Below are 65,769 nucleotides of genomic sequence, written 5' to 3'. Positions count from 1 at the left end.
AGGAGTCCAAAGTAGTGTGGAACGACTACAAGGGGTAATATAACAAATTTTAGAGAAGGAAACTGGTTTGGTTCGACAAGGATCAGAGTTGGGAGGACATATGATAAGGAAATTACTCGAGGGAATCAAGGTTTTAAAGGACCATGCTAGCATTATCAACAAACTAAATCATAGAGATGAGGGACAGGTAAAAGACGGGGTAGGGAGAGGCTTGTGTCATGCCTATGGCCAATGGATCACCGGAGAGTTAAAACACAATCTGGCACAGATACAGCGAGGCAAGGTACCAGACTGGATTAACAGCACACAGCTCTATGGCCTGAGCCAGAATCCAGGCCCTCTGAGTGCTTGTACCCTCAAAGGGATGACCAGAGTATATCCAGTGATACAAAAATGTAAAGCAGAAGTGACAGCAATGATAGGCATGGTACTCCTGATACCAGTGGTGGGACTAAACACGACTCCATACCCGCAGCACCAGGTAACAAACATAGGCATAGTGAGGGGTGAGACATACCTCCAATACTATCCAATTGATACCTATGCCATCAGGAAGAATGGTACTATGAGAGGAGTCTCCCTAAACGGATGCCGCGGGAAAGGCATGCTTACGATATGCCCACATCCGGTAGGAGAAGGCCTTAAGGATGAGTGTGGCTATAATAAGACAGAGGGGTGTGTGTTGGAATTATCACGTTGATCACCATCACACCCGCTCGGGATATAGAGGTGAAGGGGAGTATTGTATAGCCACCACAGAGACTGAGTACCAATATAGTAACCTTGTATGTGTAATCACAATGCCTAACTTCTGCTTTACGCCAAAGATCCCCGTGACAATTGGACACACCAGATTGGTGTATGTACATTCAAGGGAGGAGATAAAACTAAATGTGCCAGATAGTCTAAAGGACAAGTTGGTTAATTATGAAGATCCGGTAGGGGCCCCAATACCCCGCCTGCAAGAGGATCTGCAAGAACTGAAAGAGGATTTAAGTAAGATAGTGATACAATCATAGTGTTGCAAAGAAATCTTGGGGAATTAGAAAGGGACATAGCGGTAGAACTACAGGAAGTCCCATGGTATGAGAAGCTGTGGGATTGGGGAATGAATGTCAACATACACCCATGGATTCGCATCATTTCTCATATATTAGTGAATAGTACAGTTAGTCATGGCTATAGGATGGGGAATAGCAGTATGCACCGCTTGTAAAAAGAAACGGACCAAAGAGCTAGAGCGAGTCAGAAAGAGCTGGAAACCACAAGTTTGCTCTAAACATGATGGGTATGCATGGCCTCCCGAACCAGCGCCTGATCACCGCATGGGGCAGGAGGCACAGCGATGCTTATACATGTGGTTTAACTTGGGCAAGGGCCAAGTACCAAAAGGGGGGATTGCAGTGGGGAAAGAGTTAAACTGACATCGCTGGCAGTTTCACTGAATGGTGTAATAAAGACAATAATGTAATAGCCCTTTGCAGTAGTAAGCTTTTTCTAAATTGCTGAACTGGCAGTTGAGATAACCTAAGAATGACATGTTGATTTTGCAGTAGTGTTAGAATGATTAACGACTGCATTCTGTATCACTTAGAGACAATTGCAAATAGTCGGATGTTGGACCATAAGAGGCCTAGAGGATGTAAGTTCTGTTCTGGCAGGAAAGTAAAACAATGAGTTGGAAGTAAAGAGGCCTAGAGAGGCAGGAAAGCAGTACAATGAGTCAGAAGTACAATGTTGGTGAGACCCCATCTGGCATAAACAAAGGTCATAGGTGCAACAACAGCTTGTGGGATAACGGACATATACTTTTCCGATACTTTAATGTAACGCGGCATAGGCAACCAATCAGTGTAGGTCCAATCAGGTGGCAGGAATGAATTTTGCATGAGCTGGACATGTGTATTGTAATGTATAAAAATGTAGTGTTTGCTGTAACAATTTGGAGAAGTCTGGCTAAGACAGAGCAGACTGTCTCCCCACCGGTGTAATAAAGACAACTTGATTATCGATCCGAAAACCTTGTGTCGAGTGTTGGTTTAAAATACTCCACAACAATCCCATTTAGCATGGTGGTAGTGCCACACAACACGATGGAGGGTGTTCACAGTGTGAAGACGGGACTTCGTTTCCACAATGACTGTGCGGTGGTCACTGCTGTCATGGGCAAATGCATCTGCGACAGGTAGATTGGTGAGGATGAGGTCAAGTAGGTTTTTCCCTCGTGTTGGTTTACTCACTACCTGTCGCAGGCCCAGACTGGCAGTTATGTCCTTCAGGACTCGGCCAGCTCGGTCAGTAGTGGTGCTACCGAGCCACTCTTGGTGATGGACATTGAAGCCCCCCACACAGAGTACATTCTGTGCCCTTGCTATTCTCAATGCTTCTTCCAAGTGGTGTTCAACATGGAGGAGTACTGATTCATCAGCTGAGGGAGGGCGGTAGGTGGTAATCAGCAGGAGGTTTCCTTGCCCATGCTTGACCTGAAGCCATGAGACTTCATGGGGTCCGGAGTCAAGGTTGAGGACTCCCAGGGCCACTCCCTCCCGACTGTATACCACTCTGCCACCACCCCTGGTGGGTCTGTCCTGCCGGTGGGACAGGACATACCCAGGGATGGTGATGGAGGAGTTTGGGACATTGGCTGAAAGGTATGATTCTGTGAGTATGACTATGTCAGGCTGTTGCTTGACTAGTCTGTGGGACAGCTCTCCCAATTTTGGCACAAATCATTAGATGTTGGCGAGGAGGACTTTGCAGGGTTGCCTGGGCTGGGTGTGCCGTTGCCGTGTTCGTTGCCGGTGCTGAGGTCGATGCCGGGTGGTCTGTTCGGTTTCATTCTTATTATTTTGTTTCGTAGCGGTTAGTTACAACTGAGTAGGCCATTTCAGAGGGCAGTTAAAAGTCAACCACATTGCTGTGGGTCTGGAGTCACATGTAGGCCAGACCAGGTAAGGACAGCAGATTTCCTTCCCTAAAGAACATTAGTGAACCAGATGGGTTTTTACGACATTCCAATAGTTTTATGGTTACCATTACTGATACTAGCTTTTTATTCCAGTTTTTTTTAATTAATTGAATTTAAATTCCCCAGCTGAATATGAAGCTAATATGTGATGTCCCCTTAATAAAAATAGAAAATGCTGGAAATACTCAGCTGGTCAGGCAGCATCTGTGGAGCGAGAAACAGAGTTAACGTTTCAGGTCGATGACCTTTTGTCAGAACTCAGAACATCCACAGATGCTGCCTGACCTGCTGAGTATTTCCAGCCTCGGCATACAGTTTAGTTTATTCCATTACTAACTAGATCAGGATTCCCCATTTATTTAAATTAAATTAATATTTAAGTAGCATACAACTGAAATAAATAAAGTATTCATAACTTAGTCTAAGATCTGCTCTGAGGGTACGATCTCATTGGCTATTGGCTACTAATCAGAATAATGTCATGAACTTTTTCCAGTTCTGACGAAAGGTCATCGACCTGAAACGTTAACTCTGTTTCTCTCTCCACAGATGCTGCCTGACCTGCTGAGTATTTCCAGCATTTTCTGTTTTTACTTCAGATATCCAGCATCCGCAGTGTTTTGTTTTTGTGTTAGAATAATGTCGTGAATGTTACCCAGAGACTTTGCAAATGTGGCATCAGGTTGATTCATGAAATATCTGAACCAGATTAAGGAGGTGCCACGTGCAATTTTCTGAGCCTGCCTCATTGAAGGTCCTCACAGTTTTTTTCTTTACTGAAACTTGGCTGCCCACATGTGGAGTCTTTTTTCCCACTTCTTTTCCCGTTCCCCACAGGACTTTCCTGACCTCTCCCTTTAAAACTAGCTTCATGTGAAACTCAACAGGAAGGGACATCCTATTCCCTGCCCCCTTGGTGGGAATAGTTCCTGGGAGTCATTGTGAAGGGGAGAACAACTCTGTTATTGTTTCTGATCAATCCTGAGTAATAGTGTCGATGACTGGCTTTAATAGACATTGCCCAAAAGGCTGTAGGCTGCAACAATTCCTTTTCAAACCTGTACAGATCTATTTTGTTTGCAACAGCCTACACTTCAAAAAGTATCTTTTTTTCCCCTCCGAATTCTTTGTGTAGACAAATGGTCAAAAGAAATCTTGAAACATGGCACCGCCATTCATTCATTTTTTTTTACTGTTTGCGAGACTTTGGTGTGTGCTTTGATGTACTTACTGACATCAGAAAGAACATGCATTTTATAGAGCGCCTTTCACAACCTCAGGACGTCCCAAAGCGCATAATTCCCTCCCTAAACCTCTCCGCCAACCTTCCCTCCTTTAAGGCGCTCCTTGAAACCTACCTCTTTGACCAAACTTTTGGTCATCTGCCCTAATTTCTCCTTATGTCAACATCACTAAAACAGATTATCTGATCATTATCACATTGCTGTTTGTGGGAGCTTGCTGTGCGCAAATTGGCTGCTGCGTTTCCGACATTACAACAGCAATGACACTTCAAAAGTATTTCATTGCTGTAAAACGCTTTGGGGTGTCTGGTGGTCGTGAAAGGCGCTATATAAATCCAAGTCTTTCTTTTTTATGTGACTCGGTGTCAAATTTTGTTTTATAATATTCCTGTGAAGCGCCTTGGGAACGTTCTACTACGTTAAAGGCGCTATATATAAATACAAGTTGTTGTTGTTTGTTCTTTCTGTTTTATAACTCAGAAAGCCAAAGATTTGGGAGGGATGTGGCCAACGTGTCCCCTCAACCTCCAGTGGTTGTACATCTTCTTCTTCTTAGGCAGTCCCTCGGAACCGAGGATGACTTGCTTCCACATTAAAAATGAGTTCGCAGGTGACTGATGAGTCCAATGCGTGACCTACAGTCTCTGTCACAGGTGGGGCAGACGGTGGTTGAAGGGGCGGGTGGGTGGGGGTGCTTGGGTTGACGTGCGCTCCTTGCGCTGCCTGCGCTTGGCTTCCGCTTGCTCCCGGCGAAGAGACTCGAGGTGTTCGGCGCCTTCCCGGATGCTTCTCCTCCATTTTGTGCGGTCTTGGGCCAGGGATTCCCAGGTGTCGGTGGGGATGTTACACTTTTTCAAGGAGGTTTTGAGGGTGTCCTTGAAGCGTTTCCTCCGCCCACCTGGGGCTCTCTTGCCGTGCCGGAGCTCCGAGTAGAGCGCTTGTTTTGGGAGTCTCATATCGGGCATGGGGACAATGTGACCCGTCCATCGGAGCTGATTGAGCGTGGTCAGAGCTTCGATGCTGGGGATGTTGTACATATGCCCAAAAAATCACCACTGCTCTATGCCCATCCCAACCCCCTGAAGGGACAACTGTATCTCTCCTTCCTAATCCATCCCCAAATAACAATATCACTTTAAGAAAAAGAGAGTACTGGGAGTTGTAGTCCTCTCCCTGGTTGCCCTGCAAGCCGGCAGGGTTGGACTACATTTCCCAGCTGCAGGCCCATCCCCCATCCAGAGCTGCCGAGCTGGCCCCGGGAGGAGGGGAGTGGAGTTGGGAATGTGGCTGAGACTTCCTGGATTCGTGTATCTGGGGCTGGGGGTCGGGTTCAGAGCAGGTCCGCACCGCTGCCGCTTGCAGCAGCCGCTCCAAGAGACACTGAAGAGGAAGTTGAGCGCAGGCATGCAGGAAGAGGCAAAGAAAAAGGCTGGTTACATGGCTGTGGATAATCATGTGCAAGTGAGCAAAGCTTTCCACGAATGGAGCAATGCGTTTTAATTTACAGCAGAACTGCCTTTAAATTTGCAAAGCCAACTTTGCAAGGGTTTGATGTCTCCCGCTCTGCACGGTGTTGAAGTGCATGGCATCCAGTCCCGGGGTCGGGCCGAGGTGGGGGAATTTGGTAATGTGCTTTACAATAGTAGACTATTTACAGCTACTTTGCTATTTAAAACTACAGCTTTACAGTTTCTCTCTTCACAGGTGCTGCCTGACCTGCTGAGTATTTCCAGCATTTTCTGTTTTTATTTCAGATTTCCAGCATCCGCAGTATTTTGCTTTTGCTTTACAGTTAGCACCTGGGGCACAGGATAGTGAATGTGAATAGTGAATGTACAAAGCCATGTGTGTGTGTCTCTCTTCTCTTAGGCAGTCCCTCAGAACCAAGGATGGCTTAAAAAAACTTCATTTTAAAGGGTGGACGATGCCTGTGCGTGAATTCTTTAAACGTGGGGTGGCCGTTGCACACCAGCTACCACACGGGCTTGACAGAGCAAGGTCTTGGTCCAGTGGCAAGGGGATCCAAGACGATTGGAGACCAGGCTCTGCTACATCGACCTAGCACACACACACAAACATACTCCTACTGTCCTCCTCACTCCTTCCCGCAGGTCCTCTCTGCCTGGGTTTCATAGGATGCATTGTGGTCCTCCCGACCCTGCTGCTGGTCCACGCTGCGCCACTCCTGGGCCTTGACCTCGCTGCTGGGTTTGTCCTCGCTCCTGGGTCCCGGCCTCGGACATGAATGATGTGTCTCAGAGGATCAAATTAGCACTGTTATTCTCGCGATCCCTGACCCCGAGCTCCACTCGCGATCCACTAATCACTAGTCTAGCGGAGAAGCGTAGTCTTGACGGTAGAGAGGTCTGAGCCATGTGTATGCAGGGAGAATTAAGTAAAGTGTTTTGTGTGAAATATTTACTTTAATTTACCCCCCCCACTCTTTTTAAGAGATGGGCTTAAAGATGTCACCTTCCAAGTTCAGTCCAAAATTGTACTGGGGTGCGAGAGAGAGAGAGAAGTGAATGAGTCTTTAAATTCATTTGTAGCTAATGAAAATCTTCCCAAAACATCAGTGCTCCTCCTTGTTGGAACGAAAAGAAAGGGTCGGGGGTGAAGGAGATGGACACTTTTGAAACTTCTAGACCCCTGCTCACATAGCAAACTGGAGTGAGGGAAGCTCATTTGCAACTGTGAATGACTCCTTTCTGCAGTCTCCTCTGAGTTTCACTGCCTAACTTCAAGTAAAGTTGGCAAACCAGAATTTGGCTTGAGTTTAGTTATTCAGGTGGACCAGACTTCTTCACTCTCCTCAACTAGATGCCCAAAAAAATTGGTGCTTCCCCTATTTGCACTGTGGGAACTTCACTATCCATTGTCGCACTGAGATGTCCACACCAGGATAGTCTCTGGTTCAGTCCTGGTCTGTGTTCAGTCCTGGTCTGTGTGAAGTAAGCTGATCTCGGTTGGAACAGCTTGTGAGAGTCCTACAATTGGCCTTAGTGGGCGGAGGAACTTGAGGCAGAATCCCTGCTCCAGTTTCACTCAGTACACATGTGGATTTTGGGCCATGAAAGAAAGAACTTGCATTTCTATAGCGCCTTTCACAACCTTAGGACGTCCGAAAGTGCTTTACAGCCAATGAAGTGCTTTTGAAGTATAGCCACGGTTGTTATACATCAAGTTCAGCTTACATTGGCATCTTGCTGTCATTGAAGAAAGACCAAAGTATTCTTTGCCTGTCTCAGTTGGTCCTGATAGACTGTGTCCAGGCTAAAAGTGGGCATTGACCAAGAGCCCCAGGTACTGCTATGAATCAGCATTTGGGACAGACGGCCCTTGTATCTTCCAATCGAGATGTTCGAGATCCTGTCATGTAAGGCATGATATAATTTTGGCCACTCACCACCATATTCCCATTGGTTAGCCCATTGTTCAAGACAGCGAGGAGTGCACTGGATTCACAGGCGAGTCTGCCGACAACACAGTATCATCTGCAAATAGGAGCACGGTAATACTTTTAGAAATGGCTTGAGCTGACACTTGGAGGCCACTCCTTGCTATGCCATTCAACACACCATTAGAGAAAATTGCATAGCCTGGGGGACAGGTGTTTTTGGTGTGTGAATATTTACAGTGAGAACCGTCACACCTGACACACTTATGACAACATGGAATACAGCGTCACTTTAACGTGAGTCCACTGACTCTGTTTATTGTCTTTATGTCCTAGAACAACCAAGCGTTGGGTATCGGGAGTGGATCCACAATAGTCTATGCCGTGGACAGAATAGGTGGGTGTTGAGTATGATTTCTAGTAATATGTACAACTATTAAATTAACTTTTTTTTTATTAACTCTGGGATCTAATCGGTAAGAAAGTCCTCTTTATAATTCCTCCCAACAGCCCCACCCCCACCATAGCTTGGTGAATTCATCCAGTGAGTAGCTGAGCCGTAGATTTGGGAAGTTTCATGATTGATCCCATATCTGTCCAGAGTTAGTTAGAATCATAGAATCTTACAGCACAGAAGGAGACCATTCAGCCCATCGTGTCGGCTCTTTGAAAGAGCTTTCCAATTAGTCCTATGCTCTCGCTCTTTCCCCACAACCCTGCAGTCTTTTCCTTTTTGAGTATATCTCCAATTCACTTTTGAAAGTTACTAGTGAATCTACTCCCACCACCCTTTCAGGCAGGGCATTTCACATCATCATAACTCGCTGCGATAAAAAAAATTCTCATCTCCCAATGTTCCCTCTTTTTTTCGGTTGCGCGGCCCATTCACAGTTTTGTACATGTACAAAACTTCTCATTGTGAAAGCCTGTCCCAGGCTACACGGGTGCGTGGCTGCGCAGCTTATAGGGAACGTTGCTCATCACCCCTCTTCATTCTTTTGCCAATGATCTACAATCTATTATTAGGGACATGGTAACAGGGCACTTGGAAAATCATAATATGATTAGGCAGAGTCAACATGGTTTTATGAAAGGGAAATCGTGTTTGACAAATCTGTTGGAATTTTTCGAAGATGTAACTAGTAGGATGGATAAGGGGGAACCAGTGGATGTGGCGTATTTGAATTTTCAAAAAGCATTCGATAAGGTGCCACACAAGAGGTTATTGCACAAAATTAGGACTCATGGGGTTGGGGGTAATACAGGTAGTTTTATCCGAAAACCTTGGGACCAGCTGTGTTTCGGTTTTTGGAATTTTTCAGATTTCAGAAGGTTTTCATCTCCGTATCTGACAACAAACACTGTTGCTTAGCAACAGCTTGTAAACACTCGGGCCCTGCCTTGGAAGCATCTCTGAAGCTGTTGCTAAGCTACAGAGACTCTTTCCACAGCCTGACTGTTTAAAAAAATGCTAGGGGAAGAAAAAATGCTAGGGGAAGAAAAAATGCTGGGGGAAGAAAAAAAACCTAACAAAACGGCTGCTGATTTCTGCCGTTAGATCGAGGTTTCCGGCTCCCCCTGCTCCGTATCTGAATTCCTTGACTTAGCGGAGGTCTGGGGCTCGACTGCCGCCGCCAGTTGTGGGAAAGCCGGATATCGGCTGACTCCTACACTAAGCTGGCCCGCAAATCAGGTCGGGGGGAGGGGGGTGGGGAAGAAAAGACTATCGGACGGGCCGCTGCAGCTATCGGACGGGCCGTTGTATTGTTGGGTTCACTCTCCCGGTACCTCCTTCACACTGCCCGGCTCGGCCTGCAATCTCCTACCCAGGAGGGAACTCTGTGACCCTCTGCCCTGCTCACAGGGAAAGGCAGAGCTCCCGGACCACTCCTGTCATGTTTGGCGCCACTCGGGTCATGTCGTGTGCATGACTTACGCTCCACGAAAAAACTTTCGGTTTTTAGAGGTTTTCAGTTTTCGGCAGTGCGGATAAAGGATAGTCTACCTGTACAGTTATACAGGGCATTGGTGAGGCCACACCTGGAGTATTGTATACAGTTTGGTGTCCTTACCTAAGGAAAGACATACTTGCCTTAGAGGGAGTGCAGCAAAGGTTCACTAGACTGGTTCCTGGGATGAGGGGATTGCCCTATGAGGAGAGATTGAGTAGACTGAGCCTATATTCCTTTGAGTTTAGAAGAATGAGAGGTGATCTAATTGAAACATATACAATTCTTAAGGGGCTTTACAGGGTTAATGCTCGGAAAATGTTTCCCCTGGCTGTGGAATCTAGAACACGGGGTCACAGTCACGGAATAAGGGGTCGGCCATTTAGGATTGAGATGAGGGGAAATTTCTTCACTGAGGGTGGTGAATCTTTTGAATTCTCGACCCCAGAGAGCTGTGGAGGCTCAGTCATTGAGTATATTCAAGACAGAGGTCAATACATTTTTGTGAATTAAGGGATATGGGGATAGTGCGGGAAGATGGAGTTGAGATAGAAGATCAGCCATGATCTTGATGAATGGCGGAGCAGGCTCGAGGGGCCGTATGGCCGACTCCTGCTCCTATTTCTTATGTTCTTGTGTTCTTATCTGTGTCCTTTGGTTATTGATCCTCCTGCCAGTGGAAACAGATTCTCCTTAGTTACTCTATCAAAACCTTTAATCATTTTGAACACCTCCATTAAATCTCCCTTTAACCTTAAGGAGAACAATCCCAGCTTCTCTGGTCTTTCCACGTAACTGAAGTCCCTCACCCTGGTACCATTCTAGTAAATCTCCTCTGCATGCTCTCCAAGGCCTTGACATCCATCTTAAAGTGTGGTGCCCAGAATTGGACACGATGCTCCTTATAAAGTTGCGGCGATAGGAGCTATGTTGGTCTCTGTGGCCCAGTTCAGGAAGGAATAGACCCCCTTAGGTTTCCTAATTGATATCCAGTGGCCTGTAATTGTGCACGGACTTGGGTGAGGGTCATCTCCTGGATGAGAAGCACTGTGTCCAAGTTGGCAGCTAGCATGGACCTCCCAGACACCTGGCAAGACCCCGCAGCCAGAATAGTACAGCGACTGGCATTATCTTTCAGAGCAGTTACCCGTGTGCAACATTGCAAGTGCCCAGTTGCTTTAAAGTGGTCTCCCAAAGTCACATATGCAACTTTAGAGCTTGTGTTCCTGGCAGTCTTCAGATCTGCCCCACATTGTAAACAGGGTTTGTTCAAAACACGGGCTCCAGTATCATAATGTGGACGCAGAGATTTCTAAAGGAATCTGCCCAATGTGGCCTTTACACGGAATTTCACAGCCCATGATGGCAGCTTGGGCAATAGCACTGCATAACTACATACTATCCCTCCCCCCCCCCCCCCCCCCCACTAAAAGGGCAGTGGCCCAAGGACCTTATTGCAACACGTGAACTTTGATGCTCTCCATTCACTTGCTGCTGCAGTCTGACTAATCCTGAAGTGGGCCTCACAGTGGAATGTGTATGCTCGCAGGGACCATTTTCAACCAGACTTAGTTGTTAAGTAACATCCAGTAGTCATCTGCGTTGGTAAATGTGCTTTTCATATTATAAATGGACCCCAGATTTGGTGTGCACTTGTTTTCTTATTTGGCTTAATTCTCCCCTTCTCCTCCTTTTCTGAAGACGTTGCCTTGTGGTGCACTACAGCGCCGTGTCCTCATGTCCAACTCCAAGGTGGCCATTCCTCATGAGTGAGCCTTGACGTTCAGCGTTGCTAGGCCAAAGGTCATGGTGGTTGGGGACGGGGAAGGCAACCCAATCCCGTTTTGACATCCACATGTTCTAGCAAGAGTCAGCAGATGGCGATCAGGAGTGGGAGCCCAGGTTAACATTCCCCTCCCGATCCCCGGGCTCTGAGCTAACTCGGCACAGTCGCCAATGTTCTCACTTGCCTGATTGTGTACTGGATATTATTTTGTTGTGGAGAATATTATGCAGTTGCCGGTTTAAACCTCTTGGCAATGAAATGATTTGCCAGCCGTGGCTCAGTGGGTAGCACTCTCGCCTCTGAGTCAGAAGGTTGTGGGTTCATAGTCTCACTCCAGAGACTGGAGCACAAAAGTGTAAGCTGACACTCCAGTGCAGTGCTGAGGGAGCGCTGCTCTGTCGGAGGTGCCGTCTTTCGGAAGAGATGTTAAATCGAGGCCCCGTCCGCTCTCTCAGGTGGACATAAAAGATCCCATGGCACTATTCCAAAGAAGAGCAGGAGAGTTATCCCCAGTGTCCTGGCCAATATTTATCCCTCAATCAACATCACTAAAACAGTTTATCTGGTCATTATCACATTGCTGGTTGCGGGAGCTTGCTGTGTGCAAATTGGCTGCCGCGTTCCCTACATTACAACAGTGACTACACTTCAAAAAGTACTTCATTGGTTGTAAAGAGCTTTGGGATGACCTGAGGTTGTGAAAGGCATGATATAAACACAATTCTTTCTATTTGCAAACATTTTCCTGAGAGTTAGAGCGTTAATGAACTAAAACGCAACTGAGTATTTTGAATTTACTTTTCACAGACTGGGGTGGGAGGTTCTCAGTCCAGTGGGATAAGTAGTTGTTACCTGGGACGTTCCATACCCAATCGAAATTAATACCCATGAAGCAGTAATATTTACTGTTGGGGAGGGGCTCACAGAAACCCAGCAGGAGCCCAGGCTTTGCGACTGGGAATACCAGTTGAAGTTTTGGCTCTCGGGATTTGTTTTTCTTTCAGGAATGTCTCATTATTTACATTGGAAGAATATGTGTCTTAACTCCACATGCTTAATCCAGGAGGTGGTCCTCACCTTGAGTCCGCGCGCACATCTCCACTGGATATAAATCTGGAAAATTTAAGGGGATCTATTCCTTCCTGAGCTGGGCCGCAGAGGCCAATACAGCTCCTATCGCTGCTTCGGTTGCTGCACCTCCATGAATCACTGATATTATGTAGAATGCAGTAGCCTAGTAGTGAACGAGCAACCCAGAGATGAGGAGTTCACATACCACCATGGCAAGTTTTGAAACTGAATTGAATAAACCTGGTACCAGAAAAATGAAAGCTGCCATGTTATTATAAAATCCCAGCTGGTTCAGGAAGAGAACCCGTCTCTCCTCCTACCCAGTCTGGCCTGTGCGTGACTCCTGTTCCACACTGTGGCTGACTCTCGATGCCCTCAGGGCAACGAGGGACGGGCAATAAATACTGCCTTGTCAGTGGCGCCCATATCCCAAGAACAAATACTGTATTGTCAGCCATGGCTCAGTAGGTAGCATCTCTGAGTCAGAAAGTTGTAGATTCAAATTCCATTCCAGAGATTTGAGCACAAAAATCTTCTTCTTGGGCAGTCCCTCGGAACCGAGGATGACTTGCTTCCACATTAAAAATGAGTTCGCAGGTGACTGATGAGTCCAATGCAGGACCGACAGTCTCTGTCACAGGTGGGGCAGACGGTGGTTGAAGGGGCGGGTGGGGGGGGGTGCTTGGGTTGACGTGCGCACCTTGTGCTCCCTGCGCTTGGATTCCGCTTGCTCCTGGCAAAGAGACTTTAGGAGTTCAGCGCCTTCCCGGATGCTTCTCCTCCATTTTGTGCGGTCTTGGGCCAGGGATTCCCAGCTGTCGATGGGGATGTTACACTTTTTCAAGGAGGCTTTGAGGGTGTCCTTGAAGCATTTCCTCTGCCCACCTGGGGCTCTCTTGCCGTGCCGGAGCTCCGAGTAGAGCACTTGTTTTGGGAGTCTCGTATCGGACATGCGGACAATGTGACCCATCCATCGGAGCTGATAGAGCGTGGTCAAAGCTTCAATGCTGGGGATGTTGGCCTGAGCGAGAACACTAATGTTGGTGTGCCTATCCTGCCAAAAATCTAGGCTGATGCTCCAGTGCAGTACTGAGGGAGTGCTGCACTGTCGGAGGTGCCATTTTTCAGAACAGAGATTTTAAAACCGAGGCCTCGTCTGCTCTCATTACACTATTGAAGAAGAGCAGGGGGAGTTATCCCCGGTGTCCTGGCCAATATTTATCCCTCAATAAACATCACAAAAACAGATTATCTGGTCATTATCACATGGCTGTTTGTGGGAGCTTGCTGTGCGCAAATTGGCTGCCACGTTTCCCACATTACAACAGTGACTACACTTCAAAAGTACTTCATTGGCTGTAAAGTGCTTTGAGACATCCGGTGGTCGTGAAAGGTGTTGTATAAATGTCTGTCTTCCACCTCAGACTGACAGCTGCCCATGAGATGAATAATACTGCATCTGAGACAGAATTGCCCTGACTGGGGCTGGAATATTGCGCCTCAGTTAGGAACAGGGGTAGGCCATTCAACCCCGTGAGCCTGTTCAGCTATTCAATGAGATCATGGTTGACTACACTTCAAAGGCACTTCATTGGCTGTAAAGCTATTTGGGACATCCTGTGGTTGTGAAAGGCGCTATATAAATGCAGGTCTTTAAAAAAAAAAAAGCGGCAGCAGCAGAACCATGAGCAACAGGAGCACCAAGCTGCTAGTCACCCACCTGAAGATGCACAGGCCAGAAGGCGCCAGCGTGCAACAACATTGCTGCCCGGGATGCAAGGGACGCACTCATCCTGGCCAGATTTGCTTAGCCTGCACAATCAAACACTTTAGTCTCGCTCCTTCTTACCAGAGCATCGACAATGGACAAGAAACTATGGAATCCTATCACTCTGACCACCATTCTGACAATCGCAAGCTGCCTTAAGCCCTCAATGTGAAAGTCCCATTTGCAAAATGACACAGGCCACAACTTCAACAGTTTGACATCAAAACACTTTATAATGCAATCACAATGATGGCTGGTCCAAAAACAAAACTACACAGCACCCAAGAGACTACCCTTGTGACTACTTGTGCTTTATCTTCCTCTTACGTGTGCTCCTACGTGGTGCTTCCCCTGTGGCTTCAGCAGATGTGGAGGCCCCTTGCTCGCTCTCTTGCTGCTCCTGTCTCGATGCCTTTGGTGGGCCTCCTCTGGGGTGGCGAACCTGTGTGGGCTCACCAACAGTCTGCAGCTGCTGCTGCGGCGGCTGTGCAGGGGCTGAGACGCCCATCTCAGTTGGGTGAGGACTCTGGTGGGGTTCTGACCGAGGGCTTTGCTGTGGCATGGTCGTGTGAGCGCTTGGAGAGGAGCCCCCACTTGTCTGCCACCAACATCCCACTCATGGGTCAGTCCCACTTCAAAGCTAGCAAGTGGCTGGACAGCACCTTGCCGCACTGCAGGGGGGCCAAGAGGACCCATTTCTGCAATGGATGTCCTACTCCAGAGGACTTGCATGAAGGCCTCGTTTGTTTGCTCAATAGCTGACCATCGCTCCTCAAGAGATGTCATTCTATTCTGAACAATGACCATGTTTTCAATACCCTGGCGACTAAGCTCCTCCATGGACGTAGCCATCCTCTCCTCTACTGTAGCCATCCTCTCCTCTACGGTATCCAGCCTTGCCACGGAGGTAGCCATCCCTTCCATGTAGGTTGCCATACTTTCCACAGTGATGCGTTCATGCGCCAATGCCTCCACAAAGACTCTGCTCATGTTCACGATGGAATCCTCCATTCGCTCCACACTCTCAGCGACCCTGGAGACAAAACTTGCCAGAGACTCCTGCACCTGTTCCTGGAGTTCCAACACCGCTCTCCTTCTGGATGGACCTGGAGGCACGGGGTCGACATGCAGTGGAGCCGAGCTGGCAGAGTCCTGCGCCCACTGACTAGCACTCTCCACTGCTGTCCCTGTCTCCACCATCTGCAGATGCTCACTTGTGAGCTGTGATACACCAGGTGACAACACCACTCTATCTTGCGAAGGTCCCACCGAGGTGTGAGTGTCTGCGCTGGTGCTGGGTGCGCTGAATTCTGCTGATGCTGCGCCCTCAGAGGCTGCAGCTTCCTCTGAGGAGTCTGGAAGCTCAGACTCTTCCTCCTGGACAGTGGGGACGGGGGCTCTCGATGGTCCTGTGGGGGAGTAAAGGAAAGAGTTAGAGATGAGAGGTAAAGGTTGCATGCACATTGAATATTGCAGATGATCATAAGTCAATCTGTTAGAGCATCAGAATCATTATCAGTGACTCATGCTATGTCTATGAGAGAGATTCCAAACTATTCTGTCACCAGCTTGCTGTGATGCGCCCGTCTGTCCGCCCCCCACTTGGGTATCCTCGATCCCAGCAATTTCCAAGGCCGCCTCCTCCCAGGGGGTGAGCTGGGCTTCTGAGGGTGGCCCTCCTCCTGACCTCGCTCTTTCCCTCTTATTGTGGGCTCTCTTTTCCTGCAATGAGGGACACAAGTGGAGTTTGAGTGAGAATGAAGGAGTGAGTGTAATGAATCCATAGCATAGATGCTTAGAAGCATACAAAGGGCCCTCCCTGTGATTGTAAGATGTTGTTGTCATGGCATCACGGTGATCGGGAGTGTGAGGGCTGCATGGTCGAATAGTTACGTGAATGTAACCATAGAGAGAGAGGGAATGGGTAAAAGTGCAGGAATGTAAGTGTCAAGTGGAATGTGGAAGAAGAGGTTGGCAAAGCGGAGTGCTGGTGAGGAGAGGCGATGGGGATCAGATTGAGGGTGATGGGAAAGTCATACTCACTTTTCCTGTGCGGAGAAAGTCATGAAACTTCTTCCTGTATTGCAGCCAGGTTCTGCGGCTCATCGAAATGGAGTTGACCTCTTGGGCCACTTGTAGCCAAACAGCTTTTGTCTGCTGGGGGGGCTTTTTTCTCCGAGGAACGGAACAGCACCTCCTTATTACAGCTGGGGTCCCCCTTTGCAGACTGATCCAGATCTGGACAGGTCTCCATGTACATGTTTCCACATGCATTTCTCTGAAGGCATAACAGTTGGCTCTAAGTGAGATGAAGGTTAATTGTTAAACACAAGTTTAAATTGTAAACTTGTAGAGTAACACTTACGATCAGAGTCCCTCACTTCAATGGGTGCAACTTGTATTTTATAACGATACATGAACCGCCGCCTTGAACTGCTGCAGTCCGTGTGGTGAAGGTGCTCCCACAGTGCTGTTAGGGAGGGAGTTCCAGGATTTTGACCCAGTGATGATGCAGCATATAGCTATGGTGAGAGACTTGAAGAACTAGGATTGTATTCACTGGAGAAGAGAAGGTTAAGGGGAGATACAATAGAGGTGTTCACAATTGTGAACTGGTTTAAGGGGCTAAATGGTGTAAGGTTAATTTACTGGTTGGTAATAATATGTGTACATGTAATACTTGTTACAGCAAATCACTTGCTGTCCATGACCTGATCCCGTGGTCTCCCTCTTGTGTGAAGGGAGCACACTAGACTAGATTTCTGGTATCTTCTGCTCTTTTTAAAAACTTGTGTTTCTGTTCTCTGCAGCTGAGCGGGTTCGAGACGAGAATCTGAAAGTAGTGTGTGTCCCTACCTCCTTCCAGGTGAGATTGAAATTCTTCCGGAGCACCAGCATCCTGTGTACTTTGCAGTTACCCTGGCGACGTTACAAACACCAATTGGAAGTTTCCACCAATGACTCGATGATAAGAAAGAAATGTCTATCGCGCCTTTCATGACATCGAACGTCCTGAAGCACTTTACAGCCAATTAAGTATTTTTGAAGTGTAGTCATTGTTGTAATGTAGGAAACCCGGCAGCCAATTTGTGCACAGCAAGGCTCCACAAACAGCAATGTGATAATGTTGATTGAGGGATAAATATTGGCCAGGACACCGGGGATAACTCCACTGCTATTCTTCAAAATAGTGCCAGGGGATCTTTTACGTCACACCCGAGAGAGCAGACGGGGCCTCAGTTTGACATCTCATCCGAAAGACGGCACCTCCGACAGTGCAGCACTCCCTCAGCACTGCTCTGGAATGCCAGCCTAGATTTTTGTGCTCAAATCGCTGGAGTGGGACTTGAACCCTCAACCTTCTGACTCGGAGGCGAGAGTGCTACACGCTGAGCCTCGGCAGACGCTATGGGACCACGAGTCGCACAGAGCGGAAAGTTCCAGGTTTGACCTCTGGCCTGTGTCACATTTGCTTATCTCCACTGGCGTGCTACAAATGAACTCCATGCACCTGGACTAAGGTAAGGGGGCTAAGACAGCCAGGGATCCCTCCCTTGATTGCTGTACAGCGGCCCTGGCTGAAATCTGTGTATATAGATGTTGGATAAGGACATGATGCGTTCAGCTGTGATACGCTCTACAGTCGGACGGTGTGGCACTTGGGTGAGGTGCTGGCAGCTGCGGAATGGCATCTTGGCAGGAGTCAGTGCTTTGAGTGGAAGAAAACGAGGGAGTGTGGCAGAACAAATTGGAAGGTGGGCAGGGCTGGTTGTGAGAACAATTGCAGGGAAGGTTATTCTGCAGGTGGCTATGCAAGGCCATGCGGAAATCCCACGGACTGGGAGAGCTATCAACAGCAACACAGGGATACAAAGAATGTCATGAAAAGGTGAACAAAGGAACGTGAAAAAAAACTTGCAAGGGTTATCAAAGCTAACAACAAAAGTTGTTTTAATCAGTGGAGTGGTAAGGGGGAATATGGAGCCATTGAAGACAGATGCAGGCGAGACTACAATGAATAACAAGGAAACTGCAGACTTGTTAATTTGTGCTTTCTATTCATCTTCACAGAGAGGAAAAGGACAAAAATACCAGCGGTACAAGGAAGCCTAAAAATAAGTCAAGTGGAGGAACTTGGTGGATTTAATATAAGATTGCTGTTTGTGGGAGCTTGCTGTGCGCAAATTGGTTGCCGCGTTTCCCACATTACAACAGTGACTGCACTTCAAAAGTACTTCATTGGCTGTAAAGTGCTTTGGGACGCCCTGAGGTCGTGAAAGGCGCTATAGAAATGCAAGTCTTTTTCGTGATCAGCAATAGGAACTCAGCCAATAATTTTACCCTCCTTAACTCGGAGGCAGTAAGGTGAACTGTAGCTTCTCGATTGCTGGCCTGGCTTGCCTTGAATACTAAGGTAGCGTAACACTAAGAGTCCATTTATCAAACTGTTCTTTCAGAAAGTGGATAAGACTGTTTACGGTGTAAAAATGAGGGGGCTTGACAGGGTAGATGCAGAGAGGATGTTTCCACTCGTGGGGGAATCTAGAACTAGGGGGCATAGTATCAGAATTAGGGGTCGCCCATTTAAGATGGAGGTGAGGAGGAATTTCTTCTCTCGGAGGGTTGTGAAGGCGGAGTCGCTGAATATATTTAAGGTGGAGATAGACAGATTTTTGAACGATAAGGGAGTGAAGGGTTATGGGGAGCGGGCAGGAAAGTGGAGTTGATCAGCCCCGATCTTATTGAATGGCGGAGCAGGCTCGAGGGGCCGAATGGCTGACTCCTGCTCCGATTTCTTATTTTCTTATAATATGTGTATGATTCTTGCTAATGGCTAAAAGAAAGTTGTAAGTATGTAGCATCCCCCCTAGCAAATGACTTTGAAACTTGTGTGTGGACCCTGTGATTGCTAACGGACCCTTTTTATACAAGCGATCTGGTGTTCAGCTTCCTTACAGTAAAACTGCAGCCCATATTACTGAATGTAGAAACTCCTGCTCGAGCTGTATCTGTCTCTTTTTCTTATTTTTCTTCTTCTCTTTCAGGCTCGTCAACTAATCCTACAGCATGAGTTGCCACTCAGTGATCTGGACAGATACCCTGAGGTAGGGCGCCTTTACCTGCCTTGTGGTGCTGCTTGTTTTGGGAGGAGGTCGGGCGGGGCCTTAACACATTGCGTCACTGCAAACCTGCAGTCAACAAAGCAAATAGAATAAAAACAGAAAATGCTGGCAACACCCGGCAGGTCAGGCAACATCTGTGGAGAGAGAAACAGAGTTAACGTTTCAGGTCGATGACCCTTCGCCAGAACTGGAAAAAGTTACAGATGCAACAGGTTTTTAAGCAAGTGTAGGGGCAGGGAGAGGGGGGCGGGGAGGAAAGAACAAAAGGGAAGGTCTGTGATCGGGTGGAAGGCAGGAGAGATTAAGAGACAAAAGGGATGATGGTGAAAGGCAAAAGGAGATGGTAATGGGACAAGTTAAGAAACAAAAGATGACTCTAGATGAAGTGTAAATGGCAATGGCAGAATGATTGATTGCTGCCATGTGAGAGCAAAAAAAAAGATAGGGGCAGAGTTTATGGTCTGAAATTGTTGAACTCGATGTTGAGTCCAGAAGGCTGTAAAGTGCCTAATCGAAAGATGAGGTGCTGTTCCTCGAGCTTAACGTTGAGCTTCATTGGAACAGTGAAGGAGGCCGAGGACCGAGAGGTCAGAGTGGGAGTGAAGCGGTGAATTAAAGTGACAGGTGACCGGAAGCTCGGGTCACCCTTACGGACTGAACAGAGGGATTCCGCAAAGCAGTCACCCAATCTGCGTTTGGTCTCCCCAATGTAGAGGAGACTGCATCATGAGCAGCGCATACAGTATACTAGATTGCAAGAAGTACAAGTAAATCGCTGTTGCTCAACTATGTAGTTTAGACAGTAGAGTACATGTTGGGCAAAGTTGTACTAAACAACACCGTGCTCCAGGCCCACGCACCTCATAACATTTTTCACTTTAACCCATCCACCACCTTAAACATTCACTCTCTCCACCATCGGCGTACCACCTACAAGATGCACTGCAGCAACTCGCCAAGGCTTCTTCGACAGCACCTCCCAAACCTGCGACCTCTACCACCTAGAAGGACAAAGGCAGCAGGCGCAAGGGAACACCACCGCCTCCAAGTCTCACACCATCCCGACCTGGACAAAGATCGCTGTTCCATCATGCTCGCTGGGTCAAAATCCAGGAACTCACCTTTTTTTTTTTCTTTGTTTATTCACGGGATATGGGCGTCGCTGGCAAAGCCGGCATTTATTGCCCATCCCTAGTTGCCCTCGAGAAGGTGGTGGTGAGCCGCCTTCTTGAACCGCTGCAGTCCGTGAGGTGTTTTCCTAGCAGTTTGATACTGAGTTGCTTGTTCAGCGGGCCGTTAAGAGTCAACCACAGTGCTGTGGGCCTGGAGTCACATATCGGCCAGACCAGGTAAGGGCGGCAGATTTCCTTCCCTAAAAGGACATTAGTGAACCAGCAGTTTCATGGTCACCATTACTGATACTAGCTTTTTATTCCAGATTTACTTAATTAACCGAATTCCACAGCTGCTGTGGTGGGATTTGAACTCGTGTCTCTGGATCGTTAGTCCAGTAACATAACCACTGTGCTACCATTCCCGTGGCAACACTGTGGGGAGTACCTTCGCCACATGGACTGCAGCGGTTCAAGAAGGTGGCTCATCACCACCTTCTCGAGGGCAATTAGGGATGGGTAAAAATCCTGGACTTGCTATTGCCGCCCATAGTCCAAGAATTAATCATTTAAAAAGCAATGTCTTGGATAATGTGCTGGCCAATGTTAATGGGGATGGCTGCGTTGCTGCATATTTACTAGACTGATTAGTTTTTTTATTTCCCCCCCCCACCCCCCCCCCATTACTCTCTTAGCTCGATGTCGCCATCGATGGTGCAGACGAGGTAGACTGTGACCTCAACTTAATCAAAGGCGGAGGGTGAGTGTTGCACAAGAACTGTGACTCTGTTACTTCTTGGGTCGTCAAAAAAATGGAGAGATAAAGAAAGAACTTGCATTTGTATAGTGCTTTTCCCAACCTCAGGATGTCCCATGGAACGAGAACAGGCCCATTACTCCCCTTCCTTCCCCAGACCAAGGACGATCCGCTCTACCCCAACAATTGAAGACCTTAAGGGAGGGGTTTCCACCGTGCTTCTCCCTCGCTTCAAAATATAAATCAAATAACGCTGCAAAATACCCACCGCAGCTTGTTTAACCTCCTCGGCATAACTTTTCCAGTGATCCAGCCATTCAGGAGCCTTTCGTTGGGGCGAGTGATCTCCAGTTTCACCGTCTCCCCGGAGCTGTTACTCAGCCAATAAGTTGCATGACAGGAATTCTCCACACACTTGTGATCAGCGCTTGGAATTAACCTTCGAGTCAGATCTTGAAGGCAAAAAGCCCGAAGTCGTTTTGGATGGCATTAAAAGGGAAATTAAAGAAGCGTGCAATAAGGGCACAGCAGTCATCATGGGTGACTTTAATCTACATATAGATTGGGCCAACCAAATTAGTAACAATACTGTGGAGGAGGAATTCCTGGAGTGTTTATGGGATGGTTTCCTGGACCAATATGTCGAGGAATCAACCAGAGATCAGGCCATCTTAGACTGGGTATTATGTAATGAGAAAGGATTAATTAGCAATCTTGTTGTACGAGGCCCCTTGGGTCGGAGCGATCATAGTATGATCGAATTCTTCATTAAGATGGAGAATGAAGTAGTTGACTCGGAGACTAGGGTCCTCAATTTAAATAAAGGAAACTACGATGGTCTGAGGAGCGAGTTGGGTAGGATTGATTGGGGAATGGCACTCAAAGGGTTGACGGTGGATAGGCAATGGCAAACATTCAAAGACCGAATGGATGAATTACAGAATTTGTTCATTCCAGTTTGGCATAAAAATAAAACAAAAAAGGTGACCCAACCGTGGCTAACAAGGGAAATTAGGGATAGCATAAGGTCCAAGGAGAGGGCATATAAATTGGCCAGAAAAAGCAATAATCCTGAGGATTGGGAGCAGTTTAGGATTCAGCAAAGGAGGACAAAGGGATTAATTAAGAAAGGGAAAATAGAATATGAGAGTAAGCTTGCAGGGAAGATAAAAACTGACTGTAAAAGCTTTTATAGATATGTGAAGAGAAAAAGATTGGTGAAGTCAAGCGTAGGTCCCTTGCAGTCAGAATCGGGGAAATTTATAATGGGGAACAAAGAAATGGCAGACCAACTAAATACATATTTTGGTTCTGTCTTCACAAAGGAGGACACAAATAACCTCCCAGAGATGCCAGGGAACATAGGGTCTGATGAAAGGGTGGAACTGAAAGAAATCAGTATTTGTAGGGAAATGGTGTTAGGAAAATTGATGGGACTGAAGGCCGATAAATCCCCAGGGCCTGATAATCTACATCCCAGGGTACTTAAGGAAGTGGCCCTAGAAATAGTAGATGCATTGCTGGTCATCTTCCAGAACTCGATAGACTCTGGAACGGTACCCATGGATTGGCGGGTAGCTAATGTTACCCCACTATTCAAAAAGGTGGTAGAGAAAAGGCGGGGAATTATAGACCGGTAAGCTTGACATCGGTAGTGGGGAAAATGCTAGAGTCCATTATAAAAGATGTAATAGCAGAGCACTTGGAAAGCAGTGACTGGATCGGACAAAGTCAACATGGATTTACAAAAGGTAAATCATGCTTGACTAATCTACTGGAATTTTTTGAGGATGTAACTGGTAAAATAGATAAGGGAGAACCAGTGGATGTGGTGTATTTGGACTTTCAGAAGGCTTTTGATAAGGTCCCGCATAAGAGATTAGCGTGCAAAATTAAGGCACATGGGATTGGGGGCAAGGTATTGACTTGGATAGAGAACTGGTTGGCGGACAGAAAGCAAAGAGTTGGAATAAATGGGTCGTTTTCCGAGTGGCAGGCAGTGACTAGTGGGGTACCGCAAGGATCGGTCCTAGGACCCCAGCTGTTCACAATATATATTAATGATCTGGACGAGGGAATTGGATGTAATATCTCCAAATTTGCAGACAACACAAAGCTGGGTGGGAGGGTATGCTGTGAGGAGGATGTCGTGAAACTCCAGTACGATTTGGACAGGTTGGGTGATTGGGCAGAAACATGGCAAATGCACTATAATGTGGATAAATGTGAGGTTATCCACTTTGGTGGCAAAAACAGGAAGGCAGATTATTATTTGAATGGCAATAGATTGGGAGAAGGGGAAGTGCAAAGAGACCTGGGTGTTCTTGTGCACCAGTCGCTGAAGGTAAGCATGCAGGTGCAGCAGGCGGTTAAGAAGGCAAATGGTATGTTGGCCTTCGTAGCAAGAGGGTTCGAGTACAAGAACAAGGATGTCTTGCTACAGTTGTACAGGGCCTTGGTGAGACCACACCTTGAGTATTGTGTGCAGTTTTGGTCGCCTTACCTGAGGAAGGACGTTCTTGCCATGGAAGGAGTGCAGCGAAGATTCACCAGGCTGATACCTGGGATGGCAGGAATGACGTATGAGGAGAGATTGGGTCGATTGGGCTTATACTCACTGGAGTTTAGAAGATTGAGAGGGGATCTCATCAAAACCTATAAAATTCTGTCAGGCCTGGACAGACTAGATGCAGGAAGGATGTTTCTGATGGCCGGGGAGTCCAGAACCAGGGGTCATAGTCTAAAGATAAGGGGTAAGCCATTTAGGACTGAAATGAGGAGGAATTTCTTCACCCAGAGAGTGGTGAACCTGTGGAATTCTCTGCCACAGAGTGCGGTGGAGGCCAGTTCATTAAATATATTCAAGAAGGAGTTGGATATATTTCTTAAGGCTAAAGGGATCAAGGGATATGGGGAAAAGGCAGGGACAGGGTACTGAATTTGGATGATCAGCCATGATCACATTGAATGGCGGAGCAGGCTCGAAGGGCCGAATGGCCTACTCCTGCTCCTATCTTCTATGTTTCTATGTAACAATTGAAGACCTTAAGGGAGGGGTTTTCACCGTGCTTCTCCCTCGTTTCAAAATATAAATCAAATAACGCTGCTGACGTAAGAAAACTACTAGGCACTTGGTCTAAGCGTTAAACAAAGCTTTAATCAACTGTTTTACAACATGGAGGTCTAGTTGTGTCCTTCACTAGTTCCTGTTAGGAATGTCCTGTGCAAGCTGGGCCTGTGCCCGAGTATTTATACTCTCCCTGGACAGCGCCACCCGTAGGCCGCTCAGTATTATTTCATACTGCTTTCTTTCATGAATGGCTGATTCATGTCAGCTGCAAAATACCCACCGCAGCTTGTCTAACCTCCTCGGCATAACTTTTCCAGTGATCCAGCCATTCAGGAGCCTTTCGTTGGGGCGAGTGATCTCCAGTTTCACCGTCTCCCCGGAGCTGTTACTCGGCCAATAAGTTGCACGACAGGAATTCTCCACACACTTGTGATCAGCGCTTGGAATTAACCTTCGAGTCAGATCTTGAAGGCAAAAAGCCTGAAGTCGTTTTAAGAAAGTCAGCTGCTGTGATTGGCTTGTGGGGTGGGCAGGCTATGATGGGCCAAATGGCCTTTCTCATCCATTCGGAAAGTATCCAGTGATAATGCAGATGGTAGATTGTGTGTTTGAGTGTAACGCTACTGCCCCCTCCTGTTCCAACAGGGGTTGCTTGACTCAGGAGAAGATCGTTGCTGGCTGTGCAAAGAAATTCATTGTTGTTGCAGATTACAGGTAAGGTTTGACGTAAGAAAACTACTAGGCACTTGGTCTAAGCGTTAAACAAAGCTTTAATCAACTGTATTACAAAATGGAGGTCTAGTTGTGTCCTTCACTAGTTCCTGTTAAGAATGTCCTGCGCAAGCTGGGCCCGTGCCCGAGTATTTATACTCTCCCTAGACCACGCCACCCGTAGGCCACTCAGTATTATTTCATAAGTCTTCCTTTCATGAATGACTGATTCATGTCAAGGTTCTTTGGCGTCTACGTAAAAGATGTGTATTTTATTCACTCCTTCAGTGGTTCAAAGTCTTACATTTGATGAATTCAGCTGAAGTAGACCTTTCAACCCATTTGAATCTCATCTTCAAAGACCATCCCAACCCATCTTCCTAGTACAGCTTTTAATGTCCATCTGAACGGGCAGACGGGGTCCCAGCTTCATGTCCCGTCTGAAGGACCACACCCTTGTCTACTGGACTGGAGTGTCCACCTGCAGTACTGAAGCCCACCATCTTCTAACCCAAAACTGAGAGTGTTGCCAACTGTGCCAAGATGACACCCAAGGCTCAACTGAGGGTACACGTGCATCAAACAGAACCTAGTCACCAAAGTCCAGCTCCAAAGTGCGTTGGTGGTTCCAGGCACCAAGACCATTGCTGTTCTTTCCCCCCTCCCTCCTTGCCTAGAGCAGCTTTGAGGAATTTGGTGTGAATGCTGTACATGCCTGTGCCCCTCCCATTAACTCCGTGACGTGGTGCTGAGTTCAGCTCTTCACGTTGAACTGGTTACCGCCTTCTGTCCGTACAGATGGGTCATTGTGGCCTATTGCGCCTGATACCGATTCCAACTCTGTGCCGTACTCTCTCTCTCCGTGCCTGAGGATACTGCCGTGGGTTTATTGAAGGGCACTGGATGTCCAAGTCTGGAGTCTTTCACAATTCTCGGTGTTTTCAATCTTGCTTAAAGTTCCTTGAATTCATCCAGTGTTGTCATTGGGTTTCCCCTACTAGACCCAATCGCTTTAATGTTGTCAGTACACACTAGCTGTGTTATGCTCTTCAGGTGCGTGTACACTGTATGAATGCAGGTGAAGGAGAAAGTCTTTGTCTCGGTCTGTCGGTCTCGCTCGCTCGGTCTGTCTGTCTCTCTCGCTCGGTCTGTCTGTCCCTCTCGCTCGGTCTGTCTGTCCCTCTCGCTCGGTCTGTCTGTCCCTCTCGCTCGGTCTGTCTGTCCCTCTCGCTCGGTCTGTCTGTCCCTCTCGCTCGGTCTGTCTGTCCCTCTCGCTCGGTCTGTCTGTCCCTCTCGCTCGGTCTGTCTGTCTCTCTCGCTCGGTCTGTCTGTCTCTCTCTCGCTCGGTCTGTCTGTCTGTCTCTCTCGCTCGGTCTGTCTGTCTCTCTCGCTCGGTCTGTCTCTCTCGCTCGGTTTGTCTCTCTCTCTCGCTCGGTCTGTCTCTCTCGCTCGGTCTGTCTGTCTCGCTCGCTCGGTCTGTCTGTCTCGCTCGCTCGGTCTGTCTGTCTCTCTCGCTCGGTCTGTCTGTCTCGCTCGGTCGGTCTGTCTGTCTGTCTCTCTCGCTCGGTCTGTCTGTCTCTCGCTCGGTCTGTCTGTCTCTCTCGCTCGGTCTGTGTCTCTCTCGCTCGGTCTGTCTGTCTCTCTCGCTCGGTCTGTCTGTCTCTCTCGCTCGGTCTGTCTGTCTCTCTCGCTCGGTCTGTCTGTCTCTCGCTCGGTCTGTCTGTCTCGCTCGCTCGGTCTGTCTGTCTCGCTCGGTCTGTCTGTCTCTCTCGCTCGGTCTGTCTGTCTCTCTCGCTCGGTCTGTCTGTCTCGCTCGGTCTGTCTGTCTCTCTCGCTCGGTCTGTCTGTCTCTCTCGCTCGGTCTGTCTGTCTCTCTCGCTCGGTCTGTCTGTCTCTCTCGCTCGGTCTGTCTGTCTCTCGCTCGGTCTGTCTGTCTCGCTCGGTCTGTCTGTCTCGCTCGGTCTGTCTGTCTCTCGCTCGGTCTGTCTGTCTCTCTCGCTCGGTCTGTCTCTCTCGCTCGGTCTGTCTGTCTCTCTCGCTCGGTCTGTCTGTCTCTCTCGCTCGGTCTGTCTGTCTCTCTCGCTCGGTCTGTCTGTCTCTCTCGCTCGGTCTGTCTGTCTCTCTCGCTCGGTCTGTCTGTCTCTCTCGCTCGGTCTGTCTGTCTCTCTCGCTCGGTCTGTCTGTCTGTCTCTCTCGCTCGGTCTGTCTGTCTCGCTCGGTCTGTCTGTCTGTCTCGCTCGGTCTGTCTGTCTCTCTCGCTCGGTCTGTCTGTCTCTCTCGCTCGGTCTGTCTGTCTCTCTCGCTCGGTCTGTCTGTCTCTCTCGCTCGGTCTGTCTGTCTCTCTCGCTCGGTCTGTCTGTCTCTCTCGCTCGGTCTGTCTGTCTCTCTCGCTCGGTCTGTCTGTCTCTCTCGCTCGGTCTGTCTGTCTCTCTCGCTCGGTCTGTCTGTCTCTCTCGCTCGGTCTGTCTGTCTCTCTCGCTCGGTCTGTCTCTCTCGCTCGGTCTGTCTGTCTCTCTCGCTCGGTCTGTCTGTCTCTCTCGCTCGGTCTGTCTGTCTCTCGCTCGGTCTGTCTGTCTCTCTCGCTCGCTCGGTCTCTCTCGCTCGCTCGGTCTCTCTCGCTCGCCCGGTCTCGCTCGCTCGGTCTCTCTCGCTCGCTCGGTCTGTCTCTCTCGCTCGGTCTGTCTCTCTCGCTCGGTCTGTCTCTCTCGCTCGGTCTGTCTCTCTCGCTCGGTCTGTCTCTCTCGCTCGGTCTCTCTCGCTCGGTCTGTCTCTCTCGCTCGGTCTGTCTCTCTCGCTCGGTCTGTCTGTCTCTCGCTCGGTCTCTCTCGCTCGGTCTGTCTGTCTTTCTCTCGGTCTGTCTGTCTGTCTCTCGGTCTGTCTGTCTGTCTGTCTCTCTCTCGGTCTGTCTCTCTCTCGGTCTGTCTGTCGGTCTGTCTGTCTGTCTCTCTCTCGGTCTGTCTGTCTCTCTCGCTCGGTCTGCCTGTCTCTCTCGCTCGGTCTGCCTGTCTCTCTCGCTCGGTCTGCCTGTCTCTCTCGCTCGGTCTGCCTGTCTGTCTCGCTCGGTCTGCCTGTCTGTCTCGCTCGGTCTGCCTGTCTGTCTCGCTCAGTTGGTCGGTCTGTCTGTCTGTCTCAGTCTGTCTGTCTGTCTCGCTTGGTCTGGCTTGGTCTGTCTGTCTCGCTCAGTTGGTCGGTCTGTCTGTCTCGGTCTGTCTGTCTGTCTGTCTCGGTCTGTCTGTCTGTCTCGGTCGGTCTGTCTGTCTCGGTCTGTCTGTCTCGGTCTGTCTGTCTGGGTCGGTCTGTCTGTCTGCCTCGGTCGGTCTGTCTGTCTGCCTCGGTCGGTCTGTCTGTCTGCCTCGGTCGGTCTGTCTGTCTGCCTCGGTCGGTCTGTCTCGGTCTGTCTGTCTGTCTCGGTCTGTCTGTCTGTCTCGGTCTGTCTGTCTGTCTCGGTCTGTCTGTCTGTCTCGGTCTGTCTGTCTGTCTCGGTCTGTCTGTCTGTCTCGGTCTGTCTGTCTGTCTCGGTCTGTCTGTCTGTCTCGGTCTGTCTGTCTGTCTCGGTCTGTCTGTCTCTGTCTGTCTCGCTCGGTCTCTGTCTGTCTGTCTCGGTTGTCTGTCTCGCTCGGTCTGTGTCTGTCTGTCTCGCTCGGTCTGTGTCTGTCTGTCTCGCTCGGTCTGTCTGTCTCGCTCGGTCTGTCTGTGTCTGTCTCGCTCGGTCTGTCTGTGTCTGTCTCGCTCGGTCTGTCTGTGTCTGTCTCGCTCGGTCTGTCTGTGTCTGTCTCGCTCGGTCTGTCTGTGTCTGTCTCGCTCGGTCTGTCTGTCTCGCTCGGTCTGTCTGTCTCGCTCGGTCTGTCTGTCTCGCTCGGTCTGTCTGTCTCGCTCGGTCTGTCTGTCTCGCTCGGTCTGCCTGTCTCGCTCGGTCTGCCTGCCTGTCTCGCTCGGTCTGCCTGCCTGTCTCGCTCGGTCTGCCTGCCTGTCTCGCTCGGTCTGCCTGCCTGTCTCGCTCGGTCTGCCTGCCTGTCTCGCTCGGTCTGCCTGCCTGTCTCGCTCGGTCTGCCTGCCTGTCTCGCTCGGTCTGCCTGCCTGTCTCGCTCGGTCTGCCTGCCTGTCTCGCTCGGTCTGCCTGCCTGTCTCGCTCGGTCTGCCTGCCTGTCTCGCTCGGTCTGCCTGCCTGTCTCGCTCGGTCTGCCTGCCTGTCTCGCTCGGTCTGCCTGCCTGTCTCGCTCGGTCTGCCTGCCTGTCTCGCTCGGTCTGCCTGCCTGTCTCGCTCGGTCTGCCTGCCTGTCTCGCTCGGTCTGCCTGCCTGTCTCGCTCGGTCTGCCTCGCTCTCTCTGCCTCGCTCTCTCTGTCTCGCTCTCTCTGTCTCGCTCTCTCTGTCTCGCTCTCTCTGTCTCGCTCTCTCTGTCTCGCTCTCTCTGTCTCGCTCTCTCTGTCTCGCTCTCTCGCTCTCTCGCTCTGTCTCGTGCTCTCGGTCTCGCGCTCTCTCGCTGTCTCGCTCTCTGTCTCGCGCTCTCTCTGTCGCTCTCTCTGTCTCTCTCTCTCGGGCTGTCTGTCTCGGTCTGTCTGTCTGTCTCTCTCTCTCTCTCTCTGTCTCTCTCTCGGTCTGTCTGTCTCGGTCTGTCTGTCTGTCTCTCTCTCTCTCTCTGTCTCTCTCTCTCGGTCTGTCTGTCTCGGTCTGTCTGTATGTCTGTCTGTCTCTCCTGCCTCCCACTGTGAAGACTTGTCTGAAAAGGTACCTTCTCTGTTTACTAAGCCATTACAAACTGCTGATACTTTTTAAAGGAATCGCTGGGACAGAAATCCTGAATCTGCTCTTGCCTCGGCCTTGTTTTAATTCTGGATTCCAGGAGATCAGCATCCACGAGTTGGTTCCCTGAGTCTATCCTAAATCCGGCTCCCTTTTCCTGGCAACCGGCCCATAGACCTGTTTATCCTGAGAATTGTGAGGCTGTGGATTCACTTCCAGGATTAGTGGTTGAGGCAGAAACTGTCAACATTTGAGATTAGATTGGATAATGGGAAAGGGCACGATGGGAAGGGCTGCAGTTTCTCTACATTGGTCATGACCCTTCAGTAACCTCCTGGGGGGGGGGGGAAATTAGGTTGCTTTATGCCTCCCGTTAGCAGGCGCTAATGGGGCGCAAAGCAACTAGCGCCCGGGCGCGGCGCCGCTGACGCCTCCTGTGAAATGCGGCGGTGGTTGCCGGTAGCGCCCCGCGACACTGCACCACCGGCGATGATGTCATCGCCGTGCGCAGCGCCCCGCTCGCGCCCTGGCTGCAGACTTGGCTCGCGCCCCCTGACCTACCGCCGGACGCCATGTCCGACAGGGTCGGGGGTTGGGGGGGGGGTTTGTGGCTGTGGAGGCGATAATTAGAGGGCAGGTGCTGGGCGGGCGCTTTTTTGGGGCTGTCTGCCACCACCTGCCCCCTCTCGCCGCCTCCTGGGCTCTTTTGCTGGCATCCTGCTCCCCGGTGGTCCAGCAGGGCCCCTCCCCTTTAATCAGGGGAGGGGAGGCCTGCAGTACCATGGGGCTACATGTCGGTGTGCGTGGCGCTGCTGCATGTAGCGCCGCGATATTCAATGGGAGCGCCCCAAGAGGGAGGGGGCGCGCTTCCGGTAGAGCCCCGCCTCCTGCTTGGGACGCTACCATTCAAATTCGGGCGCGGGGGCGCTAACTTTTTCAGGGTGCTAAAAGTAGCGCCCCGGGGAAGTTATGGCCCCAACGGGGACGTGAGCCAATTTTCCCTCTTGGATCTCTTTCTCTCTCAACCACTTTCAGTATTGTTCCCTGTAAATGATAAGTTTATTCTGTGTCGGTCCCACCAACATGGGTGACACGCCATTATTCTGGGTTAAATGTCATTTGCCGTTGTATGGCTCGTTCCCCTAGCGCATCTAAATCTCTTTGCATTAGATTGCACTCCTGTACTGTCATGACCCTTGCACAGATTTTAGTATCCTCTTCAAATGGACTGACCATACCCCCAACACCACTGCCCAGCTCATTAATAAAGACTGTGAAGAGCTGTGGACTTGGGACTGATCCCTGGGGGTCACCTGTGCCTCCATGATCGCTCACAAACTTCACATCATTGACTTCAATACAGCTCTGCAATTTGGTGGGTTTTTTTGGTACACGATCCCAGCCTCGTTGAACGGTAAGTTCCTGTAGTTTCCAGAAGTTTCTGCTCCTTCCCACGATACCATGTGCCGCTTGGATTCGGTGCCGTGTGATCTATTCTCCTTTGGAATTCGTTTTTTTTTAAATGTTTTTTTTTCAGAAAGGATTCCCAAAGCCTCGGTGAGAAATGGAAAAGAGGCGTTCCGATCGAAGTCATCCCAATGGCTTATGTGCCAGTTGCCATGGCGATCGCCGCTAAGTATGGCGGAGCAGCTGAGCTGCGAATGGCTGTCAGTAAAGCTGTAAGTGCCGAACTCAACAAGGACTCTCGTCCAATACTGCCGCTGTCGATCAGAGGGAACCTGTTGGTGTTTGGGACTCTTTCAGGAGCCACTTTAAGGAGAGACTAATCGTGTTTAAATATAATGTAATATGGAGCATCTCCAGTGCTCGGTAGGGCAATGGTATAGAACAAACCAGGCAGAGCCAGGAAGGCCCTCCTGCCAGTCAGTACTGAGTTACCTCATCTCAGCCGGGGTGGCGGTAGGAATGGTTTAGCGAAGGGGAGATTGACCAGCATTCCTGCTCCTGGGCACTATCCTATGATCCCTGTTGGAAGCACACTTGTTTGTGCACGATGTAAGGAGAGCATGGGACTTGGTCGTAAAAAGTGCTTATCTTCCCATCCCCATGGTCGAATACCCTCCTGACATTCCATGTTCAGGGTTATGCGCAGACAGATAGCCATTTCAGTGAGGTCTCAGTGGGGCAGTGCGTGGCAAACATAAGAAATAGGGGCAGGAATAGGCCCCTCGAGCCTGCTCCGCCATTCAATAAGATCATGGCTGATCTTGGGCTCAAAGCCACTTCCCAGCCCGCTCCCCATAACCCTTCACTCCCTTATCTTGCAAGGAAAAGTCTCCACCTTAAATGTATTTAATGACCCAGCCTCCACAGCTCTCTGGGGCAGAGAATTCCACAGATTTACGACCCTCTGAGAGAAGAAATTCCTCCTCATCTCAGTTCTAAAAGGGCGGCCCTTTATTCTGAAACTATGCCCCCGAGTTCTAGATTTCTCCACGAGGGGAAGCATCCTCTCTGCATCTACCTTGTCGAGCCCACTCAATATCTTATATGTTTCAATAACCTGATAGAAGGGACTTGCATTTATATAGCACCTTTCCCGATCTCGGGAACATCCCAAAGCACTTTACAGCTACTGAAGTACGTAGTTATCACTGTTGCAATGTAAGAAAAGCGGCAGCCAATTTGTGCACAGCAAGGTCCCACAAACGGCGATGAGTTCTGGGTTAGTGATATTGATTGAGGGATAAATATTGGCCAGGACACCGGGGAGAACTCGTAGAGTCATAGAGCTATACAGCACAGAAAGAGGCCCTTCGGCCCGTCGTGTCCGCGTCGGTCATCAAGTCCTGTCTATTCTAATCCCATTTTCCAGCATTTGGTCCGTAGCCTTGTATGCTATGGCATTTCAAGTGCTCATCCAAATGCTTCTTGAATGTTGTGAGGGTTCCTGCCTCTACCACCCTTTCAGGCAGTGAGTTCCAGATTCCAACCACCCTCTCGGTAAAAAAGTTTTTCCTCAAATCCCCTCTAAATCTCCTGCCCCTTACCTTGAAACTATGCCCCCTTGTTATTGACCCCTCTACTGAGGGGAAAAGTTCCTTTCTATCTACCCTACCTGTGCCCCTCATAATTTTGTATACCTCAATCAGGTCCCCCCTCAGCCTTCTCTGCTCTAAGGAAAACAACCCCAGCCTGTCCAGTCTCTCTTCATAGCTGAAGCGCTCCAGCCCGGGTAACATCCTGGTGAATCTCCTCTGCACCCTCTCCAATGCAATCACATCCTTCCTGTAGTGTGGTGACCAGAACTGCACACAGTATTCCAGCTGTGATCCAACTCTCCTGCTCTTCTTCGAAATAGTGCCATGGGATCTTTTACGTCCACCTGAGAGGGCGGACGGGGCCTCGGTTTAATGTCGAAAGGCGGCACCTCCAACAGTGCAGGACTCCCTCAGCGCTGCATTGGAGGGTCAACCTGGGGTGGGACTTGAACCCACAACCTTCTGAACTCTGAGGCGAGAGTGCTACTCACTGAGACAAGGGCTGACCCCTGTGGAGCTGTAACGCAGCAGGTCAGCGCCTTGGAGAGGGTTGACCGAAGCCTCTTCTCTGGGCTGTAGCGGACCTGGGTCTGTGTGGATCGTGTGATGATGAAACGTGTTGGTGGTTTATTCTAGGGACCAGTGGTGACGGATAACGGCAACTTTATCCTGGATTGGAAGTTTAAGAACATTTCCGACTGGAAAAATGTGAATGTGGGCATTAAAATGATTCCAGGTAGGGAAATTGTTACAGTTCTAACTGTAGAAACCCGGCTTTAATCTTTGTGTTCAGTTAGCAGTTACCTTTACCTGTGTCCCAAACTTCAGTTATCACAGTAATTTTTACCAGTGCCCACAACATGCCTGCTAATGGGAATATGGGAATGTACAGAAACCAGGAAAGATCATTGCATACAAAAGCAAAATACTGCGGATGCTGGAAATCTGAAATAAAAACAGAAAATACTGGAAATACTTAGCAGGTCAGGCAGCATCTGTGGAGCGAGAAACAGAGTTAACGTTTCAGGTCGATGACCCTTCGTCAGAATTGGAAAAAAGCAGGAGATGGAGCCTGTTCCATCTCCAGCATTTTCCAGTTCTGACGAAGGGTCATTGACCTGAAACGTTAAGTCTGTTTCTCTCTCCACAGATGCTGCCTGACCTGCTCAGTATTTTCTGTTTCTATTTAAGATCATTGCATACATCTGGTAGGTCTGTAGCTCAAAAGATACTGCACATTATTATCTCTTAATTATTTCTCTCTTCTTTCTTTATCTCTCTTTCGTGTGCATATTCTCTTCTTCCACTCTTGTGTGCTCACTATCACTTGCACTTCTCTCTCTCTCACATGCATGTGCTCCCCCTGTGTCTCTTTTTGCACGTGTGTTCTTCTGCGCACTCTTTCTCGCTGTCTCTCATGGGAGTGCGTGCATCCCTTTCTGTGCCAAATATTTATATCCAGTTCTCTTTTCAACTGACTGACGTAAGCTGCTTGTTCCAAATATTCGCCGCCCACTATATGAAGTGGTTGGCCTAAATTGTCTTGTTGATCTTCCGGAGTCCACGCTCTGTCTTTTGCACATTTGCATCATGAGAGGGCAGCAGGTGCACGGGAAACACCATCACCTCCGAGTTCTCCTCCAAGTTGCACGCCATCCCGACTTGGACCAGCATTCTCTTTAAGCTGTGTGGCCGCGCAGCGCTCTGGGGGGTCCCGCGCAGCCGGCTCGCCGGCTTTTAAAGGAAAAAACCGTGCATCCGCGGAATTTTGAATGGGCCGTGCAGCCATTTAAAGGCACCGCGCGCCAAAAAAAGTATGAGGGGGAACATTGACTTGGAAATGTATCGCCGATCCTTCATCGTCACTGGATCAAAATCCTGGAACTCCCTACCTAACAGCACTGTGGGAGTACCTTCACCACACGGACTGCAGCGGTTCAAGAAGGCGGCTCACCACCACCTTCTCAAGGGCAATTAGGGATGGGCAATAAATGCTGGCGTTAACCCATATCCCAAGAATTAAGAACTGAAATGTTTGTGAATGGGCTGTGCTTGTGAACGCTCTGTGTCCCTGCAGGAGTGGTGGAGACCGGTTTATTCATCGAGATGGCGGAGCGGGTTTATTTTGGCCTGGAGGATGGATCGGTCTGCTGCCGAGACAGACAGTCAGACTGATGAAGAGCGAGAGGAGCAGAGTCTTCCCTTGCCTGCGAAGATCACCTTGCCTTAAATGTTCTGATCCTAATCCACAATGAGTTGTCCTGCCAAATATCTTATTTACAATTAATTTTTTTTAAATTGTTACATTGCTTGTGTTTTTATATATAGATCGAAGTAGCCACTGGCAAGTCCTCTGCCCTTGCTTGTGTGGCTAATAACACTCGCCTTACACAGTACTGAGTTTTTTTTAATACCCGGGGGGAGGTTTCCGCCGGGGAGCAGAGATTCCTGGCAGCTCGGCTAACTTGAAGTAGCCAAGCAGTAGATTTGACGGCCAGGCCTGGAGAGATGCAATGGGTTGTCTCCCTGCTTTGGCCACGCCACGTTTGTGGAGCAACCTGCTGAGATGTAGCTCTCTGCAGGATGTGGAAATATGCACCTTTGCACTGTGCCCACGGACCGAGGCCACTGAGCGGGTGACTGCATTCAGGACAGGAGGAGGCCAAATGCACCAAAGAACTGTTGTGGGACAGGAGGGTTTGGTATCCACGGGACAAATGGGCCACAGGCCCTTTGGCATCCGATCTTCTCGTGTGACTGGAGCATTAGTGGCCCCGGGTCCTGATGCCTTTACCGAGGCGCTGATTTGGAAGGGAGCTGAATTAACATCTGTTAACACCCATCATTTAACTCGGGGAGACGCTGTGTTTGCAGGTGTTTTCGTCCAGTTCCCTTGCATTACTGAGTTCAGTGACTCCTCCCGGCCATTCTACCCAGGTTATCAGCTTTACATCATAGTTCGAAGGAGCAAGAAGTTAATATTTTTGTTCACGCAAGCGGGGGTGGTGGGGGCGGTGGGGGACGGGAGATCCTGATGGTGAGAGACTCCCTCCGACCTCAGTCACAGCCGATCCTCCCAGCGTGTACACCAGTTCACTGGAAGCAGAGATGTCTGGCCGTAGGAAACCTGCATGTTTGCCGCATGTTTGATGTACTTTGGACCAGCAATTGCTGACTTTCATTGGACTGGTTTGGTATTTACAGATGTTCATGTGGTTCTATTTTGGTCTCGAGCCTAATCAATTTGGTCAGTCGTGTCACTGCCTTAAAGTACCGATCGCTCTGGTTTTGCTCAGTTTAAAAGCGGCGAGTTTACTGTTTTAAGGTTTTGTGCTGTAACGTCTGGCCAAAGCTGTCTCTGTTTGCTGGTTGCCGTGGTTGTGTTTTCCGGGGATCCTTGGTTAACCAGATTCAGCAAAAACAAATTTTTTTTTTTTTTTTAATAAAAGAAATGTATGTAAATGTATCATTTTTAGAGATTCGCCACTCTTGGATTGTTTTTTTCCCAGCAGTGTGCGTTTTATTTTGCTGCAACACTTTTAAATGGATCAAGGAACATATAGTTTATAAGTTCAATAAAAAGAATGTGACCCTGTCTGCCTGTCTTTCCCGGGAGCGTGTGTCGAGCTCGGACTCTGTGTTCGTCGTTTTCAGAGGCAGGGCCTGCGACTTGTGAAACTGTCACTTTTATTACACCCCCTGATTAGCTCATTGGGTTTATCCAGGGATTGGCGGTGGCGTTCAGGCCTGTGTGAGTTACATAGAAGATAGGAGCAGGAGTAGGCCATTCGGCCCCTCGAGCCTGTTCCGCCATTTAATGAGATCATGGCTGATCATCCAAATTCAGTACCCTGTCCCTGCCTTCTCCCCATATCCCTTGATCCCTTTAGCCTTAAGAAATATATCTAACTCCTTCGTGAATATATTTAATTAATTGGCCTCAACTGCCTTGTGTGGTAGAGAATTCCACAGGTTCACCATTCTCTGGGTGAAGAAATTCCTCCTCATCTCTGTCTTACCCCTTATCATTAGACTGTGACCCCTGGTTCTGGACTCCCCCACCATCGGGAACATCCTTCCTGCATCTAGTCTGTCCAGTCCTGTTACCTTGTCTCAGAGGTGTTCTGACCAACTGTGGTACCCCTTCTACGTGGGGGAGAAAATGGGTCAGGGTGGGGAGGAGGGGGTCTTTTACTGCACCTTTTGGTTTCAGGAAACCAGTGTGAGACAGATGTGTTCCATGTATCTTTTTTAATACTAATCTCTTCCCCAACTACACTCTGCCCCCTCCCGCGAGAGCACTGTCGTGCGGTGTGTTACAGAACTGCGTGTAAAAGGTTGTGCCTCTGATACCTCACCCGTGACTGGTCCCGGCCTATGAACCTGTGTGCACCATCTACAAGATGCACTGTAGCAACTCGCCAAGGCTTCTTCGGCAGCACCTCCCAAACCCACCACCTCTTCCACCTAGAAGGACAAGGGCAGCAGGCGCATGGGAACACCACCACCTCCAAGTTCCCCTCCAAGTCACACACTGTCCTGACTTGGAAGTATATCGCCGTTCCTTCATCGTCGCTGGGTCAAAATCCTGGCACTCCCTCCCTAACAGCACTGTGGGAGTACCTTCACCACATGGACTGCAGCGGTTCAAGGAGGCGGCTCACCACCACCTTCTCGAGGGCAATTAGGGATGGGCAATAAATGCCGGCCTTGTCAGCGACGCCCACATCCCGTGAATGAATTTTAATTAAAAATCCTAAGTCAGCGAGCATCCGCAAGGCTGATCGATCATGAAGGAAACAAGGCAACCGAGCCCGATGCTGCCCAGACCGTGTACTCTCCTGCAGGAGCCATTGTAACACTCGGGGCCGCTAACTCAGGACCAACCAAAGGATTGAACATGGCAATAGCAAAATACTGCGGATGCTGGAAATCTGAACTAACAACAGAAAATGCTGGAAATACTCAGCAGGGTCAACGTTTCAGGTCTGATGAAGGGACCCAGACCTGAAACGTTAACTGTGTTTCTCTCTCCACAGATGCTGCCTGACCGATTGAATATGGCAACCTTCCTGGACTGTGTGGTTACAGGCTGTACGTTTACCCATTGCATAGTCTGGGGGTGTGGGGCATCCAGTTTATTTAAAAAAAAGTTAATTAAAAATTCATTCTCATGCTGTGGGTGTCGCTGGCAAGACCAGCATTTATTGCCCATCCCTGGTTGCCCCCCGAGAAGGTGGTGGTGAGCCGCTGCCTTGAACCGCTGCAGACCCTGTGGCGAAGGTACTCCCACAGCGCTGTTGGTTAGCACAGTGAAGGTGCCTTCACCGCATGGACTGCAGCGGTTCAAGAAGGCACTGATGCGCTATCAATTCTAATAAAAGGCTGAGCAGAGTTCAGAACGACAGGCTTTTATTAACTACTGGATTGCACTTCAGACAGATCAGGACTATGCCTCTAGTGGACGACCGAATGCCAGGAGCTGCCATGCGGCCGCTCTTATACTCGGTAGCCCAGGGGCGGAGTCAGCTGAGGCATAGTCAGGCACAACAGTGAAACAAGAGTGAACAACAACAACAACAACAGTGAACTACAGTGGTTTACCACATTCACCCCTCGTTTAAAATTAAGTCCGGCGGGGTGAAGTGTATCAAAAGTTCGAGTAGGCGAGTCTGTCGGGCGGCCTCGTTTGCCGTCGAGATCTTCGTGGCGACGGTTGCGATGGTACAGCTTCCCACGACGCGTCTTGAGCGGGGTCCAGCACCGGCGTATCGTCCCCTTTGGTGTTGGGTGGGCGAGTGGGCTCCGGCTGGTCCTGGGGGCGCGGCATGCCGTCTACTGGGGTGGAATGGACGGGTGAGAATTGGGTCTACTGAATTTTGGGCCGTGTCGGAGGGGGTCGTGGTGGGGGGCAATGGTGGCGGGTCAGTGGACCCCGAGGGTGCCAGATCTCTAATGGAGACTGTATCCTCCCGCCCGTCCGGGTATGCCACGTAGGCGTACTGGGGGTTGGCATGGAGGAGGTGAACCTTCTCTACCAGGGGAGCCGTTTTGTGGGACCTTACATGCTTCCTCAGCAGGACGGGCCCTGGGGACGTCAGCCAGTGTGGTAGTGAGTTACCAGATGTGGACCTCCGGGGAAAAACAAACATTCGCTCATGGGGGGTTGCGTTGGTGGCTGTACACAGCAGTGACCGGATGGAGTGGAGCGCATCGGGTAGGACATCCTGCCAACGGGAGGTCGGAAGGCCCCTAGATTTTAAGGCTAGGAGGGCCGCCTTCCAGACCGTCGCGTTCTCTCTTTCAACCTGTCCGTTCCCCCGGGGGTTGTAGCTGGTGGTCCGGCTTGAGGCAATACCTCTCATGAGCAGGTACTGACGGAGTTCGTCGCTCATGAAGGACGAGCCCCGGTCGCTATGAATATAGCTGGGAAAACCGAACAGAGCAAAGAGGTTGTGCAGGCATTTAATGACCGTAGCGGTGGTCATGTCCGGGCAGGGGATGGCAAAAGGGAAACGGGAGTACTCATCAACTATGTTGAGGAAGTACACATTGCGGTCAGAGGAGGGGAGGGGCCCTTTAAAGTCGATACTCAGGCGCTCAAAAGGGCGGGTGGCCTTGATCAGGTTTGCTCTGTCAGGCCTATAGAAGCGCGGCTTGCACTCTGCACAGACTGGGCAGCTCCTGGTCATGGTCCTGACCTCCTCGATGGAGTAAGGCAGGTTGCGGCCCTTAATGAAATGGAAGAACCTGGTGACCCCCGGGTGGCAGAGGTCGTTGTGGAGGCCCCGTAGTCTATCGATCTGCGCGGTGGCGCATGTGCCTCGCGATAGAGCGTCTGAGGGTTCGTTGAGTTTCCCTGGCCGGTACAAGATGTCGTAATTGTAGGTGGAAAGTTCGATTCTCCACCTCAAAATCTTGTCATTTTTGATTTTACCCCTCTGCTTGTTGTTGAACATGAAAGCAACTGAACGCTGGTCAGTAAGCAGGGTAAATCGTTTTCCAGCCAGGTAGTGCCGCCAGTGGCGCACCGCCTCCACAATGGCCTGGGCCTCTTTTTCCACAGAGGAGTGTCTGAGTTCGGAGCCCTGGAGGGTTCGTGAAAAGAAGGCCACGGGTCTTCCCGCCTGGTTAAGGGTAGCGGCCAGGGCAAAGTCGGATGCATCGCTCTCCACCTGGAAGGGGATGGACTCGTCTACCGAGTGCATGGTGGCCTTGGCAATGTCATCTTTTATACGGTGAAAGGCTAAGCGGGCCTCCGCCGTCAGGGGGAAGGAAGTGGACTTGATAAGTGGACGGACTTTGTCCGCATAATGAGGGACCCACTGGGCGTAATAGGAAAAGAAGCCCAGGCACCTTTTGAGGGCCTTGAGACAGTGGGGCAGGGGAAGTTCCATCAACGGGCGCATCCGGTCAGGGTCAGGACTGATGACTCCGTGTTTCACCACGCAACCAAGGATAGCGAGGCGGGCTGTGCGGAATATGCACTTTTCCTTGTTGTACGTGAGGTTTAGGAGTTGGGCCGTGCGGAGGAACTTATCAAGATTGGCGTCATGGTCCTGCAGGTCATGGCCGCAGATGGTCACGTTGTCCAGGTAGGGAAACGTGGCCTGTAACGCATTCTCGTCGACCATCCGGTCCATCTCCCTCTGGAAGACGGAGACACCGTTGGTGACGCCAAAAGGAACCCTGAGGAAGTGAAAAAGGCGGCCGTTTGCCTCGAAAGCTGTGTACTGGCGGTCCTCAGGGCGGATAGGGATTTGGTGGTATGCTGCCTTGAGGTCAATGGTCGAGAAAACGCGGTATTGCGCTATCTTATTAACCATGTCGGCTATGCGGGGGAGGGGGTATGCGTCCAACTGGGTGTACTTGTTGATAGTCTGGCTGTAGTCGATGACTAGGCGCTGCTTGTTGCCAGTCTTAACGACTACCACCTGGGCTCGCCAGGGGCTGGTACTATCCTCAATAATCCCCTCTTTCAGGAGCCGCGTCACCTCAGATCTTATGAAGGATCTGTCCCCGGTGCTGTATCGCCTGCTCTTTGTGGCGATAGGCTTGCAGTCGCGGGTGAGGTTGGCGAACAGGGGGGGGGGTGTGATTTTGAGGGTGGAGAGACTACAGGTGGGGCGCGGCGGGCAATTTAAAAACTGCTGGTTGCAGACAGTGAGTGGGGGAAGAGGTCCACCGTATGTCAAGGTGACACTCTTAAAGTGACAATGAAAGTCCAACCCCAGTAGAACGGCAGCGCAGGGATGTGGCAGGACGAATAGCTTTACATTGTTATATACGGAGCCCTTCACCGAGAGGGTCACTACGCAGTAGCCGCCGACGTCTGCTGAGTGGGATTTCGAGGCCATGGCGATCCGATGGCGCGTTGGCCGGACCGAGAGGGAATAGCGCCGTACTGTATCAGGGTGTATGAAGCTCTCCGTGCTCCCGGAATCAAAAAGGCAAGTTGTGGCGCGGCCATTTACCTGGATGTCCATCGTGGACCTGGCTAGCTGATGGGGTCTGGATTGATCCAGCGTGATGGAGGCCGCTGTGGAGTCGGTAGCGTCGCTGTAGAACCCCGGTGAGGCGGCGGTGGGTGAGTCGGGGGCCCGTTGGCAGAATGGCGGACAAGATGGCGGCGTCGGGGAGGAAGGACAAAATGGCGGCGCCCATGACGATCCCGATCCCCACGAGGCTGGAGGGAGGCAAGATGGCCGCTCCCACGAATCGCACGCGGCGCTGCTGGAGGTAGGGGTCTTCTGACTTCTGCAGACGCCAGCATAGTGTCCCTTCTTACCGCAGGCAGAGCAGACCGCGTTTTTCGCAGGGCAGCGCGCCCTGGGGTGTTTGGTTTGGCCACAGAAATAACATTTCTGGCTCGGGCGGGACATCGCTGCAGCAGTTGAGGCCAGGGCCCGTGGCGGCGCCGCGTCCCAAGGTGGCGGTGGCTGCGGCATCCATGAGGCGGCCGTGCGGTCCGGGGAGTAGGCCTCCATGTTCCGGTGGGCTACGTCCAACGAGAGGGTGAGTGAAATCGCCTTCTTCAGGTCGAGCTCGCTACTTTCCAGCAGTCGCTGCCGTGTGTGAGTGGACCTGAGGCCCGCCACGAGGGCGTCCCGGATGAGCTCCTCCGTATGTTCCGTGGCTGTTACTTGCTTGCATTCGCAGGCTCGGCCGAGTTCCTTCAGCGCCCGTATGTATGCTTCTGTGGGTTCCCCGGGCTGTTGTTTGCGAGACCCCAGGAGATGTCTTGCGTAAACATAGTTGACCGGGCGTGCGTATTGCTCCTTCAAGATGTCGATAGCCCCCTGGTAGCTCGTAGCGTCCCGGATAAGGGCAAAAGCTCGGTGGTTTACTTTAGAGTTCAGCACCCTGAGCTTGTCGGCATCGGCGGCGACGGTCTCGCCGGATGCAGTCAGAAAGGACTCAAAACAGTGCAGCCAATGCGAGAACTTAGCAGTCGAGTCCGGTTCTTGCGGGTCGAGTTCCAGGCACTTGATCTTAAGAATCTGCAGCATCGTTTTTTTTTTTTTTCAGTAGTTAATAAAATTGATGCGCTATCAATTCTAATAAAAGGCTAGGCAGAGTTCGGAACAACAGGCTTTTATTAACTACTGAATTGCACTTCAGACAGATCAGGACTATGCCTCTAGTGGACGACCGAATGCCAGGAGCTGCCATGCGGCCGCTCTTATACTCGGTAGCCCAGGGGCGGAGTCAGCTGAGGCATAGTCAGGCACAACAGTGAAACAAGAGTGAACGACAACAACAACAACAACAGTGAACACAGTGAACTACAGTGGTTTACCACAGGCACCACCACCACCTTCTCGGGGGTGACTAGGGATGGGCAATAAATGCCAGCCTTGCGATACCCACATCCTGAGAATGAGAGGAAAAAGTGACTGCTGATCGTTGCGGTGACGAGAATAGCCTGCTGTAGTAAGGCACAAATCGGTGCAGTTCCTTCTGTAGAGCCTCTTGTCGCTTTATCTCTGCAGCATTGTGTCGTGAAAGTATAAGAGTAAAGACATCTTACTGCAGTGGTATAGGGCCCTGGTGAGACCACACCTGGAAGTACTGTGTATAGTTTGGGTCTCCTTGTCAGCCGTAGCTCAGTGGGTAGCACACTCGCCTCTGAGTCAGAGGTTGTGGGTTCAAGTCCCACTGCAGGGACTTGAGCATATAAAGCTAGGCTGACCCTCCAGTGCAGTGCTGAGTGAGTGCTGCACTGTCGGAGATGCCGTCTTTCAGATGAGACGTTAAACCGAGGCCCCGTCTGCTCTCAGGTGGACGTAAAAGATCCCAGAGCACCATTTTGAAGAAGAGCAGGGGAGTTCTCCCCGGTGTCCTGGCCAATATTTGTCCCTCAATCAACATAACAAAAACACATTATCTGGTCATTATCACATTGTTGTTTGTGGGAGCTTGCTGTGCGCAAATTGGCTCCGCAGTTCCGCCATTACAACAGTGACTCCACTTCAAAAGTACTTCATTGGCTGTAAAGATGTCCGGTGGTCGTGAAAGGCGCTATATAAAATGCAAGTCTTTCTTTAAGGAAGGATATACTTCCCATAGAGTGAGTGCAACGAAGGTTCACCAGACTGGTTCCTGGGATGGGGGGATTGTCCTATGAGGAGAGATTGAGTAGACTAGGCCTATATTCTCTAGAGTTTTGAAAAATGAGAGGTGATCTCATTGAAACATACAACATTCTTACAGGGCTTGACAGGGTAGATGCAGGGAGGATGTTTCCCCTGGCTGGGGAGTCTAGAACCAGGGGTCACAGTCTCAGAATAAGGGGTCGGCCATTTAGGACTGAGATGAGGAGAAATTTCTTCACTCAGAGGGTGGTGAATCTTTGGAATTCTCTACCCCAGAGGGCTGTGGAGGCTCAGTCGTTGAGTATATTCAAGATAGAGATCGATAGATTTTTGGATATTAAGGGAGTCAAGGGATATGGAGATAGTGCAGGAAAGTGGAGATGAGGTAGAAGATCAGTCATGATCTTATTGTAATGGCGGAGCAGGCTCGAAGGGCCAAATGGCCGACTCCTGCTTCTATTTTTTATGAAGGGTGATGTACAATGCAAGTACTTTTACATATTTTATAACGATAGAACTTGCATTTATATGGCACCTTTCACAACCTCAGGACGTCCTAAAATACTTTACAAGTGCAGTCACTGTGTCGAGAAACAAGGCAGCCAATTTGCACACAGCAAGATCCGACAAACAGCAGTGAGGTCAATGACCGGATCATCTGTTTTAGTGATATCGGTTGAGGGGTAAGTATTGGCCCCAGGACTCTGGGAATTTCCTTGCTTTTTCGACTGGTGCTGTAGGATCTTTTGCATCCACATGAAAGGGCCTCAGTTTAACATCTTATCCAAAAGACGGCACCTCTGACAGCGCTGCACTCCCTCAGTACTGCGCTGGAGTAGTCAGCGGAGATTATATGCTCTGGTCTCTGGAGTGGGACTTGAACCCATCACCTTCTGACTCAGGAGAGTGAGAGTGCTACCCACTGAGCCAAGGCCAGCACCCTAGTTTACAATTATGTGTTATTAAACTTGTACTTACCTGTCCAGTAGTTCTCCCGGGACATGAGAAGGTTTATAGGGGGCACCAGGAAGGAAATGTGTAGAGCAATGAAATAGCTTTTTAAACCATTGACCTGTGAAGCACAGGCTGTGACTCTGGAGCTCATCTGACAGAAGTTATGAAAAATGTTGGAAATACATCCTGCACCCTGCCCAATACATTTTGCAGATTACTCCAGAATTATTAGTAACATTAGTTAATAATAGCGTTGCAACATGAAGGGATTTGAGAACAGATTTGGTGGTTGTAATACCGTTAAATGTCTGCTGGTGGAGCTGTTGAGAGCATGAGCTTCTGCCAGCTCAACACCACCACCAGCAGATAAAATTTGGTATTGCAAGCGTCAAAAAATTAAATATTTAAAACATTACTTTTCTCTGCCAATGACATCCTTGGCTTGTGAGTCTTTGCCATAATCCCTGACAACAACACAACTGCACCCTTCTCGGTATATTTTGCACAGGTCGAACCCACTCACCGAGATTCCTGTTGTCCTCAGCCTTAATGAGGTTGATCTGAAGTTCAGCACAGACTGCCTCTACCAATGCGACATGCTGTGCCTCATCACAGTAGTCTGCCCAGGGGTGCACGCGTGGGCTTGTCCTACACTACAACAGTGACGACACTTCAAAAAGTACTTCTTGGCTATAAAGCGCTTTGGGACGTCCTGAGGTCGTGAAAGGCGCTGTAGAAATGTAAATTCTTTCCTTCTTTTTCGTTTGTTGAGCACAGTTGCTTGGAGACAGCAACGGAAGCCATGATGGATGTACAAAGTTTTCAGCAGATTCAATAATAACCTTTAAAATAAATATCTCAAGTGGAAACGTTTGCAGGGCTATGGGGAAAAGGCAGGCAAGTGGGACTAATTGGATAGCTCTCTGAGGTCCATGCCAGTGTTTATGTGCCACATGAGCCTCCTCCCACCTTTCTTCAGCTAAACCCATCGACATATCCTTCGATTCCTTTCTCATGTGTTTGTCTAACTTACCCTTAACTGCATCTATGCTAGTCGCCTCAATTGCTCGTTGTGGTAGCGAGTTTTGCATTCTAACCACTCTCTGGGTAAAGAGACTTGAGCACAAAAATCTAGGCTGAGGGAACGCTGCACTTTCGGGAGGCGCCGTCTTTCGGATGAGACGTTAAACCGAGCCTGCCGACTTCTCTCTCAGGTGGACGTAAAAGATCCCATGACACTGTTCGAAGAAGAGCAGGAGTGTTCTCTCGGTTAATATTTATCCCTCAACCAACATCACTAAAACAGATTATCTGGTCATTTATCTCATTGCTGTCTGTGGGAGCTTGCTGTGCACAAATGTGGCTGCTGTGCGTTTCCTGCATTACAACAGTGACTGCACTTGAAAAGTACTTCATTGGCTGCAAAGCACTTTGGGATGCCCTGAGGTCGTGAAAGGCGCTATAGAAATGCAAGTCTGTCTTTCTTCTTTCTTGTAGCCAGAGGAAGATGAGCGATTATGCTTCTGAATGCTGAGAGGTTTGGCACAGAACATCAGTTCAGACCGTCGCATCTTGGGAATTGCGGACACAGCTTGTTGCCCCTCTTTGAATGGCAAGTGTGCTAAGTTTGGGAAGAATAGCGACTCCAGTCCCAGGCTTTGCAGAGAAGCCTAGGCCTCAGAATAAAAGCATTAGCAGAAGTACTCAAAAACACAATTTTCTCGGCAGATTTGCTCATGTCACTATTAAATATGTCATTTTTTAATGTATGATGACACAAATCTTACATTCAACATGAGAAATTTCAGTTCCCGAGGAAAAAATGGCTGCTGAAAGAAAAAATAAATTTGATTTGCTTTGTTCACCTTCCTCGTTGATTTTCCTCGTAGCTCAGTGTTGGAATTCTGAATTGCTCCTGTTTTATGAATACAATAATTTGAACCAATTCGCTAAGTATGATACCAAAGTGCATCACTGGATATGCCACGCCGAACTCTCATCTGAATTGTGACAAAAAATGTCACGGTAGAAGTAAACAATTTTCACTATATATTTATTACATCAAAGAATGATACAGCACAGAAGGAGGCCATTCGGCCCATCGTGCTCTTTGAAAGAGCTATCCAACCAGTTCCACTCTCCCGCTCTTTCCCCATAGCCCTGCCAATTTATTCCTCCAAGTATTTATCCAATTCTCTTTTGAAAGTTACTATTGAATCTTCTTCCCCCGCCCTTTCAGGCAGTGCGATCCAGATCACAACACGTCACAATGTAAAAAAATGTTTCCTCATGTCGCCTCTGGTTCTTTGGTGTCCTCTGGTTACCGACCCTCCTGCCACTGGAAACAGTTCCTCCTTATTTACTCTATCTAAACCCTTCATGTTTTTGAACAACACTATTAAATCCCCCTTTAACCTTTTCTGCTCCAAATATAACAATCCTATCTTCTCTAGTTTCTCCACGTAACTGAAGTCTCTCATCCTTGGAATCATTCTAGTATATCTCCTCTAAGACCTTGACATCCTTCTGAATGTGTGGGGCCCAAAACTGGCCACGACACTCCAGCTGGGGCCTAACCAGTGACTTAAAAAGGTTTAGCATAACTTCCTTGCTTTTTGCACTCTATGGGCGCGATCTTGCCAGCCCTGGGGAGGCGGGACTGCAGAATTTGGGGGCGGGTGTCCAATCCGCCTCCGTGCCATCTTCCCGGGAGGCGGGTGGCCGACCCGCGCCGGGTCCCGTCTCCTCGAGGCGGGAAGGGGATTAGTGCCACTTATCTGCCTGTTAACGGGTAATTAACAGGCAGATAAGAGGATTATCCCCATTTTACCCACACAAGTGCGGGCTTCCCGAAGGCTACGAACCCCACCAGGGTCACCGAGGCGAGCAGTGGGTCTGCGGGGGTCGGAGGGGTGCAAAAGTGCACTGTGAATGTAAGTGATGGGTGCAAGTGTGGAGAGGTGAGTATCTGAGGTGAGTGGAAAGTGTTAGAAAAAGTTTACTTACCTTTGTTTCTTCCTGCAGGCTTCAGTCGGTGGGTATGCGGAGAGTCTCGCACCTCCGCGGTAGAGATGACAGATTCTCCGATGCAACAACCATCTAATTTCTGCTAAAGAAAGAGGTTTGACGAGTCTTGAATACAAGAACTCATCAAACTACAGAGAATGTCAGTGTTTGACAGCTTCACAAGGTCAATCAAGGGAAAATAGCGTGGGTTGGCCACAAATCGATGGAGGCGGGACATCGACCCGACAAGCAGCAGTCCCGCCTCCAACACGCCCCCATTGGCAAGATCACTCCCTTGGTTTATAAAGCCAAGTACAGGAAACTTCACGATATCCGGCACCGACGGGACCGAGCTGCTGCCGATCTATCAAAACTTCCGGATAGACCAGCGCTAATGTTGAAGGATACGGAGGTTTTCATCTCCGTATCTGACAACAAACACTGTTGCTTAGCAACAGCTTGTAAACACTCGGCCCGTACCTTGGAAGCGTCTCGGAAGCTGTTGCTAAGCTACAGAGATGCTTTCCAGAGCCTGACTGTTAAAAAAATGCTCGGAGAAGAAAAAAAACTAACCAAAACGGCTGCTGATTTCTGCCGTTAGATCGAGGTTTCCGGACATACAACCTCCGGATAAACCAAAGTTTCCTGTATTCTGCATATTTTTTTAACAGCCTTCTCAACTGGTTCTGCCACCTTCAAAGATTTGTGTACAAACACCCCCAGGTCTCTCTGTTCCCCTTTAGAATTAAGTGCGGGAGCACAGTGAAAAAGATTGATAAACATTTTAAAGGGAGGGAAGTTTCATTATTATTAAGGGACCCAGAAGGCTGAGAGCACAGAACACGACTTAGGCTAAATAGAGTAGATTAGATAAACCAAGCAATGACGTGGTTTAAATTGAAAAGAATGAGGAGTCAACGTTGGAATTTTTAGCCCATAAGTCCAACAAGCCCTTTTTGTAGTTCCATAGTTTTGAGGTTAGGAACGTTAGGAAGTAGGTCATTCAGCCCTTTGAGCCTGCTCCACCATTCAGTTATATTCTCTGGCGTTTAGAAGAATGAGAGGTGATCTCATTGAAACATACAAGATTCTGAAGGGGATGAACAGGGTAGATGCTGAGAGATTGTTTCCCCTGGCTGGAGTGCCTAGAACTAGGGGGCATAGTCTCAGGATAAGGGGTCAGCCATTTAAGACTGAGATGAGGAGGAATTTGGACAGGTTGGGTGATTGGGCAGATGCAGTATAATGTGGATAAATGCGAGGTTATCCACTTTGGTGGTAAAAACAGGAAGACAGATTATTATCTGAACGGCAATAGATTGGGAAAAGGGGAAGTGCAACGAGAAGTGGGTGCCCTTGTGCACCAGTCGCTGAAGGTAAGCATGCAGGTGCAGCAGGCGGTTAAGAAGGCAAATGGTATGTTGGCCTTCATAGCGAGAGGATTCGAGTACAGGAGCAAGGATGTCTTGCTGCAGTTGTACAGGGCCTTGGTGAGACCACACCTTGGGTATTGTGCGCAGTTTTGGTCGCCTTATCTGAGGAAGGATGTTCTTGCCATGGAGAGAGTGTAGCGAAGATTCACCAGACTGATACCTGGGATGGCAGGAATGACGTATGAAGAGAGATTGGGTCGATTAGGCTTATATTCGCTAGAGTTTAGAAGAATGAGAGGGGATCTCATTGAAACTTATAAAATTCTAACAGGGCTAGACAGACTAGATGCAGGAAGGATGTTCCCGATGGCGGGGGAGTCCAGAACCAGGGATCACAGTCTAAGGATAAGGGGTAAGCCATTTAGGACAGAAATGAGGAGGAATTTCTTCACCCAGAGAGTGGTGAACCTGTGGAATTCTCTACCACACAAGGCAGTTGAGGCCAATTCATTAAATATATTCAAGAAGGAGTTGGATATATTTCTTAAGGTTAAAGGGATCAAGGGATATGGGGAGAAGGCAGGGACAGGGTACTGAATTTGGATGATCAGCCATGATCGCATTGAATGGCGGAGCAGGCTCGAGGGGCCGTATGGCCTACTCCTAAATCTTATGTTCTTATGTTAGATCTGTACCTCAACTCCATTTATTCATCTTTGCTCCATATCCCTTGATACCGTTACGTAATAAAAACTCTATTGTTCTCAGTTTTGAAAGCTGCAATTGACCCCCCAGCATCCACAGCCTTCTGGGACAGGGAAATCCAAACTTCTGCTGTCCTTTGTGGGAAAAATTGCTTCCTGACGTCGCTCCTGAATGGCCTAGCTCTAAGTTTAAGATTACGTCCCCTCGTTTTTGATTCCCCCAGCAAAGGAGGTGGTTTCTCCGTATCTACCCTATTGAATCCGTTTATCATTTTAAGCACCTCGATCAGATCACCCCTCAATCTCCTGTCCTCAAGGGAGTACAAACCAAGTTTATGCAACCTGACGTAAGAAAACTACTCGGCACTTGGTCTAAACGTTGAACAAAGCTTTAATCAACTGTTTTTCAACATGGAGGTCTAGTTGTGTCCTTCACTAGTTCCTGTTAAGAATGTCCTGCGCAAGCTGGGCCCGTGTCCGAGTATTTATACTCGCCCTGGACAGCGCCACCTGTAGGCCGCTCAGTATTATTTCATAAGTCTTTCTTTCATGAATGACTGATTCATGTCACAACCTGCCCTCATAATTTAACCTCCTACTTAGGCTAGAGTAGGAGATGATGCAATGATTGATTACTGCACGGTACGATCTTTCGAGACTTTGGCCAGTTTATGGGAGGGCCGTGTGGGAAAAACACAAGGAGATTCCAATCGAAAACTGCTGTGAAACAGATTTAGTCTCCCCATTCGACCGACGTCCTTCAGACGAGGCAGCATTGAGTCACGTGTCAAACTTACAGACAGTTACGTTACTGCTGATGTCGCCTGAACATTTTACAGTACTTCTAATCATTAACAGCTGTCAGAGGAAGGTGACCTTCATCCCTGTCCTTTGAAGAAAGGCTGGATTCAAGCTCCTTGTGTTGCAACAGGCCCGTTGCTAACCCTCCGGGATTGTCCTGGTGTTCTCCAAGAATTAAAGATCCCCCTCCAGGATACAGCTGCGGGGAAAAAGGAATCACAGAGGCGTTGCATGAAAATTGTGTGTTTTTAAAAAAAAATTTCTTTGAACACTTTCGTTTATTAGTTCTAAAAATATTGGGAGATGAACAAAAAGGGCTGTTTGACCGATTGGGGCGGTTGGAGGTGGGAGGTCATGTGATGAAACTTCAAGGAATACATCCAATCAGAGTTGGCGACCCTAACCCACCATGCATGCACAGTGTATTTTTTGTAAATCGTGCAAACACGATTCGACTTGTCTTATTTTCTTTTTGTCATTTTGCCAAAGGTTGTAATTAGAGCTGCATACTTTGAACAGTCCAAAACCAGAGGCGGGGGTGGGGTGGGGTGGGGGTAGAGCATTTAAAATCAGGTGACCGTACGTCCCCACTTTCTGGGGACAGTCCCGGGGATGAGGCACTGTGCCTCCGGGGCAATCACTGTCCCCGGTCCACGCAACTCACCCCCGAATACCCTAACTTTCAATTCCTCCTGTTGGAATATGACGTGCAACGCATGTACGCTGTACCGTTCACCCTAACTTGATTGTACGTTTCCTTCTCGGGCCGCACCCCGTCAATCACGCCCCACCGTGAGCGCCGACTGGTCGGGAGGCCGGCCCTGAGGTGGGCTCGGCGGTGTAATGGGGCTGGCCTATTGGTCAGCAAACACGTCAATCGAGCGCCGAGGGGCGGGCACGTGCCGGCAGCTAGTTGGGCTGAGCTCCCGAATCAGCCTCACTCGGCAGCGAAGCCCCCACTTAGCAGCATAGAAAAAGCAGGAGCAGGAGTCGGCCATTCGGCCCTCTGAGCCTGCTCCGCCATTCAATATGATTATGGCTGATCCTCTATCTCAATACCATATTGCACCTCTCTCCCCATACCCCTTGATGCCTTTTGTATCTCCCCCCTCCCCCCATCTTCCTTCACTACGGGATGTACCGGTTTGAATCGCAGGCGGTCGCGAGCCGACTGGTCGGCAGGCTTCTGATTTCGTCAACGCCTCCCCTCCATCCCCCCACCCCGCCCTCCTCCCCCACCCCCCGCACAATTCGCAGTGGTGGCAATTCGGAAGCCGATTGGTCGGTAGGTGATGGTTACACCCAATGATTCCATTAATATATGACGCGTTTATTCTTGAACAAAACGGTTGGCGATGCTCGAGCGCAGGGGAGACAAAAGGACAGGTGTCAGCAAGGGCCTGCAGCAGTGTAGACAGTGGGTATGAAAAACTGACCTTCCTGAACAGTGTTATTGCATTATTTATAACCGGTGTCTGAATACGCTTCAGTAGTGTGACGTCGCATCCGCGATAATTATATTTGCCTTTGTAGTGTACAGGTGCAACTTGACGTAAGAAAACTACTAGGCACTTGGTCTGAGTATTAAACAAGGCTTTAATCAACTGTTTCACAACATGGAGATCTAGTTGTGTCCTTCACTAGTTCCTGTTAAAGAATGTCCTGAGCAAGCTGGGCCCATGCCCGAGTATTTATACTCTCCCTGGACAGCGCCACCAGCAGGCCGCCCAGTATTACTTCATAAGTCATTTCCACATGAATGACAAGATTCATGTCACAACTGTTAAAATATAAGCTGCTGAAAAAATTTTGCCTCGCTACGTTGCTCAGACTACATTTTTCCGTCCTGGCTACTTGGCTGTGTGTCCCCGGATTCGGTTTAGAAAATATGGTCACCCTATTTTAAAACAACTTCTCATAGAAGGAGGCCATTCAGCCCATCGAGTTCGTGCCGGCTCTCTGTAGAGCAATCCAGTCAGTCCCATTCCCCTGCTCTATCCCCATAGCCCTGCAAGTTTATTTCCCTCAAATGCCTATCCAGTCTCCCCTTGAAAACATTGAGTGTCTCCACTTCCACCACTTCCGTCAGCAGCGAGTTCCAGGTCCTCACCACTCGCTGCGTAAAAAAGTTTTTCCTCACATCCCCCTGTATCTCTTGCCCAAATCCTTAAATCTGCGTCCCCTAGTCCTTGTACCATCAACTAGTGGGAACAACCTTTCCCCGTCTAGCCTATCCAAACCCGTCATAATCTTGTACACCTCTATCAAAGGTGTTCTGTTTGTGCACAAGATTTAAACTGTTTTGTTTTTGTTTCTCTTTACAGACCTGACAAGACCTAATACAATCGCAAAATACTGCGGATGCTGGAAAACTGAAATAACAACCAAAAATGCTGGAAACACTCAGCAGGTCAGGCAGCACCCGTGGAGAGAGAAACAGTCAACGTTTCGGGTCGATGACCCTTCGTCAGAACCCAATATTTCAGATTTCCAGCATCCGCAGTATTTTGCTTTTGTTTTAGAAATGTAAGTTGTTGGTTAATCATTGCAATTCTCTGTAATAACAACAGAAAATGCTGGAAAAACTCAGCAGGCCAGGCAACATCCGTGGAGAGAAAATAAGAGTCAAAGTTTCGGCTGAAAACCCTTTGGCAATTCTCTGTGCTAAACCAGTGGATTGTGGAAATGTCTGGAAGAGGAAAAACCGGCGGTAAAGCTCGGGCTAAGGCCAAGTCTCGCTCATCCCGGGCCGGACTGCAGTTCCCTGTGGGCCGTGTTCACAGGCTCCTGCGAAAGGGCAACTACGCTGAGCGTGTGGGTGCCGGAGCCCCGGTCTACATGGCTGCTGTGCTCGAGTATCTGACCGCTGAAATCCTGGAGCTGGCCGGCAACGCGGCCCGCGACAACAGGAAGACCCCCATCATCCCCAGACACCTGTAGTTGGCCATCCGCAACGACGAGGAGCTCAACAAACTGCTGGGAAAGGTGACCATCGCTCAGGGCGGGGTGCTGCCTAATATCCAGGCGGTGCTGCTGCCCAAGAAAACCAGCACTGCCAGCTCCAAGAGCAAGTAAAGCGGACAAGATTCAATCTCAGGCTGCTGGACCAGCTAACAGAACTGCATTTCCCAGAATCCCCAGGCTAAGGCCAAAAGCCCGCCCTTTAGGTAACCAATCAGATCAGCCTGGTAAATAAAATAAAAACTTGGGGGGGGTGGAAAAAAAAAATTAGAATTTAAAAAGAGAAAGCGGAGGCGGCGCCTATTTAAATTAGCGAGGTGTGGCCTTGTTGCTGTGTTTTTTTGGAGGCTTGGGCTGAGGCGGCTGCTGTGGGTCCTGGCGCTTGTCATTGGCCAGTGACCGCGGTGCGGGAGGCGATGGCGCATCGTGGGCTGTTGGCGCGGTTCCTCGGTGAGTATTCACCGCGCAGTGCCCGCGAAACCGGCTGCCCGCGGCCCCGTTCCCACTCCTTCCCCGCCTCGGCTCCATTTTCTTTCTGTTTTGTTTGTTTGTTGTTGTTGCTGCTGTTGTTTGACCGACGGCCCCCTCAAGTCACAGGCCGCAGACTGACCTCTGACCCCCAAACCCGGGACAGTCCCTCAGCTCAAAGCCACACTCAGGCAGAGAGAGAGAGAGAGAGAGAGAGAGAAAAATGGGCTTGTCTTCCACATCTAGTGTTTTGACATGAGCCCCCGCCCCCCCCCCCCCCCCCCCCGAGTCAAATGCAGACTGTTTTCTCCATTATTATATGTTATAGTGTCTTCTCCATTATTGTATGTTATAGTGTCAGCCGTGGCTCACTGGGTAGCACACTCGCCTCTTGATTAGAAACATAGAAGATAGGAGCAGGAGTAGGCCATTCGGCCCCTCGAGCCTGCTCCGCCATTTAATACGATCATGGCTGATCATCCAAACTCGGTACCCTGTCCCTGCCTTCTCCCCGTATCCCTTGATCCCTTTAGCCTTAAGAAATATATCTAACTCCTTCTTGAATATATTTAGTGAATTGGCCTCCACTGCCTTCTGTAGTAGAGAATTCCACAGGTTCACCACTCTCTGGGTGAAGAAATTCCTCCTCATTTCTGTCTTAAATGGCTTACCCCTTATCCTTAGACTGTGACCCCTGGTTCTGGACTCCCTGACCATCGGGAACATCCTGCATCTCGTCTGTCTAGCCCTGTTAGAATTTTATAAGTTTCAGAAGGTTGTGGGTTCATAAGTCCCAACTCCAGGGACTTTCGAGCACGTAAAGCTAGGCCGACACTCCCGGTGCAGTGCCGAGGGAGTTGCTGCACTGTCGGAGGTGCCGTCTTTCGGATGAAACGTTAAACCGTGGGCCTGTCTGCTCTCGGGTGGATGTAAAAGATCCCGTGGCCACTATTTCGAAGAAGAGCAGGGGAGTTATCGCTCGGTGTCCTGGCGCATATTTATCCCTCAACCAACATAACAAAAAGCAGATTATCTGGTCATTATCACATTGCTGTTTGTGGGACCTTGCTGTGCATAAATTGGCTGCCGCGTTTCCCACATTACAACAGTGGCTATGCTTCAAAAGTACTTCATTGACTGTAAAGTGCTTTGAGCCATCTGGTGGTCGTGAAAGACGCTATGTGAATGCAAGTCTTTCTTTCTAGTGCCATTAACTGTTTCCATATGTTTGAGAGTTTTTTGCTTTTATGTTGGGTTTTAAAATATTACTTTAAAGAAATTGCATTTATACAGCGCCTTTCATGACCACCGGACGTCCCAAAGCGCTTTACAGCCAATGAAGTACATTTTTTTTCGAAGTGTAGTTACTGTTGTAATGTAGGAAATACAGCAGCTGATTTGTGCACAGCAAGCTCCCAGAAACAGCAATGTGATAATGACCAGATAATCTGTTTGTTTTTAGTGTTGATTGAGGGATAAATATTGGCCAAGACACCGGGGATAACTCCCCTTCTCCTCTTCGGAATAGTGCCATGGAATCTTATACCCGAGAGGGCAGACGGGGCCTCGGTTTAACGTCTCATCCGAAAGATGGCACCTCCGACAGTGCAGCACTCCCTCAGCACTGCATTGGAGTGTCAGCCTCGATTTTTGTGCTCAAGTTGTTGGGAGTGGGACTCTGGACCCACAACCTTCTGACTCTGAATCCACAAGCTTCTGACTAAGAGGCAAGGGTGCTACGGACTGAGCCACTGGCTGACACTAATTTAAGTACAGATGGATGTTCTGCATGTGTCAGCAGCGTTAAGTGCAGGAAAATGTGTGGACTGAGGGTACTTGAGCCTGATCCAGCCTGATTTCAATTGTTTTCTGAACCAAAACATCTGCAAGTGCTCTATCATACAGGTAATCGTCACCAAGCACAGCTTCCCAGGGCTGGGCAATCGCTGATGTATGTAGTGGCAAATTCTTTCATACATTTTTGTTTGTGGCGAATTTCTGTTGGAGTGAATTTACACGCCAGTTTTAGCATTGCTGCGAAGTGGTTCCCGCTTTACTAAAGATGGTGCGGAACCAGGATCAATGGAAAATCCAACTGATTTCCAAGCTAAGCCCACTCCCCCACTCTTTAAACCTTTTTTTTTATTCGCTTATGGGATCTGGGCGTCGCTGGCAAGGCCAGCATTTATTGCCCATCACTAGTTGCCCTTGAGAAGGTGGTGGTGAGCCGCCTTGAACCGCTGCAGTCCGTGTGGTGAAGGTACTCCAACAGTGCTGTTAGGGAGGGAGTTCCAGGATTTTGACCCAGCAACTATGAAGGATCGGCGATATACTTCTAAGTCAGGATGGTGTGTGACTTGGAGGGGAACTTGGAGGTGGTGGTGTTCCCATGCGCCTGCTGCCCTTGTCCGTCTAGGTGGAAGAGGTCGCGGGTTTGGGAGGTGCTGCCGAAGAAGCCTTGGTGAGTTGTTGCAGTGCATCTTGTAGATGGTGCACACTGCAGCCACGGTACGCCAGTGGTGGAGGGAGTGAATGTTTCAGGTGGTGGATGGAGTGCCGATCGTGCGGGCTGCTTTGTCCTGGATGGTGTCGAGCTGAGACCTGAACTGTAATTTGGGAAGGGCAAAGTAGAGACGGGCAGGAGGGAACAAAAAAGCGAATTCCCCAATTGCGTGTCACTCCTGATAACAGTGTTAAGAATATTTTACAAAGCTAGCTGAACTGTTTCGTACACATACACTGTGAGCTCTTAATATTACAGCAATAACAAATCACGACCAATTTAGTTTGTGTGCTGGGATGAATGGCACTCCACACCCACAGCAAGCTCATGAGCGATTCGGTATGTCTGATAGAGTGTGAATGCACTGATACGTACTGTAGCTCCTGTAGTGTTTAACTTCAGGTCCAGAAGAAGAAAAGTAATTTTGCTGTCTAATTTACATTGAGACTGCTCTTGCTGAAGCAGTTGAGAAGCATATGTGCATGTCTGTTGTTAAAATGCATTGAGTGGCAGCAGATTGTAACAGTCAAAGTTGTAACAAATTCTTCAGAAGGCACACCCACTGTTAAAATACTTTTAAAAGCTGTGACTATGTTTTTAAAAAAAGAATTGGAAGCGCTCTCTTTAAAACGTAAAGTGGTCGGCAAGGTGGTCAATGAGAAGGTTCAAAGTTAAGAGGATCACAAAGATTTGAGGAGGTTTGAAACAAACCTTTACATACAAGGTGGTTAGAATGGGGAAATATCTACCAGAAATTGTTGTTGAAGCAGACTCCATAAGTACTTTCAATCTCCATCTCTTTTCTGTCTGAGATACTACTCTCCCCACTTCTCTCTCCCGCACCTATTTTCCCCACATATTTCTCTCATAGAAACATAGAAGATAGGAGCAGGAGTAGGCCATTCGGCCCTTCGAGCCTGCTCCGCCATTCAATGAGATCATGGCTGATCATCCAAACTCAGTACCCTGTCCCTGCCTTCTCCCCATATCCCTTTAGCCTTAAGAAATATATCCAACTCCTTCTTGAATATACTTAATGAATTGGCCTCCACTGCCCTCTGTGGCAGAGAATTCCACAGGTTCACCACTCTCTGGGTGAAGAAATTCCTCCTCATTTCAGTCCTAAATGGCTTACCCCTTATCCTTAGACTATGACCCCTGGTTCTGGACTCCCCGGCCATCAGAAACATCCTTCCTGCATCTAGTCTGTCCAGGCCTGACAGAATTTTATAGGTTTCGATGAGATCCCCTCAATCTTCTAAACTCCAGTGAGTATAAGCCCAATCGACACAATCTCTCCTCATACGTCATTCCTGCCATCCCAGGTATCAGCCTGGTGAATCTTCGCTGCACTCCTTCCATGGCAAGAACGTCCTTCCTCAGGTAAGGTGACCAAAACTGCACACAATACTCAAGGTGTGGTCTCACCAAGGCCCTGTACAACTGCAGCAAGACATCCTTGTTCTTGTACTCGAACCCTCTTGCTACGAAGGCCAACATACCATTTGCCTTCTTAACCGCCTGCTGCACCTGCATGCTTACCTTCAGCGACTGGTGTACAAGAACACCCAGGTCTCTTTGCACTTCCCCTTCTCCCAATCTATTGCCATTCAAATAATCTGCCTTCCTGTTTTTGCCACCAAAATGGATAACCTCACATTTATCCACATTATAGTGCATTTGCCATGTTTCTGCCCAATCACCCAACCTGTCCAAATCTTGCTGGAGTTTCACGACATCCTCCTCACAGCATACCCTCCCACCCAGCTTTGTATCATCTGCAAATTTGGAGATACTACATCCAATTCCCTCGTCCAGATCATTAATATATATTGTGAACAGCTGAGGTCCTAGGACCGATCCTTGCGGTACCCCACTAGTCACTGCCTGCCACTCGGAAAACGACCTGTTTATTCCAACTCTTTGCTTTCTGTCCGCCAACCAGTTCTCTATCCAAGTCAATACCTTGCCCCCAATCCCATGTGCCTTAATTTTGCACGCTAATCTCTTATGCGGGACCTTATCGAAAGCCTTCTGAAAGTCCAAATACACCACATCCACTGGTTCTCCCTTATCTATTTTACCAGTTACATCCTCAAAAAATTCCAGTAGATTAGTCAAGCATGATTTACCTTTTGTAAATCCATGTTGACTTTGTCCGATCCAGTCACTGCTTTCCAAGTGCTCTGCTATTACATCTTTTATAATGGACTCTAGCATTTTCCCCACTACCGATGTCAAGCTTACCGGTCTATAATTCACCGCCTTTTCTCTACCACCTTTTTTGAATAGTGGGGTAACATTAGCTAGCCGCCAATCCATGGGTACCGTTCCAGAGTCCATCAAGTTCTGGAAGATGACCAGCAACGCATCTACTATTTCTAGGGCCACTTCCTTAAGTACCCTGGGATGTAGATTATCAGGCCCTGGGGATTTATCGGCCTTCAGTCCCATCAATTTTCCTAACACCATTTCCCTACAGATACTGATTTCTTTCAGTTCCACCCTTTCATCAGACCCTATGTTCCCCGGCATCTCTGGGAGGTTATTTGTGTCCTCCTTTGTGAAGACAGAACCAAAATATGTATTTAGTTGGTCTGCCATTTCTTTGTTCCCCATTATAAATTCCCCCGATTCTGACTGCAAGGGACCTACGCTTGACTTCACCAATCTTTTTCTCTTCACATATCTATAAAAGCTTTTACAGTCAGTTTTTATGTTTCCTGCGAGCTTACTCTCATATTCTATTTTCCCTTTCTTAATTAATCCCTTTGTCCTCCTTTGCTGAATCCTAAACTGCTCCCAATCCTCAGGATTATTGCTTTTTCTGGCCAATTTATATGCCCTCTCCTTGGACCTTATGCTATCCCTAATTTCCCTTGTTAGCCATGGTTGGGTCACCTTTTTTGTTTTTTTATGCCAAACTGGGATGAACAAATTCTGTAGTTCATCCATTCGGTCTTTGAATGTTTGCCATTGCCTATCCACCGTCAACCCTTTGAGTGCCATTCCCCAATCAATCCTACCCAACTTGCTCCTCAGACCATCGTAGTTTCCTTTATTTAAATTGAGGACCCTAGTCTCTGATTCAACTACTTTATTCTCCATCTTAATGAAGAATTCGATCATATGATCGCTCCGACCCAAGGGGCCTCGTACAACAAGATTGCTAATTAATCCTTTCTCGTTACATAATACCCAGTCTAAGATGGCCTGATCTCTGGTTGGTTCCTCGATATATTGGTCCAGGAAACCATCCCGTAAACACTCCAGGAATTCCTCCTCCACAGTATTATTACTAATTTGGTTGGCCCAATCTATATGTAGATTAAAGTCATCCATGATGACTGCTGTGCCCTTATTGCACGCTTCTTTAATTTCTCTTTTAATGCCATCCCCAACCTCCGCCTTACTGTTTGGAGGTCTATAAACCACACCCACTAACGTTTTTTCCCCCTGAGTATTTCTCAATTCTACCCATACAGATTCCACCTCATCAGAGCTAATATCCTTCATTACAATTGTATTAATCCCTTCTTTAACCAGTAATGCTACCCCACCTCCCTTTCCTTTTTGCCTATCTTTCCTGAATATCGAATACCCCTGGATGTTGAGTTCCCAGTCCTGGCCTTCCTTGAGCCACGTTTCCGTAATCCCAACCAAATCGTATTTGTTTACCTCTATATTTGCGCAGCCAATTCATCCACCTTATTACAAATGCTCCTCGCATTAAGACACAAAGCCTTCAGGCTTGTTTTTTTAATGCTCTTAGACCTATTAGAATTATTATTTACTGTGGCCATGTTTGATTTAAACCATTGATTTCTCTGACTGCCACTTTTGTTTTTCTCCTTCCTATCTTTTGCTTTTACCCTTGTTTCCCTTTCCTTTGTCTCCCTGCTCAGGTTCCCAACCCCCTGCCATTTTAGTTTAAACCCTCCCCCACAGCACTAGCAAACACTCCCCCTAGGACATCGGTTCCAGCCCTGCCCAGGTGCAAACCTCCCTCTCCACATCTTATTTGCTCATTGCTTATTCCCATTATTTCTCTCATCTTTCCTCTCAATTGCCTCTTTTATATCCTTTTCCTCTCCATCTCCTTAACTTTCCCTCTCCACGTGTGCTCATTTCTTCCATTTTATTTTCCTTCCCCCACCCATGACTGACTCTCCCCTTGCTCACCTGTTCTGGTCTATTTTGCTTTCTCTCTTCCTCCCTTGTTGATTTGAGCTTCTTGTATCGCAGGTTTGAGCCGTGTATCGGCCGGTTTCAGGGTGTGAATGGCACTGGCGCTACTGCTGGTCAAGCTCGCACTTTGTTTGACAGCTTCAGGTTGTCTGTACTGAGCGTGCAGTAAGGCGAACCTCTGATCAGCTTTAGAGGAATCGCCGTCTGGCCAAGAGATTTCTGGACCTAGATACAGGAAACTCTTTCTAATCCGGGACCGGCGTGGTGCCGGGTTATCAAAAAGTCCGGATTACAGAGAATTATAGTTAAAAGGTACGAGAGCTCCGTACACAGCAACAAATCCAGGCTTCCCTGTTGCTTAGCAACAGCTGCAGGAACCCCGGCCACAGACCAAGTGTCCCTGTTGCTTAGCAACAAGTGCAGAAACCCCCGATTACACAGCCACAGATCCAGGAACGGCCACTAATATGAAGAAAAACTTAACTGAATCTACTCCTGAATTTTGCCGGTTAACCGAGATTTCCGGTTGTTTGGGTGCCAGTAAATCGAGAGTTTCCTGTACTGAGTCTTGCCAGGGTCGTGTTGAAAAGCCTCCAGCTACCTTCTGGTATTTCATCCAAGTTGTGAGGCTGGACAGTAAAGGGCAGTGTTTGCGCTAGGTTCGGCCAAACTAGTGTAAAAGATCGAGGAATTTCGAGCGCAAGTTATGTCCAGTGTGAATCGAGTTTCTGCTTTCTTTTAAAGGTAGCAGAAACTTGATTCACGCTGGACATAACGTGCGCTTGAAATTCCTCGTTCTTTTACGCTAATCTTTTTAAAATCATCGTATTGGAAGCTGGCCATATCTCCAGACCGAATTAATGAGCATGATGGGTTGCCATCGATTGCTCCCGTTTACAGCCCTTCGAGGAGCCTCTTCAAATTGAGCTTTTTTTTTTTAGGCGCACAGGTACCAGTAAGACTTCATTTTCTAAAACTGACCACCGTACACCAACAAAGCTGGTATGGTGCTAAAATGTTTGCCGATTGCGCTGGTTCATGGAAGATTTTACGTTTGTGATTTATGCAAATGAGTTTGCAAACTTGAACCATAACTTCACTTCGGAAAACCAGTGCAATCTGTGCCGGGATTGCCAATTGCCCCCAACGTGGTAACTCTACCCAATAGTGTCACAAGGCTGTTCCACTAGTTCTGAGTTGAGGGCAAGTGTGTCATAGCTCAGCCTGATCCTACCCCCACACATGCACTTCGCTGCGGGATTTATTGGGTTGTGATCAGGAGAGGAACGTTTTCCCACTTAACCCCTCCTTCCAAGTTCAGGGACACTCAGCCCAGCTGTGATTGGCTAGATCATCATAGACTGGGGAAGGGGAGAGGTGAAAGAGTGGTTATTGAACTGGGTCCTTCCTGCTCGACTATGATCTCGATATGTATGGCTGGGTTCCACAGTGGGCAGTACCTTTGCCAATGAATGCATTAGAAAGAAAGACTTGCATTTATATAGCGCCCTTTACCGCCTCAGGACGTCCCAAAGCGCTTTCCAGCCAATGAAGTACTTTTGAAGTGTAGTCACTGTTGTAATGTAGGAAAGATTACAACAGTGGAAAAGCTGCTTGATGAATCAAAGCTGCTTTGTTTGGACATGCATTTTTAAAACAAAGTCAAATAATTTGGGATTGAATTGTGTTTCAAATATTCTGGCGAGGAGCCAGCCCAATGTGCTGTAAGCTTCTGTGGATTCCTCTCCCTTATTTTTATGTGTTTCTCCCCAATCTTGTTTTTTTTGTTTGCACTTTTCTTGCTTTTTTTTGTAGATTGATTGATTTAATGATCTGGACTTGGGGATCCAGGGCATAATTTGAAAGTTTGCAGATGACACGAAACTCGGAAATATCGGAAAGAGTGAGGAGGATAGTGATAGACCTCAGCAGTATGCAGACAGACTGCTGAAATGGGCAGACACATGGCAGATGAGATTTAACACCGAGAAGTGTGAAGTGATACATTTTGATAGGAAGAACGAGGAGAGGCACTATAAACGAAATGGTACAGTTTTAAATGGGGTGCAGGAACAGGGAGGCCTGTGGGTATATGTGCACAAATCCTTGAAGATGGCAGGATAAGTTGACAATTCTCTTTGGAGCAGAGAAGATTGAGCGGAAATTAGATAGGGGTGTTCAAAATCATGAGGGGTCTGGACAGAGTAGATAGAGAAACTGTTCCCACTGGCAGAAGGGTCGAGAACCAGAGGAGACCGATTTTTAAGGTGATTGGCAAAAGAACCAAAGACAGCATAAGAAAAAACTTTTATATGCAGCGAGTGGTTAGGATCCAGAATTCACTGCCTGAAAGGGTGGTGGAGGCAGATTCAATCACGGCTTTCAAAAGGGAGTTGGATAAGTATCTGAAGGAAAGAAATTTGCAGGGCTACGGGGAAAGGGCGGGGGAATGGGACTGGCTGAGAGCTGGCATGGGCTCGATGGGCCAAATGGCGGCCTCCTGTGCATCTTGAGTATTGTGTGCAGTTTTGGTCACCTTATCTGAGGAAGGGTGTTCTTGCCATGGAGGGAGTTCAGCGAAGGTTCACCAGGCTGATACCTGGGATGGCAGGAATGACGTATGAGGAGAGATTGGGTCGACTGGGCTTGTACTCGCTGGAGTTTAGAAGAATGAGAGGGGATCTCATTGAAACTCATAAAATTCTGACAGGACTAGATGCAGGAAGGATGTTCCCGATGGCGGGGGAGTCCAGAACCAGGGGTCACAGTCTTAGGATAAGGGGTAAGCCATTTAGGACTGAGATGAGGAGGAATTTCTTCACCCAGAGAGTGGTGAACCTGTGGAATTCTCTACCACAGAGGGCGGTGGAGGCCAGTTTATTAAATATATTCAAGAAGGAGTTAGATATATTTCTTAAGGCTAAAGGGATCAAGGGATATGGGGAGAAGGCAGGAACCGGGTACTGAATTTGGATGATCAGCCATGATCTCACTGAATGGCGGAGCAGGCTCGAGGGGCCGAATGGCCTACTCCTGCTCCTATCTTCTATGTTTCTATGTGCTGTAACCATTCTATGATTTTATGATTCTTGTTCATTTTTGTCCCTGATTAATTTTTAAAAAACAAGTAGAAAGCAGATGATTCCTCCCCAGAATTCCAAAGCTCGGTGTTTAACTTCCATAGATTAATCTTTGGAGCTTTACTGAGTTGAACGTTGTCCTGCTCTTCGCCCTTTGACTGGTGGAATTGTTAACTCCTGACCAGGTCCTGTTTCCCCCCAGAATGTGTATAAATCCTCCCGTTTGATACTTGAATCTGTTTCTGACATGGGCTTTCGTGTGAGTCATGCATAAAAGTAAAGCTTTTAGCTGATCGAGTGCCCTACATCTTTCTTCTGATTACACTTTCACTGGAGATTAAGATAAAAGCACAAAATAATTACAGATGCAGGAGGCCATTCATCCACTCAGAATAACTTAAAATCCTCCCATTGCAGAATCCAACTCCTTCTTCATTTTTTTTACCTCTGCTAAAAAGACAAACTTGCATTTATATAGCGCCTTTCACGACCACCGGACGTCCCAAAGCGCTTTACAGCTAGTGAGGTACTTTTTGAAGTGTCACTGTTGTAATGTAGGAAACGCGGCAGCCAATTTGCGCACAGCAAGCTCCCACAAACAGCAACGTGATCATGACCAGATCATCTGTTTTAAGTGACGTTGGTTGAGAGATAAATATTGGCCAGGACACCGGGGAGAACTCCCCCTGCTCTTCTTCAAAATAGTGGCCATGGGACCTTTTACGTCCACCCGAGTGAGCAGATGGGGCCTCGGTTTAACGTCTCATCTGAAAAACGGCACCTCAGACAGTGCAGCACTCCCTTAGTACTGCACTGGAGTGCCAGCCTAGATCTTTTGTGCTCAGGTCCCTGGAGTGGGACTTGACCCCACAACCTTCTGACTCCGAGGCGGGGTGCTACCCACTGAGCCACGGACTGCTACTCTGTCTAGACATCGATTCCATGTTTGACCATTTGTGTAAAGAGTTTCCTCGTATCTGTCTTAATTTTCCCTTTTTCTAGTTTAAACTAATTGTCCCTTTGCCCTTCCCATATAATTTAGTTTGAAGTAGCATGCTACTTTTCTCATTCCTCAACTATTTTAGAAACTTCTATAAGATAACCTCTCCGACGCCTCCTTCCCTGTCTTCATAACTCGGGCCTCGAACCCGGTGGCTCTTTTCTGCGCTGCCTTCAGCTGCTTTGATTGCAATCGGATGAACTTCATGACCCGTTCGTTAAAGCTGCAAATTGACTGGGGTAATTGGAGAACGGAGCCTGTGTGATGTTTACTGTTTCGAGGTTTGTGATGTGATGTTTGCTGTCCTTCATGGGGTTGAAATTCCTTCTGTCAATTTTACCGCTGTACTAGTCATCCTGTTTTGTACTTAATTATTGACCGGATGTATTTCACGCCCATGTGACTTCAGTAATTGTAAACCGCAGCTCGATTTACCAAACTGCGAAATGAGTACAGAACAAATGTTTTAGAAATTCCAATGTAGGATTAAACGTTATTGATAAAGATTTTAAAAAGCAGTATTCGCTGAAGTTATTTCATCGGTTATGTCCTGCAGCAGGAACTGTTTAGCTGAGAAAGCTGACAGTGTAGAATCTTCTTAGGCAGTCCCTCGGAACTGAGGATGACTTGCTTCCACATTAAAAATGAGTTCGCAGGTGACTGATGAGTCCAATGCGGGACCTACAGCCTCTGTCACAGGTGGGGCAGACGGTGGTTGAAGGGGCGGGTGGGTGGGGTGCTTGGGTTGACGTGCGCTCCTTGCGCTGCCTGCGCTTGGCTTCCGCTTGCTCCCAGCGAAGAGACTCAAAGTGTTCGGCGCCTTCCCGGATGCTTTGTGCGGTCTTGGGCCAGGGATTCCCAGGTGTGGGTGGAGATGTTGCACTTTTTCAAGGAGGCTTTGAGGGTGTCCTTGAAGCATTTCCTCTGCCCACCTGGGGCTCTCTTGCCATGTCGGAGTTCCGAGTAGAGCGCTTGTTTTGGGAGTCTCGTATCGGGCATGCGGACAATGTGACCCGTCCATCGGAGCTGATTGAGCGTGGTCAAAGCTTCGATGCTGGGGATGTTGTTGTGGTAAACCACTTTTATCGTTCACTATCGTTACACTATGGTTATCACTGTTTATATCGTTACACTATGGTTATCACTGTTTACACTGTTGTATCACTACACAAGGTCACCTCTTGTCACGCTGTTATACCTGGGCTGACCACAGCTGACTCCGCCCATGGCTCCGCCTGCTTGCCCAGGTATAAAGGTGGTCGACTGGCTGGTATTCCTCCTTGTTGGACCCGATCACCCACGAGGGTGGGCTCTGTCATTTAGCCAATAAAAACCTATAGTTACTATCTTAACTCGTCGCTTTTCATTGGATGAATTGATAGGTATATCAGTTGTCCTGAGCGAGAATACTGACGTTGGTGCGCCTATCCTGCCAAT

General features: G+C 48.7%; 2 protein-coding genes across 3 annotated transcripts in view; both read left to right on the top strand.

The window, feature by feature from the left end:
• The first annotated feature begins 5,426 nt into the window (after positions 1 to 5,426).
• On the top strand, positions 5,427 to 36,296 carry rpia (ribose 5-phosphate isomerase A (ribose 5-phosphate epimerase)). 2 transcript variants are annotated; one of them, XM_085975538.1, is made up of 9 exons: positions 5,427 to 5,673; positions 7,946 to 8,006; positions 16,994 to 17,049; positions 19,229 to 19,288; positions 21,114 to 21,178; positions 24,891 to 24,959; positions 31,235 to 31,376; positions 33,336 to 33,435; positions 34,777 to 36,296. In XM_085975538.1, exons 1-9 carry the CDS (start codon positions 5,494 to 5,496, stop codon positions 34,872 to 34,874), a joined length of 831 nt encoding a protein of 276 aa, XP_085831664.1. In that variant the 5' UTR covers positions 5,427 to 5,493; the 3' UTR covers positions 34,875 to 36,296. The 2 variants fall into 2 exon arrangements, with proteins under 2 accessions (XP_085831664.1, XP_085831665.1); XM_085975539.1 differs by lacking the exon at positions 5,427 to 5,673 and adding an exon at positions 5,680 to 5,823.
• Positions 36,297 to 53,392: 17,096 nt separating this feature from the next.
• Positions 53,393 to 65,769, top strand: part of suclg1 (succinate-CoA ligase GDP/ADP-forming subunit alph) — an 89,543-nt gene continuing 77,166 nt past the window's right edge. Inside the window, exon 1 of the mRNA XM_085975537.1 lies at positions 53,393 to 53,543. Coding sequence (XP_085831663.1) covers positions 53,510 to 53,543 — 34 coding nt within the window. The 5' untranslated portion in view covers positions 53,393 to 53,509. The remainder of the gene's footprint in view (positions 53,544 to 65,769) is intronic.

The sequence above is a fragment of the Somniosus microcephalus genome, chromosome 2 (assembly GCF_052327205.1).
Source record: "Somniosus microcephalus isolate GS21.2 chromosome 2, FLI_Smic_1.0, whole genome shotgun sequence".
In the NCBI taxonomy this organism is placed as follows: Eukaryota; Metazoa; Chordata; class Chondrichthyes; order Squaliformes; family Somniosidae; genus Somniosus; species Somniosus microcephalus.
This window is presented reverse-complemented; position numbering and strand designations above follow the sequence as displayed.

Coding starts and splice junctions, on each gene's coding strand:
- rpia (XM_085975538.1), top strand. CDS start 5,494: ATGTGGCTGAGACTTCCTGGATTCGTGTATCTGGGGCTGGGGGTCGGG. Junction 5,674..7,945: donor CTGTGGATAATCATGTGCAA/GTGAGCAAAGCT, acceptor TTTATGTCCTAG/AACAACCAAGCGTTGGGTAT. Junction 8,007..16,993: donor CTATGCCGTGGACAGAATAG/GTGGGTGTTGAG, acceptor TGTTCTCTGCAG/CTGAGCGGGTTCGAGACGAG.